Source organism: Oncorhynchus keta, chromosome 14 (assembly GCF_023373465.1).
Source record: "Oncorhynchus keta strain PuntledgeMale-10-30-2019 chromosome 14, Oket_V2, whole genome shotgun sequence".
Taxonomy (NCBI): Eukaryota; Metazoa; Chordata; class Actinopteri; order Salmoniformes; family Salmonidae; genus Oncorhynchus; species Oncorhynchus keta.
Genome location: NC_068434.1, coordinates 4,988 through 77,076, shown reverse-complemented (window position 1 = coordinate 77,076; position 72,089 = coordinate 4,988). Strand labels below are relative to the sequence as shown.

At 42.6% G+C, this 72,089-nt stretch overlaps 1 protein-coding gene and 1 long non-coding RNA gene across 3 annotated transcripts; one reads left to right on the top strand and one right to left on the bottom strand.

Annotated features, from left to right (window-relative positions):
- Positions 1-27,872: 27,872 nt before the first annotated feature.
- LOC127907376 (transducin-like enhancer protein 4) lies at positions 27,873-60,979 on the top strand. Its single transcript, XM_052462626.1, has 12 exons — positions 27,873-27,905; positions 28,158-28,211; positions 29,900-30,055; positions 30,221-30,302; positions 36,411-36,595; positions 43,185-43,261; positions 43,346-43,595; positions 48,497-48,744; positions 57,647-57,794; positions 57,877-58,027; positions 59,596-59,672; positions 60,007-60,979. The coding sequence occupies exons 1-12, from the start codon at positions 27,873-27,875 to the stop codon at positions 60,112-60,114; spliced, it is 1,569 nt and encodes a 522-aa protein (XP_052318586.1). The 3' UTR covers positions 60,115-60,979.
- Positions 60,980-61,596: 617 nt separating this feature from the next.
- On the bottom strand, positions 61,597-63,260 carry LOC127907382 (uncharacterized). Of its 2 annotated transcripts, none has more exons than XR_008064309.1 (3): positions 63,058-63,260; positions 62,378-62,445; positions 61,597-61,663 (listed from the first exon to the last, which is right to left on the bottom strand). It is a non-coding gene; the product is annotated as an uncharacterized LOC127907382 (long non-coding RNA). The 2 variants fall into 2 exon arrangements; XR_008064308.1 differs by lacking the exon at positions 61,597-61,663 and adding an exon at positions 62,234-62,343.
- Between the last annotated feature and the right edge of the window lie 8,829 nt (positions 63,261-72,089).

Genomic DNA, 72,089 nt, shown 5'->3' with positions numbered 1-72,089 from the left:
ATTACTGCAACTCGCTGTTGGCTGGGCTCCTGCCTGTGCCATTAAACCCCTACAACTCATCCAGAACGCCGCAGCCCGTCTGGTGTTCAACCTTCCCAAGTTCTCTCACGTCACCCCGCTCCTCCGCTCTCTCCACTGGCTTCCAGTTGAAGCTCGCATCCGCTACAAGACCATGGTGCTCGCCTACGGGCTGTGAGGGAACGGCACCTCAGTACCTCCAGGCTCTGATCAGGCCCTACACCCAAACAAGGGCACTGCGTTCATCCACCTCTGGCCTGCTCGCCTCCCTACCACTGAGGAAGTACAGTTCCCGCTCAGCCCAGTCAAAACTGTTCGCTGCTCTGGCCCCCAATGGTGGAACAAACACCCTCACGACGCCAGGACAGCGGAGTCAATCACCACCTTCCGGAGACACCTGAAACCCCACCTCTTCAAGGAATACCTAGGATAGGGTAAGTAAGGGTAAGTAATCCTTCTCACCCCCTTCTCCCCCAACAAGATTTAGATGCAAGTGGCTGTTCCACTGGTTGTCATAAGGTGTATGCACCAATTTGTAAGTCGCTCTGGATAAGAGCGTCTGCTAAATGACTTAAATGTAAATGTAAATGTAAGCTCGAGACCCTGGGTCTTGACCCCGCCCTGTGCAACTGGGTACTGGACTTCCTGTCGGGCCGCCCCCAGGTGGTGAGGGTAGGCAACAACATCTCCTCCCCGCTGATCCTCAACACGGGGGCCCCACAAGGGTGCGTTCTGAGCCCTCTCCTGTACTCCCTGTTCACCCACGACTGCGTGGCCACGCACGCCTCCAACTCAATCATCAAGTTTGCGGACGACACAACAGTGGTAGGCTTGATTACCAACAACGACGAGACGGCCTACAGGGAGGAGGTGAGGGCCCTCGGAGTGTGGTGTCAGGAAAATAACCTCACACTCAACGTCAACAAAACTAAGGAGATGATTGTGGACTTCAGGAAACAGCAGAGGGAACACCCCCCTGTCCACATCGATGGAACAGTAGTGGAGAGGGTAGCAAGTTTTAAGTTCCTCGGCATACACATCACAGACAAACTGAATTGGTCCACTCACACTGACAGCGTCGTGAAGAAGGCGCAGCAGCGCCTCTTCAACCTCAGGAGGCTGAAGAAATTCGGCTTGTCACCAAAAGCACTCACAAACTTCTACAGATGCACAATCGAGAGCATCCTGGCGGGCTGTATCACCGCCTGGTACGAGTAACCCTAACCCTAACCCTAACCCTAACCCTAACCCTATCAAGGACATCAACCACCCGAACCACTGCCTGTTCACCCCGCTATCATCCAGAAGGCGAGGTCAGTACAGGTGCATCAAAGCTGGGACCGAGAGACTGAAAAACAGTTTCTATCTCAAGACCATCAGACTGTTAAACAGCCACCACTAACATTGAGTGGCTGCTGCCAACACACTGTCATTGACACTGACCCAACTCCAGCCACTTTAATAATGGGAATTGATGGGAAATTATGTAAATATATCACTAGCCACTTTAAACAATGCTACCTTATATAATGTTACTTACCCTACATTATTCATCTCATATGCATACGTATATACTGTACTCTACATCATCGACTGCATCCTTATGTAATACATGTATCACTAGCCACTTTAACTATGCCACTTTGTTTACTTTGTCTACATACTCATCTCATATGTATATACTGTACTCGATTCCATCTACTGTATGCTGCTCTGTACCATCACTCATTCATATATCCTTATGTACATATTCCTTATCCCCTTACACTGTGTATAAGACAGTAGTTTTGGAATTGTTAGTTAGATTACTTGTTGGTTATCACTGCATTGTCGGAACTAGAAGCACAAGCATTTCGCTACACTCGCATTAACATCTGCTAACCATGTGTATGTGACAAATAAAATTAGATTTGATTTGATTTGATTTGTTGGAGCTGGGAACACAAGCATTTAGTTAGATATTACTGTTGGAGCTAGAAACACAAACATTTAGTTAGATATTACTGTTGGAGCTCGGAACACAAGCATTTAGTTAGATATTACTGTTGGAGCTCGGAACACAAGCATTTAGTTAGATACTACTGTACTGTTGGAGCTAGGAACACAAGCATTTAGTTAGATATTACTGTACTGTTGGAGCAAGGAACACAAGCATTTAGTTAGATATTACTGCACTGTTGGAGCTAGGAACACCCACAATAACATCTGTTAAATATGGACTAATAACATCTATTACATATGTCCTTCTGTAGCTCAGTTGGTAGAGCATGGCGCTTGTAACGCCAGGGTAGTGGGTTCGATCCCCGGGACCACCCATACGTAGAATGTATGCACACATGACTGTAAGTCGCTTTGGATAAAAGCGTCTGCTAAATGGCATATATATATGTGTATGGACCAATAACACCTGTTAAATATGTGTATTGACCAATAACATCTGTTAAATGTGGACCAATAGCATCTGTTAAATATGGACCAATAACATCTGTTAAATATGGACCAATAGCATCTGTTAAATATGGACCAATAACATCTGTTAAATATGTGACCAATAACATCTGTTAAATATGTGACCAATAACATCTGTTAAAAATGAGTATGGACCAATAACATCTGTTAAATATGTGTATGGACCAATAACATTTGAGGTGATTTGAATTAGATTAGGACAGGATGGAGAGGTGTGTTTAATATGTTATCTCATGGTCCTCTACCACTCCATGTTTAATATGTTATCTCATGGTCCTCCCCACTCCATGTTTAATATGTTATCTCATGGTCCTCCCCCACTCCATGTTTAATATGTTATCTCATGGTCCTCCCCCACTCCATGTTTAATATGTTATCTCATGGTCCTCCCCCACTCCATGTTTAATATGTTATCTCATGGTCCTCCCCACTCCATGTTTAATATGTTATCTATGGTTTAATATGTTATCTCATGGTCCCCTACCACTCCATGTTTAATATGTTATCTCATGGTCCTCTACCACTCCATGTTTAATATGTTATCTCATGGTCCTCTACCACTCCATGTTTAATATGTTATCTATGGTTTAATATGTTAACTCATGGTCCTCCCCACTCCATGTTTAATATGTTATCTATGGTTTAATATGTTAACTCATGGTCCTCCCCACTCCATGTTTAATATGTTATCTATGGTTTAATATGTTAACTCATGGTCCTCCCCACTCCATGTTAATATGTTATCTCATGGTCCTCCCCCACTCCATGTTTAATATGTTATCTATGGTTTAATATGTTATCTCATGGTCCTCCCCCACTCCATGTTTAATATGTTATCTATGGTTTAATATGTTATCTCATGGTCCCCTACCACTCCATGTTTAATATGTTATCTATGGTTTAATATGTTATCTCATGGTCCTCCCCACTCCATGTTTAATATGTTATCTCATGGTCCTCCCCCACTCCATGTTTAATATGTTATCTCATGGTCCTCCCCACTCCATGTTTAATATGTTATCTCATGGTCCCCTACCACTCCATGTTTAATATGTTATCTATGGTTTAATATGTTATCTCATGGTCCTCTACCACTCCATGTTTAATATGTTATCTCATGGTCCTCCCCTCTCCATGTTTAATATGTTATCTCATGGTCCTCCCCACTCCATGTTTAATATGTTATCTCATGGTCCTCTACCACTACATGTTTAATATGTTATCTCATGGTCCTCCCCACTCCATGTTTAATATGTTATCTCATGGTCCTCCCCCACTCCATGTTTAATATGTTATCTATGGTTTAATATGTTATCTCATGGTCCCCTACCACTCCATGTTTAATATGTTATCTATGGTTTAATATGTTATCTCACGGTCCTCCCCCACTCCATGTTTAATATGTTATCTATGGTTTAATATGTTATCTCATGGTCCTCCCCCACTCCATGTTTAATATGTTATCTCATGGTTCTCTACCACTCCATGTTTAATATGTTATCTATGGTTTAATATGTTATCTCATGGTCCTCCCCACTCCATGTTTAATATGTTATCTCACGGTCCTCCCCCACTCATATGTTTAATATGTTATCTCATGGTTCTCTACCACTCCATGTTTAATATGTTATCTATGGTTTAATATGTTATCTCATGGTCCTCCCCACTCCATGTTAAATATGTTATCTCATGGTCCCCTACCACTCCATGTTTAATATGTTATCTATGGTTTAATATGTTATCTCATGGTCCTCCCCACTCCATGTTCAATATGTTATCTCATGGTCCTCCCCACTCCATGTTTAATATGTTATCTCATGGTCCTCTACCACTCCATGTTTAATATGTTATCTATGGTTTAATATGTTATCTCATGGTCCTCCCCCACTCCATGTTTAATATGTTATCTATGGTTTAATATGTTATCTCATGGTCCTCCCCCACTCCATGTTTAATATGTTATCTCATGGTCCTCCCCCACTCCATGTTTAATATGTTATCTCATGGTTCTCTACCACTCCATGTTTAATATGTTATCTATGATTTAATATGTTATCTCATGGTCCTCCCCACTCCATGTTCAATATGTTATCTCATGGTCCTCCCCACTCCATGTTTAATATGTTATCTCATGGTCCTCTACCACTCCATGTTTAATATGTTATCTCATGGTCCTCCCCCACTCCATGTTTAATATTTTATCTCATGGTCCTCTACCACTCCATGTTTAATATGTTATCTCATGGTCCTCCCCCACTCCATGTTTAATATGTTATCTCATGGTTCTCTACCACTCCATGTTTAATATGTTATCTCATGGTCCTCTACCACTCCATGTTTAATATGTTATCTCATGGTCCTCCCCCACTCCATGTTTAATATGTTATCTCATGGTTCTCTACCACTCCATGTTTAATATGTTATCTTGTGGTCCTCTACCACTCCATGTTTAATATGTTATCTATGGTTTAATATGTTATCTCATGGTCCTCCCCCACTCCATGTTTAATATGTTATCTCATGGTCCTCCCCCACTCCATGTTAATATGTTATCTCATGGTCCTCCCCACTCCATGTTTAATATGTTATCTATGGTTTAATATGTTATCTCATGGTCCTCCCCCACTCCATGTTTAATATGTTATCTCATGGTTCTCTACCACTCCATGTTTAATATGTTATCTCATGGTCCTACCCACTCCATGTTTAATATGTTATCTCATGGTCCTCCCCACTCCATGTTCAATATGTTATCTCATGGTCCTCCCCACTCCATGTTTAATATGTTATCTCTTGGTCCTCCCCCACTCAATGTTAATATGTTATCTCATGGTCCTCCCCCACTCCATGTTTAATATGTTATCTCATGGTCCTACCCCACTCCATGTTTAATATGTTATCTCATGGTCCTCCCCACTCCATGTTTAATATGTTATCTCATGGTCCTCCCCACTCCATGTTTAATATGTTATCTCATGGTTCTCTACCACTCCATGTTTAATATGTTATCTATGGTTTAATATGTTATCTCATGGTCCTCTACCACTCCATGTTTAATATGTTATCTATGGTTTAATATGTTATCTCATGGTCCTCCCCACTCCATGTTCAATATGTTATCTCATGGTCCTCCCCCACTCCATGTTTAATATGTTATCTATGGTTTAATATGTTATCTCATGGTCCTCCCCACTCCATGTTTAATATGTTATCTCATGGTCCCCTACCACTCCATGTTTAATATGTTATCTATGGTTTAATATGTTATCTCATGGTCCTCCCCACTCCATGTTTAATATGTTATCTATGGTTTAATATGTTATCTCATGGTCCTCCCCACTCCATGTTTAATATGTTATCTCATGGTTCTCCCCCACTCCATGTTTAATATGTTATCTATGGTTTAATATGTTATCTCATGGTCCTCCCCACTCCATGTTTAATATGTTATCTCATGGTTCTCCCCCACTCCATGTTTAATATGTTATCTATGGTTTAATATGTTATCTCATGGTCCTCCCCACTCCATGTTTAATATGTTATCTCATGGTCCCCTACCACTCCATGTTTAATATGTTATCTATGGTTTAATATGTTATCTCATGGTCCTCCCCACTCCATGTTTAATATGTTATCTCATGGTTCTCTACCACTCCATGTTTAATATGTTATCTATGGTTTAATATGTTATCTCATGGTCCTCCCCACTCCATGTTTAATATGTTATCTCACGGTCCTCCCCCACTCATATGTTTAATATGTTATCTCATGGTTCTCTACCACTCCATGTTTAATATGTTATCTATGGTTTAATATGTTATCTCATGGTCCTCCCCCACTCCATGTTAAATATGTTATCTCATGGTCCCCTACCACTCCATGTTTAATATGTTATCTATGGTTTAATATGTTATCTCATGGTCCTCCCCACTCCATGTTCAATATGTTATCTCATGGTCCTCCCCACTCCATGTTTAATATGTTATCTCATGGTCCTCTACCACTCCATGTTTAATATGTTATCTATGGTTTAATATGTTATCTCATGGTCCTCCCCCACTCCATGTTTAATATGTTATCTATGATTTAATATGTTATCTCATGGTCCTCCCCACTCCATGTTCAATATGTTATCTCATGGTCCTCCCCACTCCATGTTTAATATGTTATCTCATGGTCCTCTACCACTCCATGTTTAATATGTTATCTCATGGTCCTCCCCCACTCCATGTTTAATATTTTATCTCATGGTCCTCTACCACTCCATGTTTAATATGTTATCTCATGGTCCTCCCCACTCCATGTTTAATATGTTATCTCATGGTTCTCTACCACTCCATGTTTAATATGTTATCTCATGGTCCTCTACCACTCCATGTTTAATATGTTATCTCATGGTCCTCCCCACTCCATGTTTAATATGTTATCTCATCTCTACCACTCCATGTTTAATATGTTATCTTGTGGTCCTCTACCACTCCATGTTTAATATGTTATCTATGGTTTAATATGTTATCTCATGGTCCTCCCCCACTCCATGTTTAATATGTTATCTCATGGTCCTCCCCCACTCCATGTTTAATATGTTATCTCATGGTCCTCCCCCACTCCATGTTAATATGTTATCTCATGGTCCTCCCCACTCCATGTTTAATATGTTATCTATGGTTTAATATGTTATCTCATGGTCCTCCCCCACTCCATGTTTAATATGTTATCTCATGGTTCTCTACCACTCCATGTTTAATATGTTATCTCATGGTCCTACCCACTCCATGTTTAATATGTTATCTCATGGTCCTCCCCACTCCATGTTCAATATGTTATCTCATGGTCCTCCCCACTCCATGTTTAATATGTTATCTCTTGGTCCTCCCCCACTCAATGTTAATATGTTATCTCATGGTCCTCCCCCACTCCATGTTTAATATGTTATCTCATGGTCCTACCCCACTCCATGTTTAATATGTTATCTCATGGTCCTCCCCACTCCATGTTTAATATGTTATCTCATGGTCCTCCCCCACTCCATGTTTAATATGTTATTTCATGGTTCTCTACCACTCCATGTTTAATATGTTATCTATGGTTTAATATGTTATCTCATGGTCCTCTACCACTCCATGTTTAATATGTTATCTCATGGTCCCCTACCACTCCATGTTTAATATGTTATCTATGGTTTAATATGTTATCTCATGGTCCTCCCCACTCCATGTTCAATATGTTATCTCATGGTCCTCCCCACTCCATGTTTAATATGTTATCTATGGTTTAATATGTTATCTCATGGTCCTCCCCACTCCATGTTTAATATGTTATCTCATGGTCCCCTACCACTCCATGTTTAATATGTTATCTATGGTTTAATATGTTATCTCATGGTCCTCCCCACTCCATGTTTAATATGTTATCTCATGGTCCTCCCCACTCCATGTTTAATATGTTATCTCATGGTCCCCTACCACTCCATGTTTAATATGTTATCTCATGGTTCTCTACCACTCCATGTTTAATATGTTATCTATGGTTTAATATGTTATCTCATGGTCCTCTACCACTCCATGTTTAATATGTTATCTCATGGTCCCCTACCACTCCATGTTTAATATGTTATCTATGGTTTAATATGTTATCTCATGGTCCTCCCCACTCCATGTTCAATATGTTATCTCATGGTCCTCCCCACTCCATGTTTAATATGTTATCTATGGTTTAATATGTTATCTCATGGTCCTCCCCACTCCATGTTTAATATGTTATCTCATGGTCCTCCCCCACTCCATGTTTAATATGTTATCTATGGTTTAATATGTTATCTCATGGTTCTCCACCACTCCATGTTTAATATGTTATCTATGGTTTAATATGTTATCTCATGGTCCTCCCCACTCCATGTTTAATATGTTATCTCATGGTCCTCCCCACTCCATGTTTAATATGTTATCTATGGTTTAATATGTTATCTCATGGTCCTCCCCACTCCATGTTTAATATGTTATCTCATGGTCCTCCCCCACTCCATGTTTAATATGTTATCTATGGTTTAATATGTTATCTCATGGTCCTCCCCACTCCATGTTTAATATGTTATCTCATGGTCCCCTACCACTCCATGTTTAATATGTTATCTATGGTTTAATATGTTATCTCATGGTCCTCCCCACTCCATGTTTAATATGTTATCTCATGGTTCTCTACCACTCCATGTTTAATATGTTATCTATGGTTTAATATGTTATCTCATGGTCCTCCCCACTCCATGTTTAATATGTTATCTCATGGTCCTCCCCCACTCCCTCATGGTTCTCTACCACTCCATGTTTAATATGTTATCTATGGTTTAATATGTTATCTCATGGTCCTCCCCACTCCATGTTAAATATGTTATCTCATGGTCCCCTACCACTCCATGTTTAATATGTTATCTATGGTTTAATATGTTATCTCATGGTCCTCCCCACTCCATGTTCAATATGTTATCTCATGGTCCTCCCCACTCCATGTTTAATATGTTATCTCATGGTCCTCTACCACTCCATGTTTAATATGTTATCTATGGTTTAATATGTTATCTCCATGTTTAATATGTTATCTCATGGTCCTCCCCACTCCATGTTTAATATGTTATCTATGATTTAATATGTTATCTCATGGTCCTCCCCACTCCATGTTTAATATGTTATCTCATGGTCCTCCCCACTCCATGTTTAATATGTTATCTCATGGTCCTCTACCACTCCATGTTTAATATGTTATCTCATGGTCCTCCCCACTCCATGTTTAATATGTTATCTCATGGTCCTCCCCACTCCATGTTTAATATGTTATCTCATGGTCCTCCCCACTCCATGTTTAATATGTTATCTCATGGTTCTCTACCACTCCATGTTTAATATGTTATCTCATGGTCCTCCCCACTCCATGTTTAATATGTTATCTCATGGTCCTCCCCACTCCATGTTTAATATGTTATCTCATGGTTCTACCACTCCATGTTTAATATGTTATCTTCATGGTCCTCCCCACTCCATGTTTAATATGTTATCTATGGTTTAATATGTTATCTCATGGTCCTCCCCACTCCATGTTTAATATGTTATCTCATGGTCCTCCCCACTCCATGTTTAATATGTTATCTATGGTTTAATATGTTATCTCATGGTCCTCCCCACTCCATGTTTAATATGTTATCTCATGGTTTCTACCACTCCATGTTTAATATGTTATCTCATGGTTTAATATGTTATCTCATGGTCCTCCCCACTCCATGTTTAATATGTTATCTCATGGTTTCCCCACTCCATGTTTAATATGTTATCTCATGGTCCTCCCCACTCCATGTTTAATATGTTATCTCATGGTCCTCCCCACTCCATGTTTAATATGTTATCTCATGGTCCTCTCATGGTCCTCCCCACTCCATGTTTAATATGTTATCTCATGGTCCTCCCCACTCCATGTTTAATATGTTATCTCATGGTCCTCCCCACTCCATGTTTAATATGTTATCTCATGGTCCTACCCCCTCCATGTTTAATATGTTATCTCATGGTCCTCCCCACTCCATGTTTAATATGTTATCTCATGGTCCTCCCCACTCCATGTTTAATATGTTATCTCATGGTCCTCTACCACTCCATGTTTAATATGTTATATATGGTTTAATATGTTATCTCATGGTCCTCCCCACTCCATGTTTAATATGTTATCTCATGGTCCTCTACCACTCCATGTTTAATATGTTATCTCATGGTCCCCTACCACTCCATGTTTAATATGTTATCTATGGTTTAATATGTTATCTCATGGTCCTCCCCACTCCATGTTTAATATGTTATCTCATGGTTTAATATGTTATCTCATGGTCCTCCCCACTCCATGTTTAATATGTTATCTATGGTTTAATATGTTATCTCATGGTCCTCCCCACTCCATGTTTAATATGTTATCTCATGGTCCTCCCCACTCCATGTTTAATATGTTATCTATGGTTTAATATGTTATCTCATGGTCCTCCCCACTCCATGTTTAATATGTTATCTCATGGTCCTCCCCCACTCCATGTTTAATATGTTATCTATGGTTTAATATGTTCTCATGGTCCCCCCACTCCATGTTTAATATGTTATCTCATGGTCCTCCCCCACTCCATGTTTAATATGTTATCTCATGGTTTCCCCACTCCATGTTTAATATGTTATCTCATGGTCCTCCCCACTCCATGTTTAATATGTTATCTCATGGTCCTCCCCCACTCCATGTTTAATATGTTATCTATGGTTTAATATGTTATCTCATGGTCCTCCCCACTCCATGTTTAATATGTTATCTATGGTTTAATATGTTATCTCATGGTCCTCCCCTCCATGTTTAATATGTTATCTATGGTTTAATCCATGTTTATCATGTTTAATATGTTATCTCATGGTTTCCATGTTTAATATGTTATCTCATGGTCCTCCCCACTCCATGTTTAATATGTTATCTATGGTTTAATATGTTATCTCATGGTCCCCCCACTCCATGTTTAATATGTTATCTCATGGTCCCCTACCACTCCATGTTTAATATGTTATCTCTCATGGTCCTCCCCACTCCATGTTTAATATGTTATCTATGGTTTAATATGTTATCTCATGGTCCCCCACTCCATGTTTAATATGTTATCTCATGGTCCTCCCCACTCCATGTTTAATATGTTATCTATGGTTTAATATGTTATCTCATGGTCCTCCCCACTCCATGTTTAATATGTTATCTCATGGTTTAATATGTTATCTCATGGTCCTCCCCACTCCATGTTTAATATGTTATCTCATGGTCCTCTACCACTCCATGTTTAATATGTTATCTCATGGTCCTCCCCACTCCATGTTTAATATGTTATCTCATGGTCCTCCCCACTCCATGTTTAATATGTTATCTCATGGTCCCCCTACCACTCCATGTTTAATATGTTATCTATGGTTTAATATGTTATCTCATGGTCCTCCTACCACTCCATGTTTAATATGTTATCTCATGGTCCTCCCCCACTCCATGTTTAATATGTTATCTCATGGTCCCCTACCACTCCATGTTTAATATGTTATCTCATGGTTCTCTACCACTCCATGTTTAATATGTTATCTATGGTTTAATATGTTTTCTCATGGTCCTCCCCACTCCATGTTTAATATGTTATCTCATGGTCCCCTACCACTCCATGTTTAATATGTTATCTCATGGTTCTCTACCACTCCATGTTTAATATGTTATCTATGGTTTAATATGTTATCTCATGGTCCTCCCCCACTCCATGTTTAATATGTTATCTATGGTTTAATATGTTATCTCATGGTCCTCCCCACTCCATGTTTAATATGTTATCTATGGTTTAATATGTTATCTCATGGTCCTCTACCACTCCATGTTTAATATGTTATCTCATGGTCCTCCCACTCCATGTTTAATATGTTATCTATGGTTTAATATGTTATCTCATGGTCCTCCCCACTCCATGTTTAATATGTTATCTCATGGTCCTCCCCACTCCATGTTTAATATGTTATCTATGGTTTAATATGTTATCTCATGGTCCTCTACCACTCCATGTTTAATATGTTATCTCATGGTCCTCCCCACTCCATGTTTAATATGTTATCTCATACCTCCCCACTCCATGTTTAATATGTTATCTCATGGTCCTCCCCACTCCATGTTTATATGTTATCTATGGTTTAATATGTTATCTCATGGTCCTCCCCACTCCATGTTTAATATGTTATCTCATGGTCCTCCCCACTCCATGTTTAATATGTTATCTATGGTTTAATATGTTATCTCATGGTCCTCCCCCACTCCATGTTTAATATGTTATCTCATGGTCCTCCCCCACTCCATGTTTAATATGTTATCTCATGGTTCTCTACCACTCCATGTTTAATATGTTATCTCATGGTTCTCTACCACTCCATGTTTAATATGTTAACTCATGGTCCTCCCCCACCCCATGTTTAATATGTTATCTCATGGTCCCCTACCACTCCATGTTTAATATGTTATCTATGGTTTAATATGTTATCTCATGGTCCTCCCCACTCCATATTTAATATGTTATCTATGGTTTAATATGTTATCTCATGGTTCTCCACCACTCCATGTTTAATATGTTATCTCTCATGGTCCTCTACCACTCCATGTTTAATATGTTATCTCATGGTCCTCCCCCACTCCATGTTTAATATGTTATCTATGGTTTAATATGTTATCCTCCCCTACCACTCCATGTTTAATATGTTATCTCATGGTCCTCCCCCACTCCATGTTTAATATGTTATCTATGGTTTAATATGTTATCTCATGGTCCTCCCCACCCATGTTTAATACTCCATGTTTAATATGTTATCTCATGGTTCTCTACCACTCCATGTTTAATATGTTATCTATGGTTTAATATGTTATCTCATGGTCCCCTACCACTCCATGTTTAATATGTTATCTCATGGGCCCCTACCACTCCATGTTTAATATGTTATCTCATGGTCCTCCCCCACTCCATGTTTAATATGTTATCTCATGGTCCTCCCCCACTCCATGTTTAATATGTTATCTCACGGTCCCCTACCACTCCATGTTTAATATGTTATCTATGGTTTAATATGTTATCTCATGGTCCTCCCCCACTCCATGTTTAATATGTTATCTCATGGTCCTCCCCACTCCATGTTTAATATGTTATCTCATGGTCCTCTACCACTCCATGTTTAATATGTTATCTATGGTTTAATATGTTATCTCATGGTCCTCCCCACTCCATGTTTAATATGTTATCTCATGGTCCTCCCCACTCCATGTTTAATATGTTATCTCATGGTCCTCCCCCACTCCATGTTTAATATGTTATCTATGGTTTAATATGTTATCTCATGGTCCTCTACCACTCCATGTTTAATATGTTATCTATGGTTTAATATGTTATCTCATGGTCCTCCCCACTCCATGTTTAATATGTTATCTATGGTTTAATATGTTATCTCATGGTCCCCTACCACTCCATGTTTAATATGTTATCTCATGGTCCTCCCCACTCCATGTTTAATATGTTATCTATGGTTTAATATGTTATCTCATGGTCCCCTACCACTCCATGTTTAATATGTTATCTATGGTTTAATATGTTATCTCATGGTCCCCTACCACTCCATGTTTAATATGTTATCTCATGGTCCTCCCCCACTCCATGTTTAATATGTTATCTCATGGTCCCCTACCACTCCATGTTTAATATGTTATCTCATGGTCCTCCCCACTCCATGTTTAATATGTTATCTCATGGTCCCCTACCACTCCATGTTTAATATGTTATCTCATGGTTTCCATGTTTATCTCATGGTCCCCTACCACTCCATGTTTAATATGTTATCTCATGGTCCTCCCCCCACTCCATGTTTAATATGTTATCTCATGGTTCCTACCACTCCATGTTTAATATGTTATCTATGGTTTAATCCTCCATGTTTAATATGTTATCTATGGTTTAATATGTTATCTCATGGTCCTCCCCACTCCATGTTTAATATGTTATATGTTTAATATCTTATCTCATGGTCCTCTACCACTCCATGTTTAATATGTTATCTCATGGTTCTACCACTCCATGTTTAATATGTTATCTCATGGTCCTCTCATGGTCCCCTACCACTCCATGTTTAATATGTTATCTCATGGTCCTCCCCACTCCATGTTTAATATGTTATCTATGGTTTAATATGTTATCTCATGGTTCTCTACCACTCCATGTTTAATATGTTATCTATGGTTTAATATGTTATCTCATGGTCCTCCCACTCCATGTTTAATATGTTATCTCATGGTCCTCCCCCACTCCATGTTTAATATGTTATCTCATGGTCCTCTACCACTCCATGTTTAATATGTTATCTCATGGTTTCCCCCACTCCATGTTTAATATGTTATCTCATGGTCCTCCCCACTCCATGTTTAATATGTTATCTATGGTTTAATATGTTATCTCATGGTCCTCCCCACTCCATGTTTAATATGTTATCTCATGGTCCTCCACCACTCCATGTTTAATATGTTATCTATGTTTAATATGTTATCTCATGGTCCTCTACCACTCCATGTTTAATATGTTATCTCATGGTCCTCTACCACTCCATGTTTAATATGTTATCTATGTTTAATATGTTATCTCATGGTCCTCCCCACTCCATGTTTAATATGTTATCTCATGGTCCTCCCCACTCCATGTTTAATATGTTATCTATGGTTTAATATGTTATCTCATGGTCCTCCCCACTCCATGTTTAATATGTTATCTATGGTTTAATATGTTATCTCTGGTCCCCCACTCCATGTTTAATATGTTATCTCATGGTCCTCTACCACTCCATGTTTAATATGTTATCTCATGGTTCTCTACCACTCCATGTTTAATATGTTAACTCATGGTCCTCCCCCACTCCATGTTTAATATGTTATCTCATGGTCCCCTACCACTCCATGTTTAATATGTTATCTATGGTTTAATATGTTATCTCATGGTCCTCCCCACTCCATATTTAATATGTTATCTATGGTTTAATATGTTATCTCATGGTTCTCTACCACTCCATGTTTAATATGTTATCTATGGTTTAATATGTTATCTCATGGTTCTCTACCACTCCATGTTTAATATGTTATCTCATGGTCCTCCCCCACTCCATGTTTAATATGTTATCTATGGTTTAATATGTTATCTATGGTCCCCTACCACTCCATGTTTAATATGTTATCTCATGGTCCTCCCCCACTCCATGTTTAATATGTTATCTATGGTTTAATATGTTATCTCATGGTCCCCTACCACTCCATGTTTAATATGTTATCTCATGGTTCTCTACCACTCCATGTTTAATATGTTATCTATGGTTTAATATGTTATCTCATGGTCCCCTACCACTCCATGTTTAATATGTTATCTCATGGTCCCCTACCACTCCATGTTTAATATGTTATCTCATGGTCCTCCCCACTCCATGTTTAATATGTTATCTCATGGTCCTCCCCACTCCATGTTTAATATGTTATCTCATGGTCCCCTACCACTCCATGTTTAATATGTTATCTATGGTTTAATATGTTATCTCATGGTCCTCCCCACTCCATGTTTAATATGTTATCTCATGGTCCTCCCCACTCCATGTTTAATATGTTATCTCATGGTCCTCTACCACTCCATGTTTAATATGTTATCTATGGTTTAATATGTTATCTCATGGTCCTCCCCACTCCATGTTTAATATGTTATCTCATGGTCCTCCCCACTCCATGTTTAATATGTTATCTCATGGTCCTCCCCACTCCATGTTTAATATGTTATCTATGGTTTAATATGTTATCTCATGGTCCCCTACCACTCCATGTTTAATATGTTATCTCATGGTCCCCTACCACTCCATGTTTAATATGTTATCTATGGTTTAATATGTTATCTCATGGTCCTCCCCACTCCATGTTTAATATGTTATCTATGGTTTAATATGTTATCTCATGGTCCCCTACCACTCCATGTTTAATATGTTATCTCATGGTCCTCCCCCACTCCATGTTTAATATGTTATCTATGGTTTAATATGTTATCTCATGGTCCCCTACCACTCCATGTTTAATACGTTATCTATGGTTTAATATGTTATCTCATGGTCCCCTACCACTCCATGTTTAATATGTTATCTCATGGTCCTCCCCCACTCCATGTTTAATATGTTATCTCATGGTCCCCTACCACTCCATGTTTAATATGTTATCTCATGGTCCTCCCCCACTCCATGTTTAATATGTTATCTCATGGTCCCCTACCACTCCATGTTTAATATGTTATCTCATGGTCCTCCCCACTCCATGTTTAATATGTTATCTATGGTTTAATATGTTATCTCATGGTCCCCTACCACTCCATGTTTAATATGTTATCTCATGGTTCTCCACCACTCCATGTTTAATATGTTATCTATGGTTTAATATGTTATCTCATGGTCCTCTACCACTCCATGTTTAATATGTTATCTCATGGTCCCCTACCACTCCATGTTTAATATGTTATCTCATGGTTCTCTACCACTCCATGTTTAATATGTTATCTATGGTTTAATATGTTATCTCATGGTCCTCCCCACTCCATGTTTAATATGTTATCTATGGTTTAATATGTTATCTCATGGTCCTCCCCCACTCCATGTTTAATATGTTATCTATGGTTTAATATGTTATCTCATGGTCCTCTACCACTCCATGTTTAATATGTTATCTCATGGTTCTCTACCACTCCATGTTTAATATGTTATCTATGGTTTAATATGTTATCTCATGGTCCTCCCCACTCCATGTTTAATATGTTATCTCATGGTCCTCCCCACTCCATGTTTAATATGTTATCTATGGTTTAATATGTTATCTCATGGTTCTCTACCACTCCATGTTTAATATGTTATCTATGGTTTAATATGTTATCTCATGGTCCTCCCCACTCCATGTTTAATATGTTATCTCATGGTCCTCCCCACTCCATGTTTAATATGTTATCTCATGGTTTAATATGTTATCTCATGGTCCTCCCCACTCCATGTTTAATATGTTATCTCATGGTCCTCCCCACTCCATGTTTAATATGTTATCTATGGTTTAATATGTTATCTCATGGTCCTCCCCCACTCCATGTTTAATATGTTATCTCATGGTCCTCCACCACTCCATGTTTAATATGTTATCTATGGTTTAATATGTTATCTCATGGTCCTCTACCACTCCATGTTTAATATGTTATCTCATGGTCCTCTACCACTCCATGTTTAATATGTTATCTATGGTTTAATATGTTATCTCATGGTCCTCCCCACTCCATGTTTAATATGTTATCTCATGGTCCTCCCCACTCCATGTTTAATATGTTATCTATGGTTTAATATGTTATCTCATGGTCCTCCCCCACTCCATGTTTAATATGTTATCTATGGTTTAATATGTTATCTCATGGTCCCCCCACTCCATGTTTAATATGTTATCTCATGGTCCTCTACCACTCCATGTTTAATATGTTATCTCATGGTTCTCTACCACTCCATGTTTAATATGTTATCTATGGTTTAATATGTTATCTCATGGTCCCCTACCACTCCATGTTTAATATGTTATCTCATGGTCCTCTACCACTCCATGTTTAATATGTTATCTATGGTTTAATATGTTATCTCATGGTCCTCCCCACTCCATGTTTAATATGTTATCTCATGGTCCCCTACCACTCCATGTTTAATATGTTATCTCATGGTTCTCTACCACTCCATGTTTAATATGTTATCTATGGTTTAATATGTTATCTCATGGTCCTCCCCACTCCATGTTTAATATGTTATCTCATGGTCCTCCCCACTCCATGTTTAATATGTTATCTATGGTTTAATATGTTATCTCATGGTCCTCTACCACTCCATGTTTAATATGTTATCTCATGGTTCTCTACCACTCCATGTTTAATATGTTATCTATGGTTTAATATGTTATCTCATGGTCCCCTACCACTCCATGTTTAATATGTTATCTCATGGTCCTCCCCACTCCATGTTTAATATGTTATCTATGGTTTAATATGTTATCTCATGGTTCTCTACCACTCCATGTTTAATATGTTATCTATGGTTTAATATGTTATCTCATGGTCCCCTACCACTCCATGTTTAATATGTTATCTCATGGTCCTCCCCCACTCCATGTTTAATATGTTATCTCATGGTCCTCTACCACTCCATGTTTAATATGTTATCTCATGGTCCTCCCCCACTCCATGTTTAATATGTTATCTCATGGTCCTCCCCACTCCATGTTTAATATGTTATCTATGGTTTAATATGTTATCTCATGGTCCTCCCCACTCCATGTTTAATATGTTATCTCATGGTTCTCCACCACTCCATGTTTAATATGTTATCTATGGTTTAATATGTTATCTCATGGTCCTCTACCACTCCATGTTTAATATGTTATCTCATGGTTCTCTACCACTCCATGTTTAATATGTTATCTATGGTTTAATATGTTATCTCATGGTCCTCCCCCACTCCATGTTTAATATGTTATCTCATGGTCCTCCCCACTCCATGTTTAATATGTTATCTATGGTTTAATATGTTATCTCATGGTCCTCCCCCACTCCATGTTTAATATGTTATCTATGGTTTAATATGTTATCTCATGGTCCTCCCCACTCCATGTTTAATATGTTATCTCATGGTCCCCTACCACTCCATGTTTAATATGTTATCTCATGGTCCTCCCCACTCCATGTTTAATATGTTATCTCATGGTCCCCTACCACTCCATGTTTAATATGTTATCTCATGGTTCTCTACCACTCCATGTTTAATATGTTATCTATGGTTTAATATGTTATCTCATGGTCCCCTACCACTCCATGTTTAATATGTTATCTCATGGTTCTCTACCACTCCATGTTTAATATGTTATCTATGGTTTAATATGTTTTCTCATGGTCCTCCCCACTCCATGTTTAATATGTTATCTCATGGTCCCCTACCACTCCATGTTTAATATGTTATCTCATGGTTCTCTACCACTCCATGTTTAATATGTTATCTCATGGTCCTCCCCCACTCCATGTTTAATATGTTATCTATGGTTTAATATGTTATCTCATGGTCCTCCCCACTCCATGTTTAATATGTTATCTATGGTTTAATATGTTATCTCATGGTCCTCTACCACTCCATGTTTAATATGTTATCTCATGGTTCTCTACCACTCCATGTTTAATATGTTATCTATGGTTTAATATGTTATCTCATGGTTCTCTACCACTCCATGTTTAATATGTTATCTATGGTTTAATATGTTATCTCATGGTCCCCTACCACTCCATGTTTAATATGTTATCTCATGGTCCTCCCCCACTCCATGTTTAATATGTTATCTCATGGTCCTCTACCACTCCATGTTTAATATGTTATCTCATGGTCCTCCCCCACTCCATGTTTAATATGTTATCTCATGGTCCTCCCCACTCCATGTTTAATATGTTATCTATGGTTTAATATGTTATCTCATGGTCCTCCCCCACTCCATGTTTAATATGTTATCTCATGGTCCTCCACCACTCCATATTTAATATGTTATCTATGGTTTAATATGTTATCTCATGGTCCTCTACCACTCCATGTTTAATATGTTATCTCATGGTTCTCTACCACTCCATGTTTAATATGTTATCTATGGTTTAATATGTTATCTCATGGTCCTCCCCCACTCCATGTTCAATATGTTATCTCATGGTCCTCCCCCACTCCATGTTTAATATGTTATCTATGGTTTAATATGTTATCTCATGGTCCTCCCCCACTCCATGTTTAATATGTTATCTATGGTTTAATATGTTATCTCATGGTCCTCCCCACTCCATGTTTAATATGTTATCTCATGGTCCCCTACCACTCCATGTTTAATATGTTATCTCATGGTCCTCCCCCACTCCATGTTTAATATGTTATCTCATGGTCCCCTACCACTCCATGTTTAATATGTTATCTCATGGTCCCCTACCACTCAATGTTTAATATGTTATCTATGGTTTAATATGTTATCTCATGGTCCCCTACCACTCCATGTTATCTCACTCCTAATCCTCCTACACTAATGCTGCCTGAAGGCTCTGTGATATGTGTGTCATACCAGTGTGTGTGTGCGCAAATTTTGTTGCAATATCAAATAATCAGTTGTGTGTTGCTGAGGAAAGAGACAGAGATGAATGACTTTCATTACAACACCAGGAAGAGACGAACACACACACACAGCCTTACAGCGCTCTCTGTGGCCTGCAGTCAGACTCTATGAAGCCAATAAGCTCCTGGTCGGTGGTTTCCTGTTGCCCTGGCAACCGTCCACAGGGTTCCGCCAGCTTGTGGCGCGTCTATTACTTCATGTCCTCACTGTTATCTCAGATACTTTTACCTCAGATACTGTTACCTCAGATACTGTTACCTCAGATACTGTTACCTCAGAAACTGTTACCTCAGAAACTGTTACCTCAAAAACTGTTACCTCAGAAACTGTTACCTCAAAAACTGTTACCTCAGACACTGTTACCTCAGATACTGTTACCTCAGATACTGTTACCTCAGAAACTGTTACCTCAGACACTGTTACCTCAGATACTGTTACCTCAGATACTGTTACCACAGAAACTGTTACCTCAGATACTGTTACCTCAAAAACTGTTACCTCAGATACTGTTACCTCAGATACTGTTACCACAGAAACTGTTACCTCATATACTGTTACCTCAGATACTGTTACCTCAGACACTGTTACCTCAGATACTGTTACCACAGAAACTGTTACTCAGACACTGTTACTCAGACACTGTTACCGCAGATACTGTTACCTCAGACACTGTTACCCAGACTCTGTTACCGCAGATACTGTTACCTCAGACACTGTTACTCAGACACTGTTACCGCAGATACTGTTACTCAGACACTGTTACTCAGACACTGTTACCGCAGATACTGTTACCTCAGACACTGTTACCCAGACTCTGTTACCGCAGATACTGTTACCTCAGACACTGTTACTCAGACTCTGTTACTGCAGATACTGTTACCTCAGATACTGTTACCTCAGATACTGTTACCTCAGACACTGTTACTCAGACACTGTTACCTCAGATACTGTTACCGCAGATACTGTTACCTCAGACACTGTTACCTCAGATACTGTTACCTCAGACACTGTTACTCAGACACTGTTACCTCAGATACTGTTACCGCAGATACTGTTACCTCAGACACTGTTACTCAGACACTGTTACCTCAGATACTGTTACCTCAGATACTGTTACCTCAGACACTGTTACCGTAGATACTGTTACCTCAGAAACTGTTACCTCAGAAACTGTTACCGTAGATTCTGTTACCGCAGATACTGTTTGTTACTTCAGACACTGTTACCTCAGATACTGTTACCTCAGATACTGTTACCTCAGACACTGTTACTCAGAAACTGTTACCTCAGATACTGTTACCTCAGATACTGTTACCTCAGACACTGTTACCTCAGATACTGTTACCTCAGATACTGTTACCTCAGATACTGTTACCTTAGATACTGTTACCTCAGAAACTGTTACCTCAGATACTGTTACTCAGATACTGTTACCGCAGATACTGTTACCGTAGATACTGTGTGTGTGCTGTTTTGAAATGTTTGAATCTTGTCTGTGGTGTTGGTTTGATTGAACGGTTGTTACAATGTTGTTGACTTTTGTAGTGATGTAGTGTTTCATGTCAGGTCTTTGTAGTGTTTCATGTCAGGTCTTTGTAGTGTTTCACGTCAGGTCTTTGTAGTGTTTCATGTCAGGTCTTTGTAGTGTTTTGTCAGGTCTTTATAGTGTTTCATGTCAGGTCTTTGTAGTGTTTCATGTCAGGTCTTTGTAGTGTTTCATGTCAGGTCTTTGTAGTGTTTTGTCAGGTCTTTGTAGTGTTTCATGTCAGGTCTTTGTAGTGTTTCACGTCAGGTCTTTGTAGTGTTTCATGTCAGGTCTTTGTAGTGTTTCATGTCAGGTCTTTGTAGTGTTTCATGTCAGGTCTTTGTAGTGTTTTGTCAGGTCTTTGTAGTGTTTCATGTCAGGTCTTTGTAGTGTTTTGTCAGGTCTTTGTAGTGTTTTGTCAGGTCTTTGTAGTGTTTTGTCAGGTCTTTGTAGTGTTTCATGTCAGGTCTTTGTAGTGTTTCATGTCAGGTCTTTGTAGTGTTTTGTCAGGTCTTTGTAGTGTTTCATGTCAGGTCTTTGTAGTGTTTCATGTCAGGTCTTTGTAGTGTTTTGTCAGGTCTTTGTAGTGTTTCATGTCAGGTCTTTGTAGTGTTTTGTCAGGTCTTTGTAGTGTTTCATGTCAGGTCTTTGTAGTGTTTCATGTCAGGTCTTTGTAGTGTTTCATGTCAGGTCTTTGTAGTGTTTTGTCAGGTCTTTGTAGTGTTTCATGTCAGGTCTTTGTAGTGTTTTGTCAGGTCTTTGTAGTGTTTCATGTCAGGTCTTTGTAGTGTTTCATGTCAGGTCTTTGTAGTGTTTTGTCAGGTCTTTGTAGTGTTTCATGTCAGGTCTTTGTTGTGTTTTGTCAGGTCTTTGTAGTGTTTCATGTCAGGTCTTTGTAGTGTTTTGTCAGGTCTTTGTAGTGTTTTGTCAGGTCTTTGTAGTGTTTTGTCAGGTCTTTGTAGTGTTTCATGTCAGGTCTTTGTAGTGTTTCATGTCAGGTCTTTGTAGTGTTCTCATGTCAGGTCTTTGTAGTGTTTCATGTCAGGTCTTTGTAGTGTTTCATGTCAGGTCTTTGTAGTGTTTTGTCAGGTCTTTGTAGTGTTTCATGTCAGGTCTTTGTAGTGTTTTGTCAGGTCTTTGTAGTGTTTTGTGTCAGGTCTTTGTAGTGTTTTGTCAGGTCTTTGTAGTGTTTCATGTCAGGTCTTTGTAGTGTTTCATGTCAGGTCTTTGTAGTGTTTCATGTCAGGTCTTTGTAGTGTTTCATGTCAGGTCTTTGTAGTGTTTCATGTCAGGTCTTTGTAGTGTTTTGTCAGGTCTTTGTAGTGTTTCATGTCAGGTCTTTGTAGTGTTTTGTCAGGTCTTTGTAGTGTTTCATGTCAGGTCTTTGTAGTGTTTCATGTCAGGTCTTTGTAGTGTTTCATGTCAGGTCTTTGTAGTGTTTTGTCAGGTCTTTGTAGTGTTTCATGTCAGGTCTTTGTAGTGTTTTGTCAGGTCTTTGTAGTGTTTCATGTCAGGTCTTTGTAGTGTTTCATGTCAGGTCTTTGTAGTGTTTTGTCAGGTCTTTGTAGTGTTTCATGTCAGGTCTTTGTAGTGTTTCATGTCAGGTCTTTGTAGTGTTTCATGTCAGGTCTTTGTAGTGTTTCATGTCAGGTCTTTGTAGTGTTTCATGTCAGGTCTTTGTAGTGTTTTGTCAGGTCTTTATAGTGTTTCATGTCAGGTCTTTGTAGTGTTTTGTCAGGTCTTTGTAGTGTTTCATGTCAGGTCTTTGTAGTGTTTCACGTCAGGTCTTTGTAGTGTTTCATGTCAGGTCTTTGTAGTGTTTCATGTCAGGTCTTTGTAGTGTTTCATGTCAGGTCTTTGTAGTGTTTTGTCAGGTCTTTGTAGTGTTTTGTCAGGTCTTTGTAGTGTTTCATGTCAGGTCTTTGTAGTGTTTTGTCAGGTCTTTGTAGTGTTTCATGTCAGGTCTTTGTAGTGTTTCATGTCAGGTCTTTGTAGTGTTTCATGTCAGGTCTTTGTAGTGTTTCATGTCAGGTCTTTGTAGTGTTTCATGTCAGGTCTTTGTAGTGTTTCATGTCAGGTCTTTGTAGTGTTTCATGTCAGGTCTTTGTAGTGTTTCATGTCAGGTCTTTGTAGTGTTTCATGTCAGGTCTTTGTAGTGTTTCATGTCAGGTCTTTGTAGTGTTTTGTCAGGTCTTTGTAGTGTTTCATGTCAGGTCTTTGTAGTGTTTTGTCAGGTCTTTGCAGTGTTTTGTCAGGTCTTTGCAGTGTTTCATGTCAGGTCTTTGCAGTGTTTTGTCAGGTCTTTGTAGTGTTTCATGTCAGGTCTTTGCAGTGTTTTGTCAGGTCTTTGTAGTGTTTCATGTCAGGTCTTTGCAGTGTTTTGTCAGGTCTTTGTAGTGTTTCATGTCAGGTCTTTGCAGTGTTTTGTCAGGTCTTTGTAGTGTTTCATGTCAGGTCTTTGCAGTGTTTTGTCAGGTCTTTGTAGTGTTTCATGTCAGGTCTTTGCAGTGTTTTGTCAGGTCTTTGTAGTGTTTCATGTCAGGTCTTTGCAGTGTTTTGTCAGGTCTTTGTAATGTTTCATGTCAGGTCTTTGCAGTGTTTTGTCAGGTCTTTGTAGTGTTTCATGTCAGGTCTTTGCAGTGGTCTTTGTCAGGTCTTTGTTTTGTCATCTTTGCAGTGGTCTTTGTCAGGTCTTTGTAGTGTTTTGTCAGGTCTTTGTAGTTCTTTGTCAGGTCTTTGTAGTTTTTGTAGCGGTTTTTGTTAGGTCTTTGTCAGATCTTTGCAGAGGTCTTTGTCAGGTCTTTGTAGTGTTTTGTCAGGTCTTTGTAGTTCTTTGTCAGGTCTTTGTAGTTTTTTGTAGCGGTTTTTGTCAGGTCTTTGTCAGGTCTTTGCAGTGGTCTTTGTCAGGTCTTTGTAGTGTTTTGTCAGGTCTTTGTAGTTCTTTGTCAGGTCTTTGTAGTTCTTTGTCAGGTCTTTGTAGTTTTTTGTCAGGTCTTGTAGTGGCCTTATCAGTGGTGTGTTATACAGTAGCTAGTCTAAATATTTAGAAAAAAACATTGAATGTGTGTGAAAGCACAGTATGTGCTGTCATCTGTACTGTCTAATACTGCTCTGATCTGTCACCTGTACTGTCTAATACTGCTCTGATCTGTCATCTGTACTGTCTAATACTGCTCTGCTCTGTCATCTGTACTGTCTAATACTGCTCTGATCTGTCATCTGTACTGTCTAATTCTGCTCTGATCTGTCATCTATACTGTCTAATACTGCTCTGATCTGTCATCTGTACTGTCTAATACTGCTCTGATCTGTCATCTGTACTGTCTAATACTGCTCTGATCTGTCATCTGTACTGTCTAATGCTGCTCTGATCTGTCATCTGTACTGTCTAATACTGCTCTGATCTGTCATCTGTACTGTCTAATGCTGCTCTGATCTGTCATCTGTACTGTCTAATACTGCTCTGATCTGTCATCTGTACTGTCTAATACTGCTCTGATCTGTCATCTGTACTGTCTAATACTGCTCTGATCTGTCATCTGTACTGTCTAATACTGCTCTGATCTGTCATCTGTACTGTCTAATGCTGCTCTGATCTGTCATCTGTACTGTCTAATTCTGCTCTGATCTGTCATCTGTACTGTCTAATTCTGCTCTGATCTGTCATCTGTACTGTCTAATACTGCTCTGATCTGTCATCTGTACTGTCTAATACTGCTCTGATCTGTCATCTGTACTGTCTAATACTGCTCTGATCTGTCATCTGTACTGTCTAATACTGCTCTGATCTGTCATCTGTACTGTCTAATGCTGCTCTGATCTGTCATCTGTACTGTCTAATACTGCTCTGATCTGTCATCTGTACTGTCTAATACTGCTCTGATCTGTCATCTGTACTGTCTAATTCTGCTCTGATCTGTCATCTGTACTGTCTAATTCTGCTCTGATCTGTCATCTGTACTGTCTAATACTGCTCTGATCTGTCATCTGTACTGTCTAATACTGCTCTGATCTGTCATCTGTACTGTCTAATAATGCTCTGATCTGTCATCTGTACTGTCTAATACTGCTCTGATCTGTCATCTGTACTGTCTAATGCTGCTCTGCTCTGTCATCTGTACTGTCTCATACTGCTCTGATCTGTCATCTGTACTGCCTAATGCTGCTCTGATCTGTCATCTGTACTGTCTCATACTGCTCTGATCTGTCATCTATACTGTCTGGTTGTAGAAAAGGATAATCATTGAAGGGTTAGGGCCAAGAGGAAGGGGAAGGAAGCAAATTGGGACTGTTTTCATCTAGTCACTGACACACACACACACACACACACACACACACACACACACACACACACACACACACACACACACACACACACACACACACACACACACACACACACACACACACACACACACACACACACACACACACACACACACAGTGTTTGCCAGTCATCAACTCTAGCAGCACGGTAAAGGGCAGGATGAGTTAGTGGAAAGGTCAAGGTAAAGGTCCTGCTGCATTCTCCTCTAATCCTTTTTCTCTCTCCCTTCTCCTCTTCCTCCTCTCCATTTCATTCTCTCCTCTTCTCTCTCTCCTCTCCTTCCTCCTCTCCTCTTCCTCCTCTCCTCTCCTCTTCCTTCTCTCCTCTCCCTCTTCCTCTCTCCTCTCCTCTCCCCTTCCTCCTCTCTTTCTTTCTCTCCTCTCCTCTTATTTCATTCTCTCCTCTACTCTTCCTCCTCTCCTCTCCTCTTCCTCCTCTCCTCTTCTTTCTCTCCTCTCCTCTTATTTTTCTCCTCTCCTCTTCATCCTCTCCTCTTCCTCCTCTCCTCTCTTCTTCCTTCTCTCCTCTCCTTTCTCTCCTCTCCTTTTCTCCTCTCCTCTTCCTCCTCTCCTCTTCTCTCTTCTTCCTTCTATCCTCTCCTTTCTCTCCTCTCCTTTCTCTCCTCTCCTCTTCATTCTCTTCTCTCCTATCCTCTTCCTCCTCTCCTCTTCTCTCCTCTCCTCTTCCTCTCTCCTCTCTTCTTCCTTCTCCTCTTCTCTCCTCTCCTTTCTATCCTCTCCTTTCTCTCCTCTCTTCTCTCTTCATTCTCTTCTCTCCTATCCTCTTCCTCCTCTCCTCTTCTCTCCTCTCCTCTTCTCTAATATTCTCCCCTTCATTCTCTCCTCTTCTTTCCTCTCCTCTTCCTCCTCTCCTCTCCTCTTCCTCCTATCCTCTCCTCTTCCTCCTCTCCTCTCTTCTTCCTTCTCTCCTCTCCTTTCTCTCCTCTCCTTTCTCTCCTCTCCTTTCTCTCCTCTCCTCTTCATTCTCTTCTCTCCTCTCCTCTTCCTCCTCTCCTCTTCCTCCTCTCTCCTTCTCTCCTCTTCATTCTCTTCTCTCCTCTTCCTCCTCTCCTCTTCCTCCTCTCTCCTTCTCTCCTCTCCTCTCCTCTTCATTCTCTTCTCTCCTCTCCTCTTCCTCCTCTCCCCTTCTCTCTCTCCTCTTCCTCCTCTCCCCTTCTCTTCTCTCCTCTCCTCTTCCTCCTCTCCTCTTCTCTCCTCTTCCTCCTCTCCCCTTCTCTTCTCTCCTCTTCATTCTCTCCCCTTCTCTCCTCTCTTCTTCCTTCTCTCCTCTCCTTTCTCTCCTCTCCTCTCCCCTTCTCTCCTCTTCTCTCCTCTCTCCATTCCTTTTTATCCTGTACTCACCTCTAAGAAGAGGGGTAGTTGGGCTCTTACAAAATCAGACTTGTAAACTAACATTAACTCTCTCTCTCTCTCTCTCTCTCTCTCTCTCTCTCTCTCTCTCGCTCTCGCTCTCGCTCTCGCTCTGGCTCTCTCTCTCTCTCTCTCTCTCGCTCTCTCTCTCGCTCTCTCTCTCTCTCTCGCTCTCTCTCTCTCTCTTGCTCTCTCTCTCTCTCTCTCTCTCTCTCTCTCTCTCTCTCTCTCTCTCTCTCTCTCTCTCTCTCTCTCTCTCTCTCTCTCTCTCTCTCTCTCTCTCTCTCTCTCTCAGAGTCCGTCTGTGTCCCCCTCCTCCAGTTTCCGAGCAGTAGAGAAGCACAGGAGTTCAGGTGACTCCTCAGACAGCAAGAAACAGAAAATGTCTGAAAAGGAGCTGAGCGCCACACGTTACGTGAGTTTGAGGCGAATTTCAACCCAACACCCAGAGGATGTTTATTTCAAACGCACTGAGCTAACACAGCTCATTCAACTAACCAAATTCTTGCCGATTAATCGATTACGTCAGTCAGGCTTGTCAGTGCCAGGATGTTCTGATGACGCCCTGGTATAGGGTATATAACTATGGTAAATTGTTGAGGAGGACCAATATGTTGTTGTGTTCGTCTCGGGACAATAAATTCGTATTATATTGTATCTGTTTCAGGACAGCGACGGGGAGAAGAGTGATGACAGCCTGGTGGTGGATGTCTCTAATGAGGTTATATTCTCTCTTTGTCGTATATAAATACTGAACAAACAAACAATGAATGCAACAATTTCAAAGGTTTTACTGAGTTACAGTTCATATGAGGAAATCAGTCAATTGAAATCAATCCATTAGGCCCTAATCTATGGATTTCACATGACTGGGAATACAGATATGCATCTGTTGGTCACAGATACCTTTAAAAAAAAAGGTAGTGGCGTGGATCAGAAAACCAGTCAGTATCTGGTGTGATCACCATTTGTCTCATGCAGCGTGACACATCTCCTTCACATAGAGTTGATCAGGCTGTTGATTGTGGCTTGTTGGAATGTTGTCCCACTCCTCTTCAATGACTTTGAGATGTAGCTGGATATTGGCGGAAACTGGAACACGCTGCCGTACACGTAGATCCAGAGCATCCCAAACATGCTCAATGGGTGTCATGTCTGGTGAGTATGCAGGAAGAACTGGGACACGTTGCCGTACACGTAGATCCAGAGCATCCCAAACATGCTCAATGGGTGACATGTCTGGTGAGTATACAGGAAGAACTGGGACACGTTACCGTACACGTAGATCCAGAGCATCCCAAACATGCTCAATGGGTGACATGTCTGGTGAGTATACAGGACACGGAGGAACGGTGACATTTTCAGCTTCCAGGAATTGTATACAGATCCTTGCGACACAGGGCCGTGCATTATCATGCTGAAACATGAGGTGATGGCAGCGGATGAATGGCACATCAATGGGCCTCAGGATCTTGTGACAGTATCTCTCTGCATTCAAATTGCCATTGATAAAATGCAATTGGTGTTCGTTGTCAGTAGCTTATGCCTGTCCGTACTGTAACCCCACCATGGGGAACTCTGTTCACAACGTTGACATCAGCAAACTGCTCAACCACACGAAGCCATACACGCTGTCTGCCATCTGCCTGGTACAGTTGAAACCAAGATTCATCCGTAAAGATCACACTTCTCCAGCATGCCAGTGGCCATCGTGCTGAAGCATTTGCCCACTGATGTCGGTTACGACGTCAAACTGCAGTCAGGTCAAGACCCTGGTGAGGGTGATGACCACACAGATGAGCTTCCCAGAGATGGGTTCTGACAGTTTGTGCAGAAATTCTTTGGTTGTGCAAACATACAGTTTCATCAGCTGTCCGGGTGGCTGGTCTCAAAGGATCCCACAGGTGAAGAAACCAGATGTGGAGGTCCTGGACTGGACTGGCTACACGTGGTTTGCGTTTGTGAGGCCAGTTGGACGTACTGCCAAATTAATAAATTATGTTGGAGGCGGCTTATGGTAGAGAAATGAACATGCAATTCTCTGGCAACAGCTCTGGTGGACATTCCTGTAGTCTGCATGCCAATTGCACGCTCCCTCAAAAATGCAGACATCTGTGGCATTGTGTTGTGACAAAACTGCACATTTTACAGTGGCCTTTTATTGACCCCAGCACAAGGTGCACCTGTGTAATGGTCATGCTGTTTAATCAGCTTCTTGATATACCACACCTGTCAGTTGAACCAATTATCTTAACCAATTGGTGAATAACATTTGAGATAAATCAGCTTTTAGTGAGTACAGAACAATATTTATTTTTTATTTTAGTTCAGGAAACATGGAACCAACACTTTACCAATACATAGAAATGTAACTCAACCAAACTATTTCCTCTTTCGCTGTTATCTTAGGATCCTGCCTCTCCTAGAGGAAGCCCCACTCACTCCCCTCGTGAGAACCGATTGGATAAGAGCCGTCTGCTGAAGAAGGAAGTCCCTCCCCTCAGCCCCGCCTCTATGGCCTCATCCAGTAGTACGCCCTCCAACAAGTCCAAAGACCTCATCATGGTCTGACGTCTCATGGCTTTTTTCCCCTTTAATCTAAATTTACAACATATTTCTACCTTTACCCCAAGTCTGGAAAATGTGGATTTTCTCATCTCTCATATACCAGAGTTCAGTGCTTAAAAATTGTATTGTTATGAGTGGATTATGAGCCTTTTTTATGTCCAGAATGAGAAGTCCAGCACCCTGACCCCCACCCCCAGCAGCACCTCGACCCCCGGTCTGAGAGGGAAAATGTCAGGACTAGAGGGTGAGACACACTAATGACTTTAAACACGTGTTTAGAATCTTTACATTTCATTGAACCGTCCTTTAACCTTTGTAACCAGGCAGGTCAGTTGAACCTTTAACCTTTTTAACCAGGCAGGTCAGTTGAACCTTTAACCTTTTTAACCTAGCAGGTCAGTTGAACCTTTAACCTTTTTAACCAGGCAGGTCAGTTGAACCTTTAACCTTTGTAACCAGGCAGGTCAGTTGAACCTTTAACCTTTTTAACCAGGCAGGTCAGTTGAACCTTTAACCTTTGTAACCAGGCAGGTCAGTTGAACCTTTAACCTTTGTAACCAGGCAGGTCAGGTGATTCTTATTCAGCAGAGATCTAATAAACGTAACAGAAAAATCCCGAAATCGAAATTTGTCAGTCTAAGAGATATCTGCTTTTCCATTCTCCTACGTCAGCTTTTCACATTTGTGGTGGAAGGTGGCAGAGCTACAGCAGTTTGGGTCTTATCACAAAACGTCTGTTCCGTCTGAACAGTTTGGGAGACTCACGATGGTGTTGGGCATTACGACCCTCACAACTTCGGTCTGTTGCGCCCAAACAGTTTGTTACACTAATATGACCCCACCATTGAATTCTCTATGACACCCACAATACTTATTTAGGTGTACACTGAGTGTACAAAACTCCCTTTGACCTCAGAACAGCCTCATTTTTTAGGCATGCATTCTACTAGGGTTGAATATTTACAAAAAAGTTGCCTACCCTAGAATAAATCACATTTTTCCCAGGTAATATTTCCAACCAAAACCGTAAGAGTCATTGAAAAGCATTATAAAGCATATAAATGGACCTATATCTGGATTTGATTAGAGCTTTGAGAGAACATTCAAGCCCGATGCTTCCTGTGCCTGATGATACACATTTTATTTAAATAAATATACAATCCCAATCCCCAAAAAGCTCAAATGTGCCGTTATGATATAGTCTACTGCACCTTTTTACACGACAGAAAAGCATGAAATCCAATAAATGTAGCTAGCTACATAGATTTTTTTTAGCTTTTACTTACTTAGCTAGCATCGACTGCAGCTAGCTAGTTTAGCCTACTCAAACACCTGGCTCAAACAGAGAGGGATGCTATGTTAGTTAGCTGGCTATGGCTATCCAACAGAGAGGGACGGTATGTTAGCTAACTGGCTAAGGCTATCCAACTAAGAGGGATGATATGTTAGCTAGCAGGCTAAGGCTATCCAACAGAGAGGGATGCTATGTTAGCTAACTGGCTAAGGCTATCCAACAGAGAGGGATGCTATGTTAGCTAGCAGGCTAAGGCTATCCAACAGAGAGGGATATAATAATAATAATATAATATATAATAATATATAGGGATGCTATGTTAGCTAGCTGGCTAAGGCTATCCAACAGAGGGGGATGCTATGTTAGCTAACTGGCTAAGGCTATCCAACAGAGAGGGATGCTATGTTAGCTAGCAGGCTAAGGCTATCCAACAGAGAGGGATATAATAATAATAATATAATATATAATAATATATAGGGATGCTATGTTAGCTAGCTGGCTAAGGCTATCCAACAGAGGGGGATGCTATGTTAGCTAACTGGCTAAGGCTATCCAACAGAGAGGGATGCTATGTTAGCTAGCTGGCTATGGCTATCCAACACTGGATCTCTTCCAAGTCAAAGTAAACTTTTGGTTTTATTAATTTATTGCCACCGTGGCCCGGCGGTGTACCTGCTAAACTGCTTGCTGACTGTATTCTGTACTGCTTGATTGTAGATGATTTCCTAACTATGTTGACTATGACTTTAGCTATATGGTGACAATGATATAGGCTGTGTGTAGCGTTATGAAGGTCTGTCTTGAAGGTTTTTTCACCTGGTCACAGAAAGTCCACACGCGAAGAGATAAGGTGATAGGAGGAGAACATGTAGATGTGAGAAGGAATTATACGACGAGCAAAATGATCATGCTGTTTGTATGTGGCTGCTATGAAACTGACCTGTGTTTGCGATGGTGATTACCGGTGTATTCATTCAGCCGATTCTGTTGAAAAACGTTTCTTGAACGGAAATAAGCAGAATGAAACAGGGATAAACGTAGCTGCATTTGTCCAATAGAGACTCTCATTTCCAACTGTTGGACTAATGATTAAAACCTAGATTAGACAGATGCAGGCAAGAGTGTGCAAGGAGGTATTGAATGTGTCACACTGTCTGTCACCTTGATTCGTCTAATTGTTCTCTTGACCCGTGTGCACCTACGTTTTACACTTTCATTCATAGGTTGTAGTAACCTCACGATGGGTACAGGGAACATTCTGGTATCATGTAGGAAGGAGCCTAAACCTATCACTGTTACATTGAACTGGGTGAATATGAATGACAGTAACCTAAACCTATTGATGTTACATTGAACTGGGTGAATGGAATATGAATGACAGTAACCTAAACCTATTGATGTTACATTGAACTGGGTGAATGGAATATGAATGACAGTAACCTAAACCTATTGATGTTACATTGAACTGGGTGAATGGAATATGAATGACAGTAACCTAAACCTATTGATGTTACATTGAACTGGGTGAATGTGAATGACAGTAACCTAAACCTATTGATGTTACATTGAACTACTGGGTGAATGGAATATGAATGACAGTCATCCAATATAATGTAATAGAAATGAGTCTGTGTTTATCAAAATAAAGTCGTCCTCCCTGATCTTAAAGAGCACCGACCTCCACTGCTTCATCTAAACTGTTGAGCGTGGATTTAACCAGTCTCCGTTGCAGTTCTACACATTGAAACCGTGGCACCTAACCATACTCCCCCTTCATCTACACTGATTGGAGTGGATTTAACCTGTCCCTCCCTTCCTACACTTTGGAACCTGTCTCCTCCCCTTCATCTACACTGATTGAAGTGGATTTAACCTGTCTCCTCCCCTTCATCTACACTGATTGAAGTGGATTTAACCTGTCTCCTCCCCTTCATCTACACTGATTGAAGTGGATTTAACCTGTCTCCTCCCTTCATCTACACTGATTGAAGTGGATTTAACCTGTCTCCTCCCCTTCATCTACACTGATTGGAGTGGATTTAACCTGTCTCCTCCCCTTCATCTACACTGATTGAAGTGGATTTAACCTGTCTCCTCCCCTTCATCTACACTGATTGAAGTGGATTTAACCTGTCTCCTCCCCTTCATCTACACTGATTGAAGTGGATTTAACCAGTCTCCTCCCTTTATCTACACTGATTGAAGTGGATTTAACCTGTCTCCTCCCCTTCATCTACACTGATTGAAGTGGATTTAACCTGTCTCCTCCCCTTCATCTACACTGATTGAAGTGGATTTAACCTGTCTCCTCCCCTTCATCTACACTGATTGAAGTGGATTTAACCTGTCTCCTCCCCTTCATCTACACTGATTGAAGTGGATTTAACCTGTCTCCTCCCCTTCATCTACACTGATTGAAGTGGATTTAACCTGTCTCCTCCCCTTCATCTACACTGATTGAAGTGGATTTAACCTGTCTCCTCCCCTTCATCTACACTGATTGAAGTGGATTTAACCTGTCTCCTCCCCTTCATCTACACTGATTGGAGTGGATTTAACCTGTCTCCTCCCCTTCATCTACACTGATTGAAGTGGATTTAACCTGTCTCCTCCCCTTCATCTACACTGATTGAAGTGGATTTAACCTGTCTCCTCCCCTTCATCTACACTGATTGAAGTGGATTTAACCTGTCTCCTCCCCTTCATCTACACTGATTGAAGTGGATTTAACCTGTCTCCTCCTCCCACTTCATCTACACTGATTGAAGTGGATTTAACCTGTCTCCTCCCCTTCATCTACACTGATTGAAGTGGATTTAACCTGTCTCCTCCCCTTCATCTACACTGATTGAAGTGGATTTAACCTGTCTCCTCCCTTCATCTCACTGATTGAAGTGGATTTAACCTGTCTCCTCCCCTTCAAAGACACTGATTGAAGTGGATTTAACCTTCTCCTGGTTCCATTTATCTATACTATTATATATAATTTGGCATATTTTATCTGTTGGATCCTCCTTCATCTTTCATACTTTTTTGACTACATGTTTTGTATGAATGTTATTTTCCCCTTCATCTACATGTTTCATCAAATTGATTTTATTTTTTTATACCTGTCAAAAAATACTCCCCTTTATCTACACTGATTGAAGTGGATTTAACCTGAACTCCTCCCCTTCATCTACACTGATTGAAGTGGATTTAACTCTTAGTCTCCTCCCTTCATCTACACTGATTGAAGTGGATTTAAATTAGTAGAACTTAGTCTCCTCCCCTTCATCTACACTGATTGAAGTGGATTTAACCTGTCTCCTCCCCTTCATCTACACTGATTGAAGTGGATTTAACCTGTCTCCTCCCCTTCATCTACACTGATTGAAGTGGATTTAACCTGTCTCCTCCCCTTCATCTCCTCAATAAGGGATCATAGCTTTCACCTGGATTCACCTGGTTAGTCTATGTCATAGAAAGAGCAGGTGTTCCTAATGTTTTGTCCACTCAATGTATATTGAAGAACTTTAGTGCCCCAAAAAAGTGGTTCCATTTATTATATATATATTATATATAATTTCCTGAGCATATTTTATCTGTTGGATAGGATAGACACTATATTTCATTTTTCATACATTTTTTGACTACCTGTTTTGTATGAATGTTATTTTTCGCATTTCTATGGGCCAAATTCAATGTTTCATCAAAATGATTTTAAATATATTTTTTATACTTAAAGGGGTCAAAAAATACTAAATTAAATAGCTAAATTATCCTAATTAGCAATTCCAGGTGTTAGCTTAGTAGAACCCAGGCTCTTAGACTTTAGGGGGTTGAGTTGTAGTTTAGTAGAACCCAGGCTGTTAGATCTTAGGGGGTTGAGTTGTAGTTTAGTAGAACCCAGGCCTTTAGATATTAGGGGGTTGATTTGTAGCTTAGTAGAAAACAGGCTGTTAGATCTTAGGGGGTTGATTTGTAGCTTAGTAGAACCCAGACCTTTAGATGTTAGGGGGTTGATTTGTAGCTCAGTAGAACCCAGGCCTTTAGATCTTAGGGGGTTGAGTTTGTAGCTTAGTAGAACCCAGGCCTTTAGATCTTAGGGGGTTGATTTGTAGCTTAGTAGAACCCAGGCCTTTAGATCTTAGGGGTTGATTTGTAGCTTAGTAGAACCCAGGCCTTTAGATCTTAGGGGTTGATTTGTAGCTTAGTAGAACCTAGGCTGTTAGATCTTTAGGGGTTGATTTGTAGCTTAGTAGAACCCAGGCCTTTAGATCTTAGGGGGTTGAGTTGTAGCTCAGTAGAACCCAGGCCTTTAGATCTTAGGGGGTTGAGTTGTAGTTTAGTAGAACCCAGGCTGTTAGATCTTAGGGGGTTGAGTTGTAGTTTAGTAGAACCCAGGCCTTTAGATATTAGGGGGTTGATTTGTAGCTTAGTAGAAAACAGGCTGTTAGATCTTAGGGGGTTGATTTGTAGCTTAGTAGAACCCAGACCTTTAGATGTTAGGGGGTTGATTTGTAGCTCAGTAGAACCCAGGCCTTTAGATCTTAGGGGGTTGAGTTGTAGTTTAGTAGAACCCAGGCTGTTAGATCTTAGGGGGTTGAGTTGTAGTTTAGTAGAACCCAGGCTGTTAGATCTTAGGGGGTTGATTTGTAGCTTAGTAGAACCCAGGCCTTTAGATCTTAGGGGGTTGAGTTGTAGTTTAGTAGAACCTAGGCTGTTAGATCTTAGGGGGTTGATTTGTAGCTTAGTAGAACCCAGGCCTTTAGATCTTAGGGGGTTGAGTTGTAGCTCAGTAGAACCCAGGCCTTTAGATCTTAGGGGGTTGAGTTGTAGTTTAGTAGAACCCAGGCCTTTAGATCTTAGGGGGTTGAGTTGTAGTTTAGTAGAACCCAGGCTGTTAGATCTTAGGGGGTTGATTTGTAGCTTAGTAGAACCCAGGCTGTTAGATCTTAGGGGGTTGATTTGTAGCTTAGTAGAACCCAGGCCTTTAGATCTTAGGGGGTTGAGTTGTAGTTTAGTAGAACCCAGGCTGTTAGATCTTAGGGGGTTGACTTATGTTGTTTGTTCCAGGCCCTGGTCTGCGTCCCCTGGCGTTGCCGTGTCCTTACCCGGGTGCGTTTGGCATGGTGCCCCACCCAAGCCTCAACGGGCTGAACGGCGACCTGGGCGGAGCCAGCGCCTACTCCTCCCTACACAACCTGTCTCCTCAGATGAGTGCAGCTGCTGCAGTCGCGGCCTACGGACGATCACAAGTGGTACGCTATTCTCCCATCTCAACTCACAACAAATCACATGTCCACCATCTTATTAGTGTCACTCAATCTTCTTTCTTTGACACAAATTATAAAGTGGTTGGACAATCTTTGAGCGATATCAAAATCAAATCACATGTTATTTATCACAGGTGGAGACTAACAGTGAAATGTTCCCAGAATCTCTACGTTAACCAAGGGGTTTTCAAATGTCACATCCGTAGGGTAGAGAGAGGAAGAAGGGGGGAAGAGGTATTTATGACTGTCATAAACCTACCCCCAGGCCAACGTCATGACACAGGCATGGTTGACAGGGTTGGTTCCTGCAGGTGGCTGGCTACGCAGGCATGGTTGACAGGGTTGGTTCCTGCAGGTGGCTGGCTACGCAGGCATGGTTGACAGGGTTGGTTCCTGCAGGTGGCTGGCTACGCAGGCATGGTTGACAGGGTTGGTTCCTGCAGGTGGCTGGCTACACAGGCATGGTTGACAGGGTTGGTTCCTGCAGGTGGCTGGCTACACAGGCATGGTTGACAGGGTTGGTTCCAGGTGGCTGGCTACACAGGCAGGTGACAGGGTTGGTTCCTGCAGGTGGCTGGCTACGCAGGCATGGTTGACAGGGTTGGTTCCTGCAGGTGGCTGGCTACGCAGGCATGGTTGACAGGGTTGGTTCCTGCAGGTGGCTGGCTACGCAGGCATGGTTGACAGGGTTGGTTCCTGCAGGTGGCTGGCTACACAGGCATGGTTGACAGGGTTGGTTCCTGCAGGTGGCTGGCTACGCAGGCATGGTTGACAGGGTTGGTTCCTGCAGGTGGCTGGCTACGCAGGCATGGTTGACAGGGTTGGTTCCTGCAGGTGGCTGGCTGTTATCTTGCGGGCTCAGCAATGTCTCCTATCTTAACTTCCAGAACATATTCTAGGCGTTGTGCCAATTGGTCTGAGGAGGTCACAGTCACCATCACGAACAAGGATAGTGAGAGAAGATGCACACTGTGTACAATTCAAGGCTATGTCTTCAGACAATAACATTTTCCCTCACATTACGTTCCCCAGCAAGAAAACAAAATGTCGCTCAAACAGAAGGGGAACGAACAAAGAGTCCCTGACACCAACCAGAACCAAACAGGTGGGGTTTTAGGAGGGGTTCTGAAGGACACTCATGGGGGCGCCCACTGAAAGATACTCATGGGGGTGCCCACTGAAAGACACTCATGGGGGTGCCCACTGAAGGACACTCATGGGGGTGCCCACTGAAAGACACTGAAAGACACTCATGGGGGTGCCCACTGAAAGACACTGAAAGACACTCATGGGGGTGCCCACTGAAAGACACTGAAAGACACTCATGGGGGTGCCCACTGAAAGACACTCATGGGGGTGCCCACTGAAAGACACTCATGGGGGTGCCCACTGAAATACACTCATGGGGGTGCCCACTGAAAGACACTCATGGGGGTGCCCACTGAAAGACACTCATGGGGGTGCCCACTGAAGGACACATCTATCAATACAACTAAACGTGTTCACCCTCCACATCTCTCCAGACAACTAAAGGTGTTCACCCTCCACATCTCTCCAGACAACTAAAGGTGTTGACCCTCCACATCTATCAATACAACTAAAGGTGTTGACCCTCCACATCTAGCAATACAACTAAACGTGTTGACCCTCCACATCTCTCCAGACAACTAAACGTGTTCACCCTCCACATCTCTCCAGACAACTAAAGGTGTTCACCCTCCACATCTCTCCAGACAACTAAAGGTGTTCACCCTCCACATCTATCAATACAACTAAAGGTGTTCACCCTCCACATCTCTCCAGACAACTAAAGGTGTTGACCCTCCACATCTATCAATACAACTAAAGGTGTTGACCCTCCACATCTCTCCAGACAACTAAACGTGTTCACCCTCCACATCTATCAATACAACTAAAGGTGTTCACCCTCCACATCTCTCCAGACAACTAAACGTGTTCACCCTCCACATCTCTCCAGACAACTAAAGGTGTTGACCCTCCACATCTATCAATACAACTAAAGGTGTTCACCCTCCACATCTCTCCAGACAACTAAACTTGTTCACCCTCCACATCTCTCCAGACAACTAAAGGTGTGTCCACATCTATCAATACAACTAAAGGTGTTGACCCTCCACATCTCTCCAGACAACTAAACGTGTTCACCCTCCACATCTATCAATACAACTAAAGGTGTTCACCCTCCACATCTCTCCAGACAACTAAACGTGTTCACCCTCCACATCTCTCCAGACAACTAAAGGTGTTGACCCTCCACATCTCTCCAGACAACTAAACGTGTTCACCCTCCACATCTCTCCAGACAACTAAACGTGTTCACCCTCCACATCTCTCCAGACAACTAAACGTGTTGACCCTCCACATCTCTCCAGACAACTAAAGGTGTTCACCCTCCACATCTCTCCAGACAACTAAAGGTGTTCACCCTCCACATCTATCAATACAACTAAAGGTGTTCACCCTCCACATCTCTCCAGACAACTAAACGTGTTCACCCTCCACATCTCTCCAGACAACTAAACGTGTTCACCCTCCACATCTCTCCAGACAACTAAACGTGTTCACCCTCCACATCTATCAATACAACTAAAGGTGTTCACCCTCCACATCTCTCCAGACAACTAAACGTGTTCACCCTCCACATCTCTCCAGACAACTAAAGGTGTTCACCCTCCACATCTCTCCAGACAACTAAACGTGTTCACCCTCCACATCTATCAAGACAACTAAAGGTGTTCACCCTCCACATCTCTCCAGACAACTAAAGGTGTTGACCCTCCACATCTATCAATACAACTAAAGGTGTTGACCCTCCACATCTATCAATACAACTAAAGGTGTTGACCCTCCACATCTCTCCAGACAACTAAACGTGTTCACCCTCCACATCTCTCCAGACAACTAAAGGTGTTCACCCTCCACATCTCTCCAGACAACTAAAGGTGTTGACCCTCCACATCTATCAATACAACTAAAGGTGTTGACCCTCCACATCTCTCCAGACAACTAAACGTGTTGACCCTCCACATCTATCAATACAACTAAAGGTGTTCACCCTCCACATCTCTCCAGACAACTAAAGGTGTTCACCCTCCACATCTCTCCAGACAACTAAACGTGTTCACCCTCCACATCTCTCCAGACAACTAAAGGTGTTCACCCTCCACATCTATCAATACAACTAAAGGTGTTCACCCTCCACATCTCTCCAGACAACTAAACGTGTTCACCCTCCACATCTCTCCAGACAACTAAACGTGTTCACCCTCCACATCTCTCCAGACAACTAAACGTGTTGACCCTCCTCATCTCTCCAGACAACTAAAGGTGTTCACCCTCCACATCTCTCCAGACAACTAAACGTGTTCACCCTCCACATCTCTCCAGACAACTAAAGGTGTTCACCCTCCACATCTCTCCAGACAACTAAACGTGTTCACCACATCTCTCCAGACAACTAAAGGTGTTCACCCTCCACATCTATCAATACAACTAAAGGTGTTCACCCTCCACATCTCTCCAGACAACTAAACGTGTTCACCCTCCACATCTCTCCAGACAACTAAAGGTGTTCACCCTCCACATCTATCAATACAACTAAAGGTGTTCACCCTCCACATCTCTCCAGACAACTAAACGTGTTCACCCTCCACATCTCTCCAGACAACTAAAGGTGTTCACCCTCCACATCTCTCCAGACAACTAAAGGTGTTCACCCTCCACATCTCTCCAGACAACTAAAGGTGTTGACCCTCCACATCTATCAATACAACTAAAGGTGTTCACCCTCCACATCTCTCCAGACAACTAAACGTGTTCACCCTCCACATCTATCAGACAACTAAAGGTGTTCACCCTCCTCATCTATCAATACAACTAAAGGTGTTCACCCTCCACATCTCTCCAGACAACTAAACGTGTTCACCCTCCACATCTCTCCAGACAACTAAAGGTGTTCACCCTCCACATCTATCAATACAACTAAAGGTGTTGACCCTCCTCATCTATCAATACAACTAAAGGTGTTCACCCTCCACATCTCTCCAGACAACTAAACGTGTTCACCCTCCACATCTATCAATACAACTAAAGGTGTTGACCCTCCACATCTCTCCAGACAACTAAAGGTGTTCACCCTCCACATCTATCAATACAACTAAAGGTGTTCACCCTCCACATCTCTCCAGACAACTAAAGGTGTTGACCCTCCACATCTATCAATACAACTAAAGGTGTTCACCCTCCACATCTATCAATACAACTAAAGGTGTTGACCCTCCTCATCTATCAATACAACTGGAGCACTGGGCCAGACACTCTTAAATATCACCTGGGCCAGCCACTCTTAAATATCACCTGGGCCAGCCACTCTTTAAATATCACCTGGGCCAGACACTCTTAAATATCACCTGGGCCAGCCACTCTTAAATATCACCTGGGCCAGCCACTCTTTAAATATCACCTGTGCCAGCAGCTCTTAAATATCACCTGGGCCAGCCACTCTTTAAATATCACCTGTGCCAGCAGCTCTTAAATATCACCTGGGCCAACCGCTCTTAAATATCACCTGGGCCAGCCACTCTTTAAATATCACCTGGGCCAGCCACTCTTAAATATCACCTGGGCCAGCCACTCTTTAAATATCACCTGGGCCAGCAGCTCTTAAATATCACCTGGGCCAGCCACTCTTTAAATATCACCTGGGCCAGCAGCTCTTAAATATCACCTGGGCCAACCACTCTTACATATCACCTGGGCCAGACACTCTTAAATATCACCTGGGCCAGACACTCTTAAATATCACCTGGGCCAGACACTCTTAAATATCACCTGGGCCAGACACTCTTAAATATCACCTGGGCCAGACACTCTTTAAATATCACCTGGGCCAGCAGCTCTTAAATATCACCTGGGCCAGACACTCTTAAATATCACCTGGGCCAGACACTCTTTAAATATCACCTGGGCCAGCAGCTCTTAAATATCACCTGGGCCAGCCACTCTTTAAATATCACCTGGGCCAGCAGCTCTTAAATATCACCTGGGCCAACCACTCTTTAAATATCACCTGGGCCAGCCACTCTTTAAATATCACCTGGGCCAGCAGCTCTTAAATATCACCTGGGCCAGCCACTCTTTAAATATCACCTGGGCCAGCAGCTCTTAAATATCACCTGGGACAACCACTCTTTAAATATCAACTGGGCAAGCCACTCTTTAAATAACACCTGGGCCAGCCACTCTTTAAATATCACCTGGGCCAGCAGCTCTTAAATATCACCTGGGCCAGCCACTGTTTAAATATCACCTGGGCCAGCAGCTCTTAAATATCACCTGTGCCAGCACAGGTGAAACACCAATTGGTGCCCCCTTCGTGCTAAAGTCCAACCGTCAAAACATAAATTGAAAATCCAAAGCCTGTAACAATACTATATACACAATAGTATGTGGACACCCCTTCAAATGAGTGGATTCGCCTATTTGCTGACAGGTGTACAGCACTTGCCCCAGTCAACTGTAATTGCTGTTATTGTGAAGTGGAACCGCCTAGGAGCAACAACGGATCATCCGCCAAGTACGTAGCGCATAAAAATCGTCTGTCTTCAGTTGCAACACCCACTACTGAGTTCCAAACTGTTTCTGGAAGCAACTTCATCACAAGAACGGTTTGTCTGGGGCTTTCTGAAATGGGTTCCCATGGCCGAGCAGCTTCACACAAGCCTAAGATCACCATGCTCAATGCCAAACGTCGGCTGGAGTGGTGTAAAACTCACCGCTATTGGACTCTGGAGCAGTGGAAACGTGTTCTCTGGAGTGATGAATCACGCTTCACTATCTGGCAGTCCAATCCAGAAATCTGGGTTTGGCCGATGCCAGGAGAACGCTACCTGCCTTAATGCATAGTGCCAACTGTAAAGTTTGGTGGAGGATAAATAATGGTATGGGGCTGTTTTTCATGATTTCAGCAATGCCCCTTAGTTCCAGTGAAGGGAAATCTTAACTGTACCGCATACAATTCTGTTTTGTGGCAACAGTTTGGGGAAGGCCCTTTCCTGTTTCAGCATGACAATGCCCCCGTGCAAAAAGCGTTTGTCAAGATCGGTATGGAAGAACTTGACTGGCCTGCACAGAGCCCTGACCTCAACCCAGACTAAGAGAAACATAGGATATTACGAGGTTAGTATTAGCTTTTCCGATGTGCAGAAGCCGTTTTTGGAGTACATTTTGGTAATTTAGCAGACTCTCTTATCTTGAGTGACATACAGGAGCAATAAGTGGTAGGTGCCTTGCTCAAGGGCACATCGGCATATTTTTCACCTAGTCTGCTCTAGGATTCGAACCAGTGACAATTTGGTTACTTGCCCAACACTCATAACCGCCAGGCTACAGCCGCCATCTCATCACATCAACGGGCAATGTTTGAACAATATCAATTGAAAGTCACATAAAAGTGCATAATTTAAACTGCATTTTTGTTTGAAGGGTACAAGATGCTTGAATGATTTCCTTAAGAGATAATAAATGAATCTGTCTTCTGTTCTCCATCCTCCAGGTTGGTTTTGACCCCCACCACCACATGAGAGTCCCTGGTCTTCCTCCCAACCTCTCTGGCATTCCTGGAGGAAAACCGTACGTCTCCCTTTTTCATGTGGATGCTTTTGAAAAATAGATTCTCTAGATCAGAATATAAAATAAACCCTCTCCTCCTCTAAGAGCCTACTCCTTCCACGTGAGTACTGAGGGCCAGATGCAGCCGGTACCGTTCCCTCCGGACGCCCTGATAGGCCCAGGGATTCCCCGGCACGCCCGTCAGATCAACACGCTGAGCCACGGCGAGGTGGTGTGTGCCGTCACTATATCCAACCCAACCAGACACGTCTACACAGGAGGGAAGGGCTGTGTCAAGATCTGGGACATCAGCCAGCCCGGCAGCAAGAGCCCTGTGTCACAACTAGACTGTCTGGTGAGAATCCTATACAGGAAGTGTTTCTGCCATTTACATCTTGGTGCGGGCTGCCTGGGGGGGGGTCCATTATCTTTTCCAATCTATTTACTTTTTAATATAATCTTTGATAGAAGGGAGGGAGGTAGAGAGGGAGGTAGAGAGTGAGGTAGAGAGAAGTAGAGGGAGGTAGAGAGAGAGGTAGAGAGGGAGGTCGAGAGAGAAGGGAGGGAGGTAGAGAGGGAGGTAGAGAGGGAGGTAGAGAGAAGTAGAGGGAGGTAGAGAGAGAGGTAGAGAGGGAGGTCGAGAGAGAAGAGAGGGAGGTCGAGAGAGAAGGGAGGGGGGTAGAGAGGGAGGTAGAGAGGGAGGTAGATTGAAGTATAGGGAGGTAGAGAGAGAGGTGGAGAGGGAGGTCGAGAGGGTGGTCGAGAGAGGGAGGTCGAGAGAGAGGTAGAGAAAGAGGTAGAGCGGGAGGTGGAGAGAGGTAGAGCGGAAGGTAGAGAAAGAGGTAGAGCGGGAGGTAGAGAGAGGTAGAGAAAGAGGTAGAGCGGGAGATAGAGAGAGGTAGAGCGGGAGGTAGAGAGGACTGTCTGGTGATTGAGTGTGTTGTGTGTGTTGCGTTACATCTTAGGTAAGCGCTTCCTCTAAATGATTTGTCCAGGGTGTGTGTGTTGGCCCACCAAATAATGCATGTCTCCTGTTGTGTTTATGATGGTAGCTATGTAAATCAAATCATATCAAATTACATGAGTCACATGCGCCGAATATTACAGTGAAATGCTGAATAGACCTTACAGTGAAATGCTGAATACAACAGGTGTAGTAGACCTTACAGTGAAATGCTGAATACAACAGGTGTAGTAGACCGTACAGTGAAATGCTGAATACAACAGGTGTAGTAGACCTCACAGTGAAATGTTGAATACAACAGGTGTAGTAGACCTCACAGTGAAATGCTGAATACACCAGGTGTAGTAGACCTTACAGTGAAATGCTGAATACAACAGGTGTAGTAGACCTCACAGTGAAATGTTGAATACAACAGGTGTAGTAGACCTCACAGTGAAATGCTGAATACACCAGGTGTAGTAGACCTCACAGTGAAATGCTGAATACAACAGGTGTAGTAGACCTCACAGTGAAATGCTGAATACAACAGGTGTAGTAGACCTTACAGTGAAATGCCGAATACAACAGGTGTAGTAGACCTTACAGTGAAATGCTGAATACACCAGGTGTAGTAGACCTTACAGTGAAATGCTGAATACAACAGGTGTAGTAGACCTTACAGTAAAATGCTGAATACAACAGGTGTAATACAACAGGTGTAGACCTAACTGAATACAACAGGTGTGAAATGCTGAATACAACAGGTGTAGTAGACCTCACAGTGAAATGCTGAATACAACAGGTGTAGTAGACACAAATAATACAACAGGTGTAGTAGACCTCACAGTGAAATGCTGAATACAACAGGTGTAGTAGAAATGCTGAATACATCTCACAGTGAAATGCTGAATACAGTGACCTCACAGTGAAATGCTGAATACAACAGGTGTAGTAGACCTCCTCACAGTGAAATGCTGAATACAACAGGTGTAGTAGACCTCACAGTGAAATGCTGAATACAACAGGTGTAGTAGACCTCACAGTGAAATGCTGAATACAGGTGAAGACCTCACAGTGAAATGCTGAATACAACAGGTGTAGTAGACCTGTAGTCAGTGAAATGCTGACCTCACAGTGAAATGCTGAATACAACAGGTGTAGTAGACCTGAAATGCAGTGAAATGCTGAATACAACAGGTGTAGTAGACCTTACAGTGAAATGCTGAATACAACAGGTGTAGTAGACCTCACAGTGAAATGCTGAATACAACAGGTGTAGTAGACCTCACAGTGAAATGCTGAATACAACAGGTGTAGTAGACCTCACAGTGAAATGCTGAATACAACAGGTGTAGTAGACCTCACAGTGAAATGCTGAATACAACAGGTGTAGTAGACCTTACAGTGAAATGCTGAATACAACAGGTGAGTAGACCTGTGAAATGTGAAATGAATACAACAGGTGTAGTAGACCTTACAGTGAAATGCTGAATACAACAGGTGAAGACCTCACAGTGAAATGAATACAACAGGTGTAGTAGACCTCACAGTGAAATGCTGAATACAACAGGTGTAGTAGACCTCACAGTGAAATGGTGAATACAGTGACAGGTGTAGTAGACCTCACAGTGAAATGCTGAATACAACAGGTGTAGTAGACCTCACAGTGAAATGCTGAATACAACAGGTGTAGTAGACCTTACAGTGAAATGAATACCAGGTGTAGACCTCGACCTCACAGTGAAATGATGAATACAACAGGTTTACCTCACAGTGAAATGATGAATACAACAGGTTTAGTAGACCTCACAGTGAAATGGTGAATACAACAGGTGTAGTAGACCTCACAGTGAAATGCTGAATACAACAGGTGTAGTAGACCTTACAGTGAAATGCTGAATACAGCAGGTGTAGTCGACCTCACAGTGAAATGCTGAATACAACAGGTGTAGTAGACCTTACAGTGAAATGCTGAACACAACAGGTGTAGTAGACCTCACAGTGAAATGCTGAATACAACAGGTGTAGTAGACCTCACAGTGAAATGCTGAATACAGCAGGTGTAGTAGACCTCACAGTGAAATGCTGAATACAACAGGTGTAGTAGACCTCACAGTGAAATGCTGAATACAACAGGTGTAGTAGACCTTACAGTGAAATGCTGAATACAACAGGTGTAGTAGACCTGACAGTGAAATGCTGAATACAACAGGTGTAATAGACCTCACAGTGAAATGCTGAATACAACAGGTGTAGTAGACCTTACAGTGAAATGCTGAATACAGCAGGTGTAGTAGACCTTACAGTGAAATGCTGAATACAACAGGTGTAGTAGACCTTACAGTGAAATGCTGAATACAACAGGTGTAGTAGACCTTACAGTGAAATGCTGAATACAACAGGTGTAGTAGACCTCACAGTGAAATGCTGAATACAACAGGTGTAGTAGACCTCACAGTGATTAAAGAGCAGCAGTGACATGTGTTTATTTTACCTTTATTTAACCAGGCAAGTCAGTCAGATTCTTATTTTCAATGACGGCCTGGGAACAGCGGGTTAACTGCCTGTTCAGGGGCAGAACGACAGATTTGTACCTTGTCAGCTCGGGGATTTGATCTTGCAATCTTTTGGTTACTAGGCTACGCTGCCGCCCCACAATAACAATAGTGAGACTATCTACAGGGGGGTACCGATACCGAGTCAATGTGTGGGGACACCGGTTAGTTGAGGTAGTATGTACATGTAGGTAGAGTTATTAAAGTGACTATACATAGATGACAACAGAGAGTAGCAGCGGTGTAAAGAAAGAGGGGGGTGCAATGCAATCGTCCAGGGAGCCATTTTATTAGATGTTCAGGAGTCTTATGGCTTGGGGGTAGAAGCTGTTTAGAAGCCTCTTGAACCGAGACTTGGTGCTCAGGTACTCCTTGCCGTGCGGTAACAGAGAGAACAGTCTATGACTGGGTGGCTGGAGTCTTTGACAATTTTTAGGGCCTTCCTGTGACACCGCCTGGTATAGAGGTCCTGGATGGCAGAAAGGTTGGCCCCAGTGATGTACTGGGCCGTTCGCACTACCCTCTGTAGTGCCTTGCGGTAAGAGGCAGAGCAATTGCTCTACCAGGCAGTGGTGCAACCAGTAGGATGCTCTCGATGGTGCAGCTGTAGAACCTTTTGAGGATCTGAGGACCCATGCCAAATCTTTTCAGTCTCCTGAGGGGAAAAAGGTTATGTCGTGCCCTCTTCACAACTGTCTTGGTGTGCTTGGACCATGTTTGTTTGAGGGATAGGACATCCTGTTGAGTTTATGATAGTAGCTATATATAGGACTTCCTGTTGTGTTTAGTTGCTATATATAGGACTTACTGTTGTGTTTATGATAGTCGCTATATATAGGACATCCTGTTGTGTTTAGTTGCTATATATAGGACTTCCTGTTGTGTTTATGATAGTAGCTATATATAGGACTTCCTGTTGTGTTAAGTTGCTATATATAGGACATCCTGTTGTGTTTATGATAGTAGCTATATATAGGACTTCCTGTTGTGTTAAATTGCTATATATAGGACTTCCTGTTGTGTTTATGATAGTAGCTATATATAGGACTTCCTGTTGTGTTTATGATAGTAGCTATATATAGGACATCCTGTTGTGTTTATGATAGTAGCTATATATAGGACATCCTGTTGTGTTTATGATAGTAGCTATATATAGGACTTCCTGTTGTGTTTATGATAGTAGCTATATATAGGACATCCTGTTGTGTTTATGATAGTAGCTATATATAGGACTTCCTGTTGTGTTTAGTTGCTATATATAGGACTCCCTGGCGTGTTTAGTAGCTATATATAGGACTTCCTGTTGTGTTAAGTTGCTATATATAGGACTCCCTGGCGTGTTTAGTAGCTATATATAGGACTTCCTGTTGTGTTTAGTTGCTATATATAGGACTTCCTGTTGTGTTTAGTTGCTATATATAGGACTTCCTGTTGTTTTTATGATAGTAGCTATATATAGGATTTCCTGTTGTGTTTATGATAGTAGCTATATATAGAACTTCCTGTTGTGTTTACTAGCTATATATAGGACTTCCTGTTGTGTTTACTAGCTATATATAGGACATCCTGTTGTTTTTATGATAGTAGCTATATATAGGACTTCCTGTTGTGTTTACTAGCTATATATAGGACATCCTGTTGTTTTTATGATAGTAGCTATATATAGTATATGCTTGTGTGTATCTGAACGCAAGTAACAATAACCCTCTGTGTGTGCTTGTGTGTGTTTGTGTATACATGCCTGTGTTCGTCTATCAGAACAGAGACAACTACATCCGTTCATGCCGGCTGCTGCATGACGGGCGGACTCTGATCATAGGAGGCGAGGCATCCACACTTTCAATCTGGGACCTAGCCTCACCCACCCCGCGTATCAAGGCAGAGCTAACGTCTTCCGCCCCGGCCTGCTACGCCCTGGCCATCTCCCCCGACGCCAAGGTCTGTTTCTCCTGCTGCAGCGACGGGAACATCGCCGTCTGGGACCTCCACAACCAGACACTGGTCAGGTAGGGACTGGTGTTGACCGACCTAAACAACCAGACACTGGTCAGCTAGGGACTGGTGTTGACGGACCTAAACAACCAGACACTGGTGAGCTAGGGACTGGTGTTGACAGACCTAAACAACCAGACACTGGTGAGCTAGGGACTGGTGTTGACCGACCTAAACAACCAGACACTGGTGAGCTAGGGACTGGTGTTGACCGATCTAAACAACCAGATACTGGTCAGCTAGGGACTGGTGTTGACCGACCTAAACAACCAGACACTGGTCAGCTAGGGACTGGTGTTGACGGACCTAAACAACCAGACACTGGTCAGCTCGGGACTGGTGTTGACGGACCTAAACAACCAGACACGGGTCAGCTAGGGACTGGTGTTGACCGACCTAAACAACCAGACACTGGTCAGCTAGGGACTGGTGTTGATGGACCTAAACAACCAGACACTGGTCAGCTAGGGTCTGGTGTTGACCGATCTAAACAATCAGATACTGGTCAGGTAGGGACTGGTGTTGACCGACCTAAACAACCAGATACTGGTCAGCTAGGTACTGGTGTTGACCGATCTAAACAATCAGATACTGGTCAGCTAGGGTCTGGTGTTGACCGATCTAAACAATCAGATACTGGTCAGCTAGGGACTGGTGTTGACCGATCTAAACAACCAGATACTGGTCAGCTAGGGACTGGTGTTGACCGATCTAAACAACCAGATACTGGTCAGGTAGGGACTGGTGTTGACCGATCTAAACAACCAGATACTGGTCAGGTAGGGTCTGGTGTTGACCGATCTAAACAACCAGATACTGGTCAGGTAGGGTCTGGTGTTGACCGATCTAAACAACCAGATACTGGTCAGGTAGGGACTGGTGTTGACCGACCTAAACAACCAGACACTGGTCAGGTAGGGACTGGTGTTGACCGATCTAAACAACCAGATACTGGTCAGGTAGGGACTGGTGTTGACCGATCTAAACAACCAGATACTGGTCAGCTAGGGACTGGTGTTGACCGACCTAAGCAACCAGACACTGGTCAGGTAGGGACTGGTGTTGACCGATCTAAACAACCAGATACTGGTCAGCTAGGGACTGGTGTTGACCGATCTAAACAACCAGACACTGGTCAGGTAGGGACTGGTGTTGACCCACCTAGACCTAAACAACCAGATACTGGTCAGCTAGGGTCTGGTGTTGACCGATCTAAACAACCAGATACTGGTCAGGTAGGGTCTGGTGTTGACCCACCTAGACCTAAACAACCAGATACTGGTCAGCTAGGGTCTGGTGTTGACCGATCTAAACAACCAGATACTGGTCAGGTAGGGTCTGGTGTTGACCCACCTAGACCTAAACAACCAGACACTGGTCAGGTAGGGTCTGGTGTTGACCCACCTAGACCTAAACAACCAGATACTGGTCAGGTAGGGTCTGGTGTTGACCCACCTAGACCTAAACAACCAGATACTGGTCAGGTAGGGTCTGGTGTTGACCCAACTAGACCTAAACAACCAGATACTGGTCAGGTAGGGTCTGGTGTTGACCGATCTAAACAACCAGATACTGGTCAGGTAGGGTCTGGTGTTGACCCACCTAGACCTAAACAACCAGATACTGGTCAGCTAGGGTCTGGTGTTGACCGATCTAAACAACCAGATACTGGTCAGGTAGGGTCTGGTGTTGACCCACCTAGACCTAAACAACCAGATACTGGTCAGCTAGGGTCTGGTGTTGACCGATCTAAACAACCAGATACTGGTCAGGTAGGGTCTGGTGTTGACCCACCTAGACCTAAACAACCAGACACTGGTCAGGTAGGGTCTGGTGTTGACCCACCTAGACCTAAACAACCAGATACTGGTCAGGTAGGGTCTGGTGTTGACCCACCTAGACCTAAACAACCAGATACTGGTCAGGTAGGGTCTGGTGTTGACCCACCTAGACCTAAACAACCAGATACTGGTCAGGTAGGGACTGGTGTTGACCGATCTAAACAACCAGATACTGGTCAGCTAGGGTCTGGTGTTGACCGATCTAAACAACCAGATACTGGTCAGGTAGGGACTGGTGTTGACCGATCTAAACAACCAGATACTGGTCAGGTAGGGTCTGGTGTTGACCGATCTAAACAACCAGATACTGGTCAGGTAGGGTCTGGTGTTGACCCACCTAGACCTAAACAACCAGATACTGATCAGGTAGGGACTGGTGTTGACCCACCTAGACCTAAACAACCAGATACTGGTCAGCTAGGGACTGGTGTTGACCGATCTAAACAACCAGATACTGGTCAGCTAGGGACTGGTGTTGACCGATCTAAACAACCAGATACTGGTCAGGTCCAGGGTCTGGTGTTGACTCACCTAGACCTAAACAACCAGATACTGGTCAGCTAGGGACTGGTGTTGACCGATCTAAACAACCAGATACTGGTCAGCTAGGAACTGGTGTTGACCGATCTAAACAACCAGATACTGGTCAGGTAGGGACTGGTGTTGACCCACCTAGACCTAAACAACCAGATACTGGTCAGCTAGGGACTGGTATTGACCGATCTAAACAACCAGATACTGGTCAGGTAGGGTCTGGTGTTGACCCACCTAGACCTAAACAACCAGATACTGGTCAGGTAGGGTCTGGTGTTGACCCACCTAGACCTAAACAACCAGATACTGGTCAGGTAGGGACTGGTGTTGACCGATCTAAACAACCAGATACTGGTCAGCTAGGGACTGGTGTTGACCGATCTAAACAACCAGATACTGGTCAGGTAGGGACTGGTGTTGACCGATCTAAACAACCAGATACTGGTCAGCTAGGGACTGGTGTTGACCGATCTAAACAACCAGATACTGGTCAGGTAGGGTCTGGTGTTGACCGATCTAAACAACCAGATACTGGTCAGGTAGGGTCTGGTGTTGACCCACCTAGACCTAAACAACCAGATACTGGTCAGCTAGGGACTGGTGTTGACCGATCTAAACAACCAGATACTGGTCAGCTAGGAACTGATGTTGACCGATCTAAACAACCAGATACTGGTCAGGTAGGGACTGGTGTTGACCCACCTAGACCTAAACAACCAGATACTGGTCAGCTAGGGACTGGTGTTGACCGATCTAAACAACCAGATACTGGTCAGGTAGGGTCTGGTGTTGACCCACCTAGACCTAAACAACCAGACACTGGTCAGCTAGGTTCTGGTGTTGACCCACCTAGACCTAAACAACCAGATACTGGTCAGCTAGGGACTGGTGTTGACCGATCTAAACAACCAGATACTGGTCAGCTAGGGACTGGTGTTGACCGATCTAAACAACCAGATACTGGTCAGGTAGGGTCTGGTGTTGACCCACCTAGACCTAAACAACCAGACACTGGTCAGATAGGGTCTGGTGTTGACCGATCTAAACAACCAGATACTGGTCAGCTAGGGACTGGTGTTGACCGACCTAAACAACCAGACACTGGTCAGCTAGGGACTGGTGTTGACCCACCTAGATCTAAACAACCAGACACTGGTCAGCTAGGGTCTGGTGTTGACCCACCTAGACCTAAACAACCAGATACTGGTCAGCTAGGGACTGGTGTTGACGTACCTAAACAACTAGACACTGGTCAGGTAGGGTTTGTTTTCCAAGATGGCGTAGCAGTCGGACGTGTGTTTTGTCTTGTCCCGTCCTGTCTAGTGTAAATATAGTTTTCTTATTTTTTTTTTTTTCTGTATATATTTCGTACATATTTTAATCTCACTTTCCAACTAGAGCTGAATATACTCTCCTGCAACCCGCATCACCCAATGTGGTACGGATCTGCTTTTTCTATACTTTACTTTAGAACCGGAACCCCCATCAGAAGCTAGCCAGCTAACTAGCTACTAGCTAGTACTCAGTTAGCCATTGCTAGCGTTCTTCAAAGCTAACTAGGACACCAGCGCGACATCAACCCAGAGCATATCAGACTGCTTTTTCTCTACCACATCTCCGGATTCCTACCGCAAGCTCTGAACCTTTACACCGGATCATCGCAACTAGCTAGCTGCAATCCGAGTGGCTACTCCTGGCTAACGTCTCTGTCCCAAAACAAGCACCAGTTAGCCTTGAGCTAGCCTCGAGCTAAGCCCATCTCCCTACTAGCCGAAGAGGCCCAACAATACCTCTTTTGCCAATTGGCCTGGACCCTTTACTGCCGACACGGAGCCCCGCCGATCCATCACGACTGGTCCGCCGACATAATCGTCCGAGGTGGTTTCAACAGGCTTTTTCGTTGCGACATCGCCAAAGATCCATCTGCTGGCCAAGGCCCGCGAGCCTGAAACGCTGTGTCTCCAGCTCACCTAGCGTACCAGAGCACCTGTAGCACACTCCTGGGCTACAATTACCCGGGCCCACGACCGGTCTGTCGATGTCACCGCATGAAGAGGAATAAACAGACTCACCCCATCGCGACGTCCCCCAAAGGTTAACTCTCTAGCCCTCGCTATCTCCCTGCTTGCTAATTCGGCCTGCTAACGGCTAGCTTGTCTAGCCCGGGCCTACGAACTGTTAGCTTGTTAGCACAGGCCTGCTAACCACCTGAATCACCGCATCCCAAACACTCTGAACCCATTTACTTTCTATCTCTTTTTGATTTTTATTTTGTTTATACCTTCCGGAAACCTGCCTCACCCACTGTGATACGGAATCGCTATTACTTTTAATTTTTATTTTATTTTTATGACACACTCAAGAACCTCCAGACGCTAACCAGCTAACTAGCTACAAGCTATTTAGTCATTGTTAGTTTTTTTTTTAACCTGGATAACACTCGCCAGCCCAGCCTCCCTGCCCATCCACCGCTGCCCCCTGGACACTGATCTCTTGGCTATATAGCTGACGCACACTGGACTGTCCATTAATCACGGTATCCCATTCTGCTTGTTTGTTTATCTGTCGGCCCAGTTGCCTAGTCAACTCCATTTTACCTGCTGTTTGTTGTGCTAGCTGATTAGCCTCGCCTACTGTTTTTAGCTAGCTTTCCCAATTCAACACCTGTGATTACTGTATGCCTCGCTGTATGTCTCTCTCAAATGTCAATATGCCTTGTATACTGTTGTTCAGGTTAGTTATCATTGTTTTAGTTCACAATGGAGCCCCTAGATCCACTCTGCATACCCCTGTTACCTCCTTTGTCCCACCCCCCACACATGCGGTGACCTCACCCATTACAACCAGCATGTCCAGAGATACAACCTCTCTCATCATCACCCAGTGCCTGGGCTTACCTCCGCTGTACCCGCACCCCACCATACCCCTGTCTGCGCATTATGCCCTGAATATATTCTACCATGCCCAGAAACCTGCTCCTCTTATCCTCTGCCCCCAACGCTCTAGGCGACCAGTTTTGTTAGCCTTTAGCCGCACCCTCATACTACTCCTTCTCTGTTCCGCGGGTGATGTGGAGGTAAACCCAGGCCCTGCATGTCCCCAGGTACCCTCATTTGTTGACTTCTGTGATCGAAAAAGTCTTGGTTTTATGCATGTCAACATCAGAAGCCTCCTCCCTAAGTTTGTTTTACTCACTGCTTTAGCACACTCTGCTAACCCTGATGTCCTTGCCGTGTCTGAATCCTGGCTCAGGAAGGCCACCAAAAATTCAGTGATTTCCATACCCAACTATAACATCTTCCGTCAAGATAGAACTGCCAAAGGGGGCGGAGTCGCAGTCAACTGCAGAGATAGCCTGCAAAGTAATGTCATACTTTCCAGGTCCATACCCAAACAGTTTGAACTACTAATTTTGAAAATGACTCTCTCCAGAAACAAGTCTCTCACTGTTGCCGCCTGCTACCGACCACCCTCAGCTCCCAGCTGTGCCCTGGACACCATTTGTGAATTGATCGCCCCCCATCTAGCTTCAGAGTTTGTTCTGTTAGGTGACCTAAACTGGGATATGCTTAACACCCCGGCAGTCCTACAATCTAAGCTAGATGCCCTCAATCTCACTCAAATCATCAAGGAACCCACCAGGTACAACCCTAACTCTGTAAACAAGGGCACCCTCATAGACGTCATCCTGACCAACTGGCCCTCCAAATATACCTCCGCTGTCTTCAACCAGGATCTCAGCGATCACTGCCTCATCGCCTGTATCCGCCACGGAGCCGCAGTCAAACGACCACCCTCATCACTGTCAAACGCTCCCTAAAACACTTCTGTGAGCAGGCCTTTCTAATCGACCTGGCCCGGGTATCCTGGAAGGACATTGACCTCATCCCGTCAGTTGAGGATGCATGGTCATTCTTTAAAAGTAACTTCCTCACCATTTTAGATAAGCATGCTCCGTTCAAAAAATGCAGAACCAACAACAGATACAGCCCTTGGTTCACTCCAGACCTGACTGCCCTCGACCAGCACAAAAACATCCTGTGGCGGACTGCAATAGCATCGAATAGCCCCGTGATATGCAACTGTTCAGGGAAGTCAGGAACCAATACACGCAGTCAGTCAGGAAAGCTAAGGCCAGCTTCTTCAGGCAGAAGTTTGCATCCTGTAGCTCCAACTCCAAAAAGTTCTGGGACACTGTGAAGTCCATGGAGAACAAGAGCACCTCCTCCCAGCTGCCCACTGCACTGAGGCTAGGAAACACGGTCTCCACCGATAAATCCATGATTATCGAAAACTTCAATAAGCACTTCTCAACGGCTGGCCATGCCTTCCACCTGGCTACTCCAACCTCGGCCAACAGCTCCGCCCCCCCCCCCCCGTAGCTCCTCACCCAAGCCTCTCCAGGTTCTCCTTTACCCAAATCCAGATAGCAGATGTTCTGAAAGAGCTGCAAAACCTGGACCCGTACAAATCAGCTGGGCCTGACAATCTGGACCGGCTATTTCTGAAACTATCTGCCGCCATTGTCGCAATCCCTATTACCAGCCTGTTCAACCTCTCTTTCATATCGTCTGAGATCCCCAAGGATTGGAAAGCTGCCGCAGTCATCCCCCTCTTCAAAGGGGGAGACACCCTGGACCCAAACTGTTACAGACCTATATCCATCCTGCCCTGCCTATCTAAGGTCTTCGAAAGCCAAGTCAACAAACAGGTCACTGACCATCTCGAATCCCACCGTACCTTCTCCGCTGTGCAATCTGGTTTCCGAGCCGGTCACGGGTGCACCTCAGCCACGCTCAAGGTACTAAATGATATCATAACCGCCATCGATAAAAGACAGTACTGTGCAGCCGTCTTCTTCGACCTCGCCAAGGCTTTCGACTCTGTCAATCACCATATTCTTATCGGCAGACTCAACAGCCTCGGTTTTTCGGATGACTGCCTTGCCTGGTTCACCAATTACTTTGCAGACAGAGTTCAGTGTGTCAAATCGGAGGGCATGCTGTCCGGTCCTCTGGCAGTCTCTATGGGGGTGCCACAGGGTTCAATTCTCGGGCCGACTCTTTTCTCTGTATATATCAATGATGTTGCTCTTGCTGCGGGCGATTCCCTGATCCACCTCTACGCAGACGACACCATTCTATATACTTTCGGCCCGTCATTGGACACTGTGCTATCTAACCTCCAAACGAGCTTCAATGCCATACAGCACTCCTTCCGTGGCCTCCAACTGCTCTTAAACGCGAGTAAAACCAAATGCATGCTTTTCAACCGATCGCTGCCTGCACCCGCATGCCCGACTAGCATCACCACCCTGGATGGTTCCGACCTTAAATATGTGGACATCTATAAGTACCTAGGTGTCTGGCTAGACTGCAAACTCTCCTTCCAGACTCACATCAAACATCTACAATCGAAAATCAAATCAAGAGTCGGCTTTCTATTCCGCAACAAAGCCTCCTTCACTCACGCTGCCAAGCTTACCCTAGTAAAACTGACTATCCTACCGATCCTCGACTTCGGCGATGTCATCTACAAAATGGCCTCCAACACTCTACTCAGCAAACTGGATGCAGTCTATCACAGTGCCATCTGTTTTGTCACTAAAGCACCTTATACCACCCACCACTGCGACTTGTATGCTCTTGTCGGCTGGCCCTCACTACATATTCATCGCCAGACCCACTGGCTCCAGGTCATCTACAAGTCCATGCTAGGTAAAGCTCCGCCTTATCTCAGTTCACTGGTCACGATGGCAACACCCATCCGTAGCACGCGCTCCAGCAGGTGTATCTCACTGATCATCCCTAAAGCCAACACCTCATTTGGCCGCCTTTCGTTCCAGTACTCTGCTGCCTGTGACTGGAACGAATTGCAAAAATCGCTGAAGTTGGAGACTTTTATCTCCCTCACCAACTTCAAACATCAGCTATCCGAGCAGCTAACCGATCGCTGCAGCTGTACATAGTCTATAGGTAAATAGCCCACCCATTTTCACCTACCTCATTCCCATACTGTTTTTATACTGTTTTTATTTATTTACTTTTCTGCTCTTTTGCACACCAATATCTCTACCTGTACATGACCATCTGATCATTTATCACTCCAGTGTTAATCTGCAAAATTGTATTATTCGCCTACCTCCTCATGCCTTTTGCACACATTGTATATAGACTGCCCATTTTTCTACTGTGTTATTGACTTGTTAATTGTTTACTCCATGTGTAACTCTGTGTTGTCTGTTCACACTGCTATGCTTTATCTTGGCCAGGTCGCAGTTGCAAATGAGAACTTGTTCTCAACTAGCCTACCTGGTTAAATAAAGGTGAAATATATATATTTTTTTTAAAAAGGGTCTGGTGTTGACCCACCTAGACCTAAACAACGGGTGCTTCTTGACTTTTGTATATTTGTGTATGTTACGTTACTTCCATATTGATTGTGTTTTTTCAGTACTGATGAGCTACTGTGTGTTATTGTGTGTTGTGTTATTGTGTGTTGTTGTGTGTTGTGTCATTATTGTGTTTTACTGTGTGTGTAGGCAGTTCCAAGGCCATACGGACGGGGCTAGCTGTATAGATATCTCTCACGATGGGACCAAGCTGTGGACAGGAGGTCTGGACAACACCGTACGCTCCTGGGACCTGAGGGAGGGACGACAGCTACGTCAGCACGACTTCACCTCACAGGTACCACACACAGTCCCCCTGACTCCCCAACACTTTCACAAACACTTCCTGTTTTGTAATGCGTGTGTTGTGTGTCCTCCAGATCTTCTCTCTAGGGTACTGTCCTACAGGGGAGTGGTTAGCTGTAGGGATGGAGAACAGTCATGTAGAGGTGCTCCACGTCACCAAGCCAGAGAAATACCAGCTACATCTCCATGAGAGCTGTGTCCTCTCCCTCAGGTTTGCTCACTGTGGTACGTACAGGCCTGGCTGTCTGCTGTCTGACTGGCTGCCTGGCTGGCTGTCTGACTGACTGTCTGCCTGGCTGGCTTGTTTCTCTCTGACTGGCTGGCTGGCTGCCTGTCTGGCTGTCTGACTGGCTGCCTGCTGTCTGACTGGCTGACTGTCTGTCTGTCTGACTGTCTGACTGCCTGGCTGACTGGCTGGCTGACTGGCTGTCTGGCTGCTGGCTGGCTGGCTGCCTGCTGTCTGACTGGCTGACTGTCTGTCTGTCTGACTGTCTGACTGCCTGGCTGACTGGCTGGCTGACTGGCTGGCTGCTGGCTTGCTGGCTGCCTGCTGGCTGACTGCCTGGCTGTCTGACTGGCTGTCTGACTGCCTGCTGTCTGACTGGCTGGCTGCCTGTCTGGCTGCCTGTCTGACTGGCTGCCTGCTGTCTGTCTGTCTGTCTGTCTGTCTGTCTGTCTGTCTGTCTGTCTGTCTGTCTATCTGGCCGGCTGTCTGTCCGTCAGTCTGTCTGACTGGCTGGCTGGCTGGCTGCCTGACTGTCTGCCTGCTGTCTTACTGGCTGCCTGCCTGTCTGACTGTCTGCCTGCCTGGCTATCTAGCTGTCTGCATATCTGTCTATCTATTCGTCTGTTTAGTCTCTATTCAAAAGCGTGTTTCTTGCCAGAAACGTATTGTGTTTGACCTATTGCCATAGAAACGTATTGTGTTTGACCTATTGCCATAGAAACGTATTGTGTTTGACCTATTGCCATAGAAACGTATTGTGTTTGACCTATTGCCATAGAAACGTATTGTGTTTGACCTATTGCCATAGAAACGTATTGTGTTTGATGTATTGCTTTAGAAACTTATTGTGTTTGATGTATCGTGGCAATACGTTTCTATGGCAATACATCAAACACAATACGTTTCTATGGCAATACATCAAACACAATACGTTTCTATGGCAATACATCAAACACAATACGTTTCTATGGCAATACATCAAACACAATACGTTTCTATGGCAATACATCAAACACAATACGTTTCTATGGCAATACATCAAACACAATACGTTTCTATGGCAATACATCAAACACAATACGTTTCTATGGCAATACATCAAACACAATACGTTTCTATGGCAATACATCAAACACAATACGTTTCTATGGCAATACATCAAACACAATACGTTTCTATGGCAATACATCAAACACAATACGTTTCTATGGCAATACATCAAACACAATACGTTTCTATGGCAATACATCAAACACAATACGTTTCTATGGCAATACATCAAACACAATACGTTTCTATGATAGAAACATATTGTGTTTGACCTATTGCCGATTCCTGATTGTGATGGTCTCTGTAGGTAAATGGTTTGTGATGGTCTCATCTCTCTCTGGAGGTAAATGGTTTGTGATGGTCTCATCTCTCTCTGTAGGTAAATGGTTTGTGATAGTCTCATCTCTCTCTGGAGGTAAATGGTTTGTGATGGTCTCATCTCTCTCTCTGTAGGTAAATGGTTTGTGATAGTCTCATCTCTCTCTGTAGGTAAATGGTGTATGATCTCTCTCTGCAGGTAAATGGTTTGTGAGTACCGGGAAAGACAACCTGCTGAACGCATGGAGAACCCCTTACGGAGCCAGCATATTCCAGGTGAATAGTTCACACTGGTTGTATGACTGACAGTTGTATGGCTGACTGACATCAGTTCTGATACAAAGGAGTTTTTCTGGCATTTTCTTTTTGACAATCATCGTGTGGTTTTGCTTCTCTCCTTCTATCCTCCCATTCTCTCTCTCTCTCCCTCCTCCCCCTCTCTCCCTCCTCCCCCTCTCTCTCCCTCCCTCCTCCCCCTCTCTCTCCCTCCCTCCTCCCCCTCTCTCTCCTCCTCCCTCTCTCTCTCTCTGTCCCCTTCTCTCTCCATCCCCTTCTCTCCGTCCCCTTCTCTATCTCCTAACCCCTCTCCCCCCTCTCCCTCTCTCTCCAGTCTAAGGAGTCATCCTCAGTGCTAAGCTGTGACATCTCTGGGGATGACAAGTACATTGTGACTGGCTCTGGAGACAAGAAGGCCACCGTCTATGAGGTCATCTACTAGACCCCTGACATTGACTTGTCACCCGACCAAAAAACGACCCTGTCCGAGGGTATTTTGTCTGTCCTGTGATGTAGTTTTGCTTGAAAACGGACAACTTCCTAATATGGATTCCGTATACCATCCTCTCCCCCCAGTGCCCCCACCCCAGGACTGATATGGATTCCGTACTGCACCCCTCACCTCTAACCCCTGACCTGGATGTGGACCAATCAAAATGCCTGAACAGAACAGAACCAAATACTGGAGACTTCTCTTCTTCTTCGGACTGTTTTGTTTTCTATCGAACCAATGACTTTTCTAACACTTGTTTCCACGAAGACGAATGAAGCCTCGTCTAGGAGTCCAGATAGAGGGGACATTCTGGAATGATAAAATATGACAAAACGCCAAAATATCGTCCCTTGTATCACACCAGGAAATTACATTTTTCCTGATGCTTTTCTCAACACCCGGAGAAACTGCTGGTTGTCATCGGAACTTGTTAACAAGGCTGCATGGTATTTATCTTAATGTGACTCCATGCAGCCACTGGCAACGTCCAGGATAGGTTTGTCTGGAACCGCTTGTGGATTTGATAGCTCTAACGCAGCACCTCATGACACGGCTGATTGAATCGGGCCCTAAAATGCCTTTCAAATGAGCGGTTGGACTAGTAGTGTCAGACTACCTAACACAGGACAGTCGAGGCAGATTGTAAACTTTCAGAAATGCCTTGAAATAACTTGTTCTGTATATTCCTCAGTTCACACTGAAATACTTTTTTAAGGCTTGGTGTTAAATCACATTCTCAACTCAAAATAAAGAGTCCTAACTGAATGTTAAACACAGTTAGCTGATGAACTTATTGAACTGAGAAAGACAGTTAGCCGATGAACTTATTGACCCGAGAAAGACAGTTAGCCAATGAACTTATTGACCTGAGAAAGACAGTTAGCCAATGAACTTATTGACCTGAGAAAGACAGTTAGCCGATGAATTTATTGACCTGAGAAAGACAGTTAGCTGGTGAACTTATTGACCTGAGAAAGACAGTTAGCTGATGAACTTATTGACCTGAGAAAGACAGTTAGCTGATGAACTTATTGACCTGAGAAAGACAGTTAGCTGATGAACTTATTGACCTGAGAAAGAAAGTTAGCTGATGAACTAATTGACCTGAGAAAGACAGTTAGCCGATGAAGTTATTGACCTGAGAAAGACAGTTAGCCGATGAAGTTATTGACCTGAGAAAGACAGTTCGCCGGTGAACTTATTGACCTGAGAAAGACAGTTAGCCGATTAACTTATTGACCTGAGAAAGACAGTTAGCCGATGAACTTATTGACCTGAGAAAGACAGTTAGCCAATGAACTTATTGACCTGAGAAAGACAGTTAGCTGGTGAACTTATTGACCTGAAAAGACAGTTATTGACCTGAGAAAGACAGTTAGCTGATGAACTTATTGACCTGAGAAAGACAGTTAGCCGATGAACGTATTGACCTGAGAAAGACAGTTAGCCGATGAACTTATTGACCTGAGAAAGACAGTTAGCCGATGAAGTTATTGACCTGAGAAAGACAGTTCGCCGGTGAACTTATTGACCTGAGAAAGACAGTTAGCCGATGAACTTATTAACCTGAGAAAGACAGTTAGCCGATGAACTTATTGACCTGAGAAAGACAGTTAGCCGATGAACTTATTGACCTGAGAAAGACAGTTATCCGATGAATTTATTGACCTGAGAAAGACAGTTAGCTGGTGAACTTATTGACCTGAGAAAGACAGTTAGCTGATGAACTTATTGACCTGAGAAAGACAGTTATCCAATGAATTTATTGACCTGAGAAAGACAGTTAGCTGATGAACTTATTGACCTGAGAAAGACAGTTAGCCGATGAACGTATTGACCTGAGAAAGACAGTTAGCTGATGAACTTATTGACCTGAGAAAGACAGTTATCCGATGAACTTATTGACGTGAGAAAGACAGTTATCCGATGAATTTATTGACCTGAGAAAGACAGTTAGCTGGTGAACTTATTGACCTGAGAAAGACAGTTAGCTGATGAACTTATTGACCTAAGAAAGACAGTTAGCTGATGAACTTATTGACCTGAGAAAGACAGTTATCCGATGAACTTATTGACCTGAGAAAGACAGTTAGCTGATGAACTTATTGACCTGAGAAAGACAGTTAGCTGATGAACTTATTGACCTGAGAAAGACAGTTAGCCGATGAAGTTATTGACCTGAGAAAGACAGTTCGCCGGTGAACTTATTGACCTGAGAAAGACAGTTAGCCGATGAACTTATTGACCTGAGAAAGACAGTTAGCCGATGAACTTATTGACCTGAGAAAGACAGTTAGCCAATGAACTTATTGACGTGAGAAAGACAGTTAGCTGGTGAACTTATTGACCTGAGAAAGACAGTTAGCCGATGAACTTATTGACCTGAGAAAGACAGTTAGCCGATGAACGTATTGACCTGAGAAAGACAGTTAGCCGATTAACTTATTGACCTGAGAAAGACAGTTAGCCGATGAAGTTATTGACCTGAGAAAGACAGTTCGCCGGTGAACTTATTGACCTGAGAAAGACAGTTAGCCGATGAACTTATTAACCTGAGAAAGACAGTTAGCCAATGAACTTATTGACCTGAGAAAGACAGTTAGCCAATGAACTTATTGACCTGAGAAAGACAGTTAGCCGATGAACTTATTGACCTGAGAAAGACAGTTATCCGATGAATTTATTGACCTGAGAAAGACAGTTAGCTGGTGAACTTATTGACCTGAGAAAGACAGTTAGCTGATGAACTTATTGACCTGAGAAAGACAGTTATCCAATGAATTTATTGACCTGAGAAAGACAGTTAGCTGGTGAACTTATTGACCTAAGAAAGACAGTTCGCCGGTGAACTTATTGACCTGAGAAAGACAGTTAGCCGATGAACTTATTGACCTGAGAAAGACAGTTAGCCGATGAACTTATTGACCTGAGAAAGACAGTTAGCCAATGAACTTATTGACCTGAGAAAGACAGTTAGCTGGTGAACTTATTGACCTGAGAAAGACAGTTAGCCGATGAACTTATTGACCTGAGAAAGACAGTTAGCTGATGAACTTATTGACCTGAGAAAGACAGTTAGCCGATGAACGTATTGACCTGAGAAAGACAGTTAGCCGATGAACTTATTGACCTGAGAAAGACAGTTAGCCGATGAAGTTATTGACCTGAGAAAGACAGTTCGCCGGTGAACTTATTGACCTGAGAAAGACAGTTAGCCGATGAACTTATTAACCTGAGAAAGACAGTTAGCCGATGAACTTATTGACCTGAGAAAGACAGTTAGCCGATGAACTTATTGACCTGAGAAAGACAGTTATCCAATGAATTTATTGACCTGAGAAAGACAGTTAGCTGGTGAACTTATTGACCTGAGAAAGACAGTTAGCTGATGAACTTATTGACCTGAGAAAGACAGTTATCCAATGAATTTATTGACCTGAGAAAGACAGTTAGCTGGTGAACTTATTGACCTAAGAAAGACAGTTAGCTGATTAACTTATTGACCTGAGAAAGACAGTTATCCGATGAACTTATTGACCTGAGAAAGACAGTTAGCTGATGAACTTATTGACCTGAGAAAGACAGTTAGCTGATGAACTTATTGACCTGAGAAAGACAGTTAGCTGATGAACTTATTGACCTGAGAAAGACAGTTAGCTGATGAACTTATTGACCTGAGACAGACAGTTAGCCGATGAAGTTATTGACCTGAGAAAGACAGTTAGCCGATGAACTTATTGACCTGAGAAAGACAGTTAGCCAATGAACTTATTGACCTGAGAAAGACAGTTAGCTGGTGAACTTATTGACCTGAGAAAGACAGTTAGCCGATGAACTTATTGACCTGAGAAAGACAGTTAGCCGATGAACGTATTGACCTGAGAAAGACAGTTAGCCGATTAACTTATTGACCTGAGAAAGACAGTTAGCCGATGAAGTTATTGACCTGAGAAAGACAGTTCGCCGGTGAACTTATTGACCTGAGAAAGACAGTTAGCCGATTAACTTATTGACCTGAGAAAGACAGTTAGCCGATGAAGTTATTGACCTGAGAAAGACAGTTAGCCGATGAAGTTATTGACCTGAGAAAGACAGTTAGCCGATGAAGTTATTGACCTGAGAAAGACAGTTCGCCGGTGAACTTATTGACCTGAGAAAGACAGTTAGCCGATGAACTTATTAACCTGAGAAAGACAGTTAGCCGATGAACTTATTGACCTGAGAAAGACAGTTAGCCAATGAACTTATTGACCTGAGAAAGACAGTTAGCCGATGAACTTATTGACCTGAGAAAGACAGTTATCCGATGAATTTATTGACCTGAGAAAGACAGTTAGCTGGTGAACTTATTGACCTGAGAAAGACAGTTAGCTGATGAACTTATTGACCTGAGAAAGACAGTTATCCAATGAATTTATTGACCTGAGAAAGACAGTTAGCTGGTGAACTTATTGACCTAAGAAAGACAGTTAGCTGATGAACTTATTGACCTGAGAAAGACAGTTATCCGATGAACTTATTGACCTGAGAAAGACAGTTAGCTGATGAACTTATTGACCTGAGAAAGACAGTTAGCTGATGAACTTATTGACCTGAGAAAGACAGTTAGCTGATGAACTTATTGACCTGAGAAAGACAGTTAGCCGATGAACTTATTGACCTGAGAAAGACAGTTAGCTGATGAACTTATTGACCTGAGAAAGACAGTTAGCCGATGAACTTATTGACCTGAGAAAGACAGTTAGCCGATGAACTTATTGACCTGAGAAAGACAGTTAGCCAATGAACTTATTGACCTGAGAAAGACAGTTAGCTGGTGAACTTATTGACCTGAGAAAGACAGTTAGCCGATGAACTTATTGACCTGAGAAAGACAGTTAGCCGATGAACTTATTGACCTGAGAAAGACAGTTAGCCGATTAACTTATTGACCTGAGAAAGACAGTTAGCTGATGAACTTATTGACCTGAGAAAGACAGTTAGCCGATGAACTTATTGACCTGAGAAAGACAGTTAGCCGATTAACTTATTGACCTGAGAAAGACAGTTAGCCGATGAAGTTATTGACCTGAGAAAGACAGTTAGCCGATGAAGTTATTGACCTGAGAAAGACAGTTAGCCGATGAAGTTATTGACCTGAGAAAGACAGTTCGCCGGTGAACTTATTGACCTGAGAAAGACAGTTAGCCAATGAACTTATTGACCTGAGAAAGACAGTTAGCCGATTAACTTATTGACCTGAGAAAGACAGTTATCCGATGAATTTATTGACCTGAGAAAGACAGTTAGCTGGTGAACTTATTGACCTGAGAAAGACAGTTAGCTGATGAACTTATTGACCTGAGAAAGACAGTTATCCAATGAATTTATTGACCTGAGAAAGACAGTTAGCTGGTGAACTTATTGACCTAAGAAAGACAGTTAGCTGATGAACTTATTGACCTGAGAAAGACAGTTATCCGATGAACTTATTGACCTGAGAAAGACAGTTAGCTGATGAACTTATTGACCTGAGAAAGACAGTTAGCTGATGAACTTATTGACCTGAGAAAGACAGTTAGCTGATGAACTTATTGACCTGAGAAAGACAGTTAGCTGATGAACTTATTGACCTGAGAAAGACAGTTAGCCAATGAACTTATTGACCTGAGAAAGACAGTTAGCCGATTAACTTATTGACCTAAGAAAGACAGTTAGCTGATGAACTTATTGACCTGAGAAAGACAGTTAGCCGATTAACTTATTGACCTGAGAAAGACAGTTAGCCGATGAAGTTATTGACCTGAGAAAGACAGTTAGCCGATGAAGTTATTGACCTGAGAAAGACAGTTAGCCGATGAAGTTATTGACCTGAGAAAGACAGTTAGCTGATGAACTTATTGACCTGAGAAAGACAGTTAGCTGATGAACTTATTGACCTGAGAAAGACAGTTAGCCGATGAACTTATTGACCTGAGAAAGACAGTTAGCTGATGAACTTATTGACCTGAGAAAGACAGTTAGCTGATGAACTTATTGACCTGAGAAAGACAGTTAGCTGATGAACTTATTGACCTGAGAAAGACAGTTAGCTGATGAACTTATTGACCTGAGAAAGACAGTTAGCTGATGAACTTATTGACCTGAGAAAGACAGTTAGCTGATGAACTTATTGACCTGAGAAAGACAGTTAGCCGATTAACTTATTGACCTGAGAAAGACAGTTAGCTGATGAACTTATTGACCTGAGAAAGACAGTTAGCTGATGAACTTATTGACCTGAGAAAGACAGTTAGCTGATGAACTTATTGACCTGAGAAAGACAGTTAGCTGATGAACTTATTGACCTGAGAAAGACAGTTAGCTGATGAACTTATTGACCTGAGAAAGACAGTTAGCCGATGAACTTATTGACCTGAGAAAGACAGTTAGCTGATGAACTTATTGACCTGAGAAAGACAGTTAGCTGATGAACTTATTGACCTGAGAAAGATGTTATAATGTTGCTTCTGCTGATCTGGTTGAGCATCTGTCTCATTGACATCTGTCAGTCATTAGAGAGATTGTCTATGATGATACTAGTGTAACATAGAAGTCCGACAGTGGAAAGAAGCTGCCTGTTGTTAGTTAAGCTAATTTCTTTCATACAAAATGCCTTTTGTCAGTTTTTCCATGTCTAAATTTATTAAAATGTTCTGTGGTAAAGATGTTTTGTGTGGCTGTTTTTTTCTCCCACCTTTCTCTCAGTGTTCTCCATGTTCCTCGATACTAAATCTATCCCCCTAAGATTGGATAAATCAGGGGTGGCCAATCGAGTTAATGGATGTGCAGGTTTTTGCTTCAGCCTGCTTTAACAAAACAAGTTAATTTAATCAGGTTTGTATGATTAGGCCTGGGTCGAAGAAAAAGCTTGCGATGAGCTGTCAAAACCTGGTTTGTCTCAGTATAGTTATATACCAACCTACCACTCTCTGTCCACGTCAAAGGGAAGGCTTAACTACCTAGTATGGGGATATTGTTATCCACGTCGGCACCAACGATGTTAGGATGAAACAGTCAGAGATCACCAAGTGCAACATAGCTTCAGCAGTAGAGCTCATCAAAGTACCCCTCCCCAAAAATATAATCTTGAAATCATTTGCCTCTTTAATAAATGGATCACTTGTCACTTTAATAATGTTTTCATATCTTGCATCACTCATCTCATACGTATATACTATATTTTATACCATCTATTGCATCTTGCCTATGCCGCTCTGTCATTGCTCATTCATATATTTATATATTCTTATCCCATTCCTTGACAAGATTGTGTGTATTAGGTTTTGTTGTGTAATTGTTAGATATTACCTGTTAGATACTGCTAAACTGTCAGATCTAGAAGCATTTCGCTACACATGCAATAACATCTGCTAACCATGTGTATGTGACCAATAAAGCTTGATTTGATGTATCTACTGTAAATCCCGTCCAGATATGCTACTTATTTTACACATTCTCCTTTTGGTTGGTAATTTCATGATTGAACATGCAATGAACGACACGGAGGGAAAAATACACTGAGCATTCAGCACCAAGGACAGAACTCTTGTTAACGAGCACCAAAACACAGAGAGAGAGAGTAACATTACATTTAAACTACTCAATCAGTGTGAGAAGTGAAGTCTCTGATGAGCATTGACTAGAGCAGTGAAGTCAGGTATCATTTCTGACATCGCTATGCGCAGGATTGCTGAGAGGTGAGAGTCAGTATTTTTTTATTTCTTTTTTTATTTCACCTTTATTTAACCAGGTAGGCAAGTTGAGAACAAGTTCTCATTTACAATTGCGACCTGGCCAAGATAAAGCAAAGCAGTTTGACAGATACAATGACACAGAGTTACACATGGAGTAAAACAAACATACAGTCAATAATACAGTATAAACAAGTCTATATACGATGTGAGCAAATGAGGTGAGAAGGGAGGTAAAGGCAAAAAAGGCCATGGTGGCAAAGTAAATACAATATAGCAAGTAAAACACTGGAATGGTAGATTTGTAATGGAAGAATGTGCAAAGTAGAAATAAAAATAATGGGGTGCAAAGGAGCAAAATAAACAAATTAATTAAATACAGTTGGGAAAGAGGTAGTTTGGGCTAAATTATAGGTGGGATATGTACAGGTGCAGTAATCTGTGAGCTGCTCTGACAGTTGGTGCTTAAAGCTAGTGAGGGAGATAAGTGTTTCCAGTTTCAGTTTCAGTAAGAGATGATCTGTGCCTTGACTTGTTATATGAAAATGTCTGTCCACACACATAGGTTCACCCAAACATCTTCTGAGCATGACTCTTAATATTTGGAAAGTTGTGTTCATAGAGAGATGCATAGAACCTCGTCAGTGGCATTGTTTTGAATAGGTCTCCAATCACTGCATCAGACTGAAGATGGATCAGCTCAAGTTGCAGGTCAGTGGGAGCGTGGTCCACATTGAAGGTAAAAGGAGAGGAAACCAACAGCATGTCATTTTCTAACACTTTGAAATCCTCAAAACAATGACAACTGGTCATGGTGAGCAGCAGCGATGTATACTGGTCATCTGATAGGGAACAGACTAGTAGTGTCATCTGATAGGGAACAGACTAGTAGTGTCATCTGATAGGGAACAGACTAGTAGTGTCATCTGATAGGGAACAGACTAGTAGTGTCATCTGATAGGGAACAGACTAGTAGTGTCATCTGATAGAGAACAGACTAGTAGTGTCATCTGATAGGGAACAGACTAGTAGTGTCATCTGATAGGGAACAGACTAGTAGTGTCATCTGATAGGGAACAGACTAGTAGTGTCATCTGATAGGGAACAGACTAGTAGTGTCATCTGATAGGGAACAGACTAGTAGTGTCATCTGATAGGGAACAGACTAGTGGTGTCATCTGATAGGGAACAGACTAGTAGTGTCATCTGATAGGGAACAGACTAGTAGTGTCATCTGATAGGGAACAGACTAGTGGTGTCATCTGATAGGGAACAGACTAGTAGTGTCATCTGATAGGGAACAGACTAGTAGTGTCATCTGATAGGGAACAGACTAGTAGTGTCATCTGATAGGGAACAGACTAGTGGTGTCATCTGATAGGGAACAGACTAGTAGTGTCATCTGATAGGAACAGACTAGTAGTGTCATCTGATAGAGAACAGACTAGTAGTGTCATCTGATAGGAACAGACTAGTAGTGTCATCTGATAGGGAACAGACTAGTAGTGTCATCTGATAGGGAACAGACTAGTAGTGTCAGAAGGTCATCTGATAGGGAACAGACTAGTAGTGTCATCTGATAGGGAACAGACTAGTAGTGTCATCTGATAGGGAACAGACTAGTGGTGTCATCTGATAGGGAACAGACTAGTAGTGTCATCTGATAGGGAACAGACTAGTAGTGTCATCTGATAGGGAACAGACTAGTAGTGTCATCTGATAGGGAACAGACTAGTAGTGTCATCTGATAGGGAACAGACTAGTAGTGTCATCTGATAGGGAACAGACTAGTAGTGTCATCTGATAGGGAACAGACTAGTAGTGTCATCTGATAGGGAACAGACTAGTAGTGTCATCTGATAGTGAACAGACTAGTAGTGTCATCTGATAGGGAACAGACTAGTAGTGTCATCTGATAGGGAACAGACTAGTAGTGTCATCTGATAGGGAACAGACTAGTAATGTCATCTGATAGGGAACAGACTAGTAGTGTCATCTGATAGGGAACAGACTAGTAGTGTCATCTGATAGGGAACAGACTAGTAGTGTCATCTGATAGGGAACAGACTAGTAGTGTCATCTGATAGGGAACAGACTAGTAGTGTCATCTGATAGAGAACAGACTAGTAGTGTCATCTGATAGAGAACAGACTAGTAGTGTCATCTGATAGGGAACAGACTAGTAGTGTCATCTGATAGGGAACAGACTAGTAGTGTCATCTGATAGAGAACAGACTAGTAGTGTCATCTGATAGGGAACAGACTAGTAGTGTCATCTGATAGGGAACAGACTAGTAGTGTCATCTGATAGAGAACAGACTACTAGTGTCATCTGATAGGGAACAGACTAGTAGTGTCATCTGATAGGGAACAGACTAGTAGTGTCATCTGATAGGGAACAGACTAGTAGTGTCATCTGATAGGAACAGACTAGTAGTGTCATCTGATAGGAACAGACTAGTAGTGTCATCTGATAGGGAACAGACTAGTAGTGTCATCTGATAGGGAACAGACTAGTAGTGTCATCTGATAGGGAACAGACTAGTAGTGTCATCTGATAGGGAACAGACTAGTAGTGTCATCTGATAGGGAACAGACTAGTAGTGTCATCTGATAGGAACAGACTAGTAGTGTCATCTGATAGGGAACAGACTAGTAGTGTCATCTGATAGGGAACAGACTAGTAGTGTCATCTGATAGGAACAGACTAGTAGTGTCATCATCTGATAGGGAACAGACTAGTAGTGTCATCTGATAGAGAACAGACTAGTAGTGTCATCTGATAGGGAACAGACTAGTAGTGTCATCTGATAGGAACAGACTAGTAGTGTCATCTGATAGGGAACAGACTAGTAGTGTCATCTGATAGGAACAGACTAGTAGTGTCATCTGATAGGGAACAGACTAGTAGTGTCATCTGATAGGGAACAGACTAGTAGTGTCATCTGATAGGGAACAGACTAGTAGTGTCATCTGATAGGGAACAGACTAGTAGTGTCATCAGATAGGAACAGACTAGTAGTGTCATCTGATAGGGAACAGACTAGTAGTGTCATCTGATAGGGAACAGACTAGTAGTGTCATCTGATAGGGAACAGACTAGTAGTGTCATCTGATAGGGAACAGACTAGTAGTGTCATCTGATAGGGAACAGACTAGTAGTGTCATCTGATAGGGAACAGACTAGTAGTGTCATCTGATAGGGAACAGACTAGTAGTGTCATCATGATAGGGAACAGACTAGTAGTGTCATCTGATAGGGAACAGACTAGTAGTGTCATCTGATAGGGAACAGACTAGTAGTGTCATCATCTGATAGGGAACAGACTAGTAGTGTCATCTGATAGGGAACAGACTAGTAGTGTCATCTGATAGGAACAGACTAGTAGTGTCATCTGATAGGGAACAGACTAGTAGTGTCATCTGATAGGGAACAGACTAGTAGTGTCATCTGATAGGGAACAGACTAGTAGTGTCATCTGATAGGGAACAGACTAGTAGTGTCATCTGATAGGGAACAGACTAGTAGTGTCATCTGATAGGGAACAGACTAGTAGTGTCATCTGATAGGGAACAGACTAGTAGTGTCATCTGATAGGGAACAGACTAGTAGTGTCATCTGATAGGGAACAGACTAGTAGTGTCATCTGATAGGGAACAGACTAGTAGTGTCATCATCTGATAGGAACAGACTAGTAGTGTCATCTGATAGGGAACAGACTAGTAGTGTCATCTGGATAGGGAACAGACTAGTAGTGTCATCTGATAGGGAACAGACTAGTAGTGTCATCTGATAGGAACAGACTAGTAGTGTCATCTGATAGGGAACAGACTAGTAGTGTCATCTGATAGGGAACAGACTAGTAGTGTCATCTGATAGGGAACAGACTAGTAGTGTCATCTGATAGGGAACAGACTAGTGTGTCATCTGATAGGGAACAGACTAGTAATGTCATCTGATAGGGAACAGACTAGTAATGTCATCTGATAGGGAACAGACTAGTAGTGTCATCTGATAGGGAACAGACTAGTAGTGTCATCTGATAGGGAACAGACTAGTAGTGTCATCTGATAGGGAACAGACTAGTAGTGTCATCTGATAGGGAACAGACTAGTAGTGTCATCTGATAAGGAACAGACTAGTAGTGTCATCTGATAGGGAACAGACTAGTAGTGTCATCTGATAGGGAACAGACTAGTAGTGTCATCTGA

Excerpts from the sequence above, each read along its gene's own strand:
- LOC127907376 (XM_052462626.1), top strand. The coding sequence starts at position 27,873 with ATGTCTGAAAAGGAGCTGAGCGCCACACGTTAC. Across the intron at positions 43,596-48,496 it reads TGTCACAACTAGACTGTCTG|AACAGAGACAACTACATCCG; the intron begins GTGAGAATCCTA and ends TTCGTCTATCAG. Across the intron at positions 59,673-60,006 it reads ACGGAGCCAGCATATTCCAG|TCTAAGGAGTCATCCTCAGT; the intron begins GTGAATAGTTCA and ends CTCTCTCTCCAG.